The following is a 72,089-nucleotide window of genomic DNA, read 5'->3' as shown; positions in this document are numbered from 1 at the left end:
TTCCTCTCGTGAAGTCACTACTTGAAAACAAGCGTGCCTATATCGTTTGAGTCTACCTCAATCTGTGTTAACTGAGCCCAATCTATCTATTTCATGAAACACCATGTTTGCTTACTAAAACACGTGTCACTAACGAAATTAATCCGGCATTTATGCTTCCTACGTAACCATTAGGGTAAAGATACTACAGAGCTGACACACTATAACCGTTTGTCACACAAATACATAAAGTGTTCCCACGGTGCAGAAAATATCTAATCAACACCATCAAATAAAAAAAATGATAACTGTGTCCTTATAATGATAGTTTTTTTTATAGCCTGAAGACATAATCCCATCAGAATAAAGTGTCATGTTGACCGTTGATTGGCATAATGATTGCATACGAATCGATATTCAAGAAGGAAATGTTTAGGTGCATTGAGTATGTGTACATGTATATGTACACGATTGTTTCTAATGACGAATTGCTCGTGAAGACTTTGTTTTCTTCCTTTATTTGGGGAAATGTTATGGTACATTTTTGTTCTGTTTTCTCCTCAGATTGCATGTGTGAATAACCTGTAAGCATCTCGCAATATTGCAGCCAGTTATTATCACCTACCATATGTATACACAAAAAAATGGGATCGCCCACTTTGCATATGCCACAAAAACGTCAACGCAACTGGTGAGTTAGACTCTAGAATACGATATATAGAGGAGGAGCATGGTAGCATTTTTCCCGAGGCAATTAATTGTTTTATTATTATCAATCTAAAAGATAAAGGAAGACACTGAAACTATTGGAGGGCGGTGGAAGCTTGTAACTTTTTTTTTGAGGGCGGTCGAAGCTTGTAACTTTTGGAGTGCGGTGAAAGCTTGTAACTTTTGGAGTGCGATGAAGGCGTGTAACGTTTGGAGTGCGGTGAAAGCGTGTAATTTTTTGAGGGCAATGAAAGCGCGTAAATTTGGAGGGCGATGGAAGCTTGTAACTTTTGGAGGGCGATGAAAGCGTGTAACTTTTGGAGGGCGGAAAAAGTTTTATAGAAATATACACTCGAGTCCATTTTTGTTTTCTATCAATAAAAATCACTATTTGCCGGCGATATAACATCTTTAATCGAACAACTAATGGAGCTCATGAAAACGATACAATAAATGTGTCCTGAAACATTGACCTACTTCAGTGTCTAACAAATGTTTTAGAATTTTAAGGTCGTAGGTCGTAAATATTAGATAAATAGGTAAACGTTGCAAAATTTATTTATGCAGACACCTTCGTTGAGAGCATTGGTAAGTCATGAAAACACTGTGTCAATTAGTGATTATATTACAGAAAGGACCTGCTTGTTCGCGTTGTTGTTTGTTTTCCTGGTCAGTGTGACCAGAAATCGGATATTACGATTAGCCAAGCCGGAAAGGTCAATAGATTACGTTCTAATGTTGGCGTACATATTGGTTTATACCTACATCGGAACTTCTGGCTGATCAAACTCGTCATGAGTGGAGCTATTAAGGTTATCAGCCTAAGTCGACGACAGATGGTCAGCGTGTTGATTCCGTAGTAATCCCGTGATGTTAATACTACCCACTCTAATTGAGGGATAATGTTTGGTATATCGGTAATGAAACGGTAATCCCGTTAAATCCTTATCCCGGGTATTAAAATTGCATATATCCTGATATTTACTTGATTTGTGTACGACGGTTTACTCCCATATCTTATCATTAATTATATTTATATCTAATTGAATTTGTTCGCAAGTCTAAGGTCATTATTACAGAGTTGGCTCAACTTCATTAGAGGACAGAGGTAGCCTAAGTTGTTAGTGTGTATATGTTGCCATAACCACTCTGTAACTCTCACTACCTCTCTATCCTATAACCACTCTAACTCTCACTACCTCTCTTTATCCCATAACCACTATGTAACTCTCACTACCTCGCTTTATCCCATAACCACTCTGTAACATTCACTACCTCTCTTTATCCCCTAACCATTGTAACTCTCACTACCTCTCTTTATCCCATAGCCACTTTGTAACTCTCACTACCTCTCTTTATCCCATAGCCACTCTGTAACTCTCACTACCTCTCTATACCGTAACCACTGTAACTCTCACTACCTCCGTTTTCCCATAACCACTCTGTAACTCTCACTACCTCTCTTTATCCCATAACCACCCTGTAACTCTCACTACCTCTCTATCCTATAACCACTCTAACTCTCACTACCTGTCTTTATCCCATTACCACTCTGTTACTCTCACTACCTCTCTATCCTGTAACCACTCTGTAACTCTCACTACCTCTCTTTATCCCATAACCACTCTGTTACTCTCACTACCTCTCTATCCTGTAACCACCCTGTAACTCTCACTACCTCTCTTTATCTCATAACCACTCTGTAACTCACTACCTCTCTTTATCCCATAACTACTCTGTAACTCTCACTACCTCTCTTTATCCCATAACCACTCTCTAACTCTCACTACCTCTCTTTATCCCATAACCAATCTGTAACTTTCACTACCTCTCTATCATGTAACCACCCTGTAACTCTCACTACCTCTCTTTATCCCATAACCACTCTGTAACTCTCACTACCCCTCTTTATCCCATAACCACTCTGTAACTCTCACTACCTCTCTTTATCCCATAACCACTCTGTAACTCTCACTACCTCTCTTTATCCCATAACCACTCTGTAACTCTCACTACCTCTCTATCCTATAACCACTCTAACTCTCACTACCTCTCTATCCTATAATCACTCTGTAACTCTCACTACATCTTTATCCCATAACCACTCTGTAACTCTCACTACCTCTCTTTATCCCTTAACCACTCTAACATTCACTACCTTTCTTTATCCCATAACCACTCTGTAACTCTCACTACCTCTCTATCCTATAATCACTCTGTAACTCTCACTACCTCTCTTTATCCCATAACCACTCTGTAACTCTCACTACCTCTCTTTATCCCATAACCACTCTGTAACTCTCAGTACCTCTCTATCCTGTAACCACCCTGTAACTCTCACTACCTCTCTTTATCCCATAACCACTATGTACCTCTCACTACCTCTCTATACCCTCACAATGATAAATTCACACTGAACACATCACACTTATATAATAAGTAGATATGACTTCCGGTTCCGGTTGCCGGCAACAACGGAATAATCTGAGGGAAGCAAAATGGTAACATTTTAATCGTTCGGAGATTAGAACTCCAGCAACATTGTGCGGAGGGATTAATAACAACATTCTGAATTCGGATATCAGCCGTAATCATCACAACAAAGCGCGGAGGCGGTGGGAGCGACGTTACAGAGATGTCGTCCCACAGCAGGACAATTAACAATGGTGGCGTCCCTAGCAACGAGCCAAGAAAAGGCCGTGGGAGACCTCCCAGGTCAAAATCAAACACGTCACAGGCATCTCCAAGCTCAAGCAGCTTTACAGTCACCTTTGACGACATATTAGGTAATGAGGAAGAGGAACTTCAACATGGTCAGTGCAAATGCAAGGACTGTAATAAAATATTTAAGGAAACAAACGCCAAAATGTTAGAATGTGAGCGATGTCACTCACATTACTGCATTAAATGTCTCGGGAAAACGGAGAAGGAATACAGAGTTCTGCAGGAATCGGATTCCATGTGGTTCTGTATAAAATGCAAAGAGGCTGTACAGAAAAGTATAGTTACAGACATGAAAATTGAAGAGAGATGTCGGGTCATTATGAAGGAGTACGAGGCCAGGATATAAGCATTGGAGAAATCCATCACATCAAAATGCATTGAAGATAGGGTCCGCGAAATAATCTCGGAAGTAAAAACGAAAGGGAGCAAAGACGAAGAAAGAATAAACAAAAAAACGTTTTCACAAGCGGTCTCATCTCCACCCCCAAAACTCACAGACATCATGTCAGAAATTAACGAAAGGAAATCAAGAGAAAGAAACATCGTGATATATGGGATTAAGGAGTGTTATTCGACTTCAAAAGAAACAAGAGTCACTCACGATATGAAGCATTTGGCCAATATCCTGGGCAAATGCAACGCCATGAGTGGAGAAAAGGACATCTCTAAACTCACAAGACTCGGGGCATACAACGAAAACACATCACAGGAGGAAACCGTTCAGGTACAAAAGAAAATTAGACCCTTGTTGGTGGTTTTTAGCAGCGTGGATACAAAAAAAGTCGTTATTCAGGAATATCAAAAACATACAATGAGACGAGGATCTAAAAGATATAAAAATCAGCAACGACCTGACAAAGGAAGAAAGAGAAATAGAGAAACGGCTCTGGCAAGAAGCCAAACAAAAGAGAGACCAAAATCAATCGGGGGAATATACATATAAAGTCAGGGGCCCGCCTTGGGCCAGAAAGGTTATAAGAATAAGGATCGAAAAATAGAGAAGAAGAAAAGGTCACCAGATAATGAGACGAATATAACATTCGAAACTTTAAAATGTTTCTACACAAATGCGGATCAACTAAAAAATTAAATTTCTGAACTGTCTTTAAGAATAAACGAGATGAAACCGGAGATAATTGGAATAACCGAGGTGAAACCAAAAATAAGATCACTAAATATGAGACCACAAGAATTTTGTATAGAAGGTAACACAGACTACACCATATTCGATAAAAACATAGATAACAATATCGGTAGAGGTATGATTCTTTAGGTAAACAAAAGGCTTCAAGCAAAAGAAATTAATCTACAAACACAGTTCCAGGAACATGTTTTTGTGGAAATACCATTGAACGCACGAGAAAAACTTTTAATTGGTCTGGTATATCGATCAGATAGCGGATCAGAAGAGAATAATTTCAACCTCAGAAATCTTATAAACGAAGCTTCAAGCAAAGGTTACTCTCAATTACTTATCATGGGAGACTTCAACTACCCGAACATAACATGGGATACCTGGAACACCAAAGGTGACAGCACAGAAACACAGGAGTACAAGTTTGTACAATGTTTACAAGATAATTATTTATTCCAAGTCATAGACCAACCTACAAGATGGCGAGGAAACGACAAACCACACGTTTTGGATCTAGTGTTAACCAACAACGACAACATTATTTCGTCAATAGAATATCAGAGCCCCTTAGGAAAGAGCAATCATAGAGTCATCGCCATGAACTTAAAATGTAATAAAACGGTAAAGTACAGAAGAATAAGAAAACAGTGCTACAACAAGGCTATCTATGAAACCATAACAGAAGAAATCATGAAAATTGATTGGAAAAACGATTTAAACGAAGAAAACACAATCAATGAAACTTGGCAGATTTTCAAGATGAAAATACAGGATATTGTAGATAAGTATGTGCCAACAAAGATTACTGATAAAAACAACAAACACACATTTCCCCTGGACCAAAAAACCTTAGAAAAAATAAAACTGAAAAACCGACTTTCAAAACAAGTGGTGTCCTCTTCGGACCCTGATGTAAAAAGAAGATACAACAAGGTGAGAAACCAGGTCAAAACGATGACGCGGAAATTACGCAAGGATTATGAAAAAACTTTGGCAGAAAAAGCAAAATCGGATCCAAAAATGATATGGAAATATATAAACTCAAAATCAAAGACAAATGTGGAAATTGGAGATCTATACGAAAATCCAAACGATAACAAGTCGAGGAAAGTAACTACAGACAAAGAAAAAGCAGATACACTCGCTAACTTCTTCCAAAGCGTATTTGTTAAAGAAGAGGGCGGTGAAACCCCTACCCTGCCACCTAAAGAAATCCGAAACATCATTTCAAAACTCACGATCACTAGTGAAATGGTTATGAAGATACTCAAAAATTTGAAAGCAAACAAATCGCCAGGACTAGACAACATGCATCCGGAATTTTTGAAAAGGTCCTACTCCGCTCTTGCCCTCCCTCTTGCTATAATATCCAATCAAACAATAAAAAAGGGATCTGTTCCCGAAGATTGGAAATGCGCTCGACTTTGCGCTATATACAAGAAGGGAGACAAATGCGTTGCAGGAAACTATAGGCCTGTCAGTTTGACATCTGTCGTCTGCAAGGTAATGGAAACAATAGTGCGAGATCACATGAATAACTTCATGCGGGCAAACAATCTATTTTCTTCGAAGCAATACGGCTTTATATCAGGAAGATCTACATCACTTCAACCGCTAGAAGTTCTAGATAAATGGACTGAGGCGATTGATAAAGGCTTTTGTGTAGACTGTATATACATGGATTATCAAAAAGCTTTTGATACCGTTCCTCATAGGCGCCTGGTAAACAAATTACGTGCATACGGAAATTCGGATGAAATCATACAATGGATATTAGTTTTTTTGAGCGGAAGGAGGCAACGCGTATCTATACAAGATGTGCATTCAAAATGGACAGACGTAACGTCAGGTATTCCCCAGGGATCTGTGCTTGGCCCTCTACTGTTCGTGATATTTATCAACGATCTTCCAGAAATAATAAACTCCGATTTATACATGTTTGCCGATGACACCAAGATTATAACGAAAAAAGAGGATGAACGTACTTTACAGCGGGACCTGGACACGATGAGCACCTGGAGCAACACATGGCTTTTAAAAATGCATCCGGAAAAATGCAAACATATGCATATCGGACGCGCACAACAAAACATGGAAACAACAACGGTATCATATGAATTGCTAGGAAACAACCTGATAAAAACAGACAAGGAAAAGGATATTGGTGTAACGGTAGATACAGAACTTACCTTTGAAAACCACATCAGCGAGAAAGTTAAAAAGTCTAACCAATTTTTTGGACTTTTAAGAAGAACATTCAGTTTCATGGATATAAAAACTTTCCTTTTGTTATACAAGAGTTTGGTACGATCACAGCTGGATTACGCTAGTTCGGTTTGGGCTCCGTGGAAGGCAAAAGATATTGATAGATTAGAGGCAGTACAACGACGAGCAACCAAATGTTTACCAGGAATGAGCGACCTATCATATACAGAAAGGCTTAAGCAATTAAAGATTCCAACAATATCGTACAGACGGGCTAGAGGAGATATGATCGAAGTCTACAAAATGTTAAGCGGCATATATGACAAAGAATCTTGCGGCTTCATAAAACTATGGAAGGACATGGCAAAACGGCACAGCGGCCGAGGAAATTCAAAGATGCTATTTCCGCAACAATCAAGGACAACGCTGAGAAGCAAAACCTTCGCCATTAGAACTGTAAAAATATGGAACAGTCTCCCGGAAGAAGTTGTAACTGCTCAAAATATAAACACTTTCAAAAATAGATTAGATGAAATATGGAAAACCCAGGACATTTTATATGATTATAAGGCAACCATAACTAGAAATGAACTTTAAACACAAATTGTAGAATACTAAGAGAGTCCAGTGTAGAGGAACTTATTCTGTTCCTGTACTGGAAAATAACTATAACTAACTATAATAAAACGTCGGAACGTATACAGTTTTGATCAAGTCAGAATTGTGCGATTTCACAGAAAGTACTGTATGGACATGTATTAACGAGGACAGTTTTACATACTGACAGACAGATCCTAAACGGGCCCTTTATATATTGACCCAAAACATAAAGCACTTACGACAAATCACTAACACCGTGTCCTTCGGATGGGACTTAAAAAAAACAATTTGCACGAGAAATATCCCTCTGTTTTTTTTGTTTTTTTTTTTGTTTTTGTTTTTTTTGTTTTGTTTGTTTTATAAAGAGTAGGTGTGATAACGTCGGCCCAGATGATTCTTAGGCCAATACCTATCATTTTAGTGTATGTTTTATGCATTGGTTACACCATAGTTTACGAGTTCTTCAGGATATAACCCACAAGGCACGGAGTGCCGCGTGGGTTATACCTGAAGAACGAGGAAACTATTGTGTAACCTACTTGTATCATAGATGTGACATATTTCTTTCATCGAGAACACTGATCAATTATCTACAATGTTAAAATGTACACTGAACTTGGGTTGGCGTGGGAATCTTTCACTCCTGGGTTGGTGATGCCTACTTTATTCTGATTGGCTACTTATTGTGTCAATCCAAAGTTGATGATTCACATTGACATGCCTATTTGAAAATGATTGGCTATTTCTTCTGTCAATCCTGAGTTGGTTTTGATTTTTGATTTATCATTCTATTTTTTAAATTTTGGTTTACATTTTTAGCCACCCACTCACATTTTTATGCCAAGAACGCTGTTTTAAAATGTCGCATTTTGTAAAGACTTCGATGACTTGGACGACGTTACACTGTCACAAGTTCTGGACAGATATGAAATATTTGAAAGTTTGGATTTAGAGGACTATGATTCCTTTGGAAGTTTTAACATAGAATTACCCAAAGAAGGACCGGAACCCACAGAAAACACAAAATCACGTTTCGGACCGCCTGTTGATTCGGATCAAATACACGACTTTATAAATTCAAAGGAAAACAGAAATACCAGAAAAAAAACACATACTGGGCAATACGAGCGGGAAGAATGGACAAAAAGCAGTGGAGATGTCCCTGGCCTTCTTACCATGAATAAGTTACAGCCGAGCCATTATCTAGTATGCTTTGTGATAGAATGACGGCGACAGGACGGAACAGAATATCCAGGTAACAGGACAGGACTGAACAGAATATCCAGGTAACAGTCTTTAACAGCTGGTGTCAGGATTACTGAGATATTCAAGAGAGAACGCTGTGATCAGCATGAATTATTTGGATACAGGAGATATAAGATTCCAAGGTTTTCTGAAAACGCTGGACGCAAGGATGAAAGATTAGACATCCCATGGAATCGGTGGTAGGAAAAGGGAAACTTATCAAATTTCTCCGGAAAATGAAAACGTATTGTGGGGAAAAGAACAGTTAGGGGGTAAGTCGTCCCAATCTTTGTTAAACACTGTCTTTCGTTACAACTGTAAACTATTTGGTTTGCGTGGAATGGATGAGCATCGTATGAAAGGCCGTTCATGTCAAAAACGAGATACATTTAACGCGTTAGCATTTAACGCGTTAAACATAACATTTAACGCGTTAAAACTAGTTTTAACGCGTTAAGCACTTTTTAAAACGCGTTATATCTTAACGCGTAAAGCTTTAACGCGTTAAATAGTTTGGTTTGTTTTTGTTTAACGTCCTATTAACAGCCAGTGTCATTTAAGGACGTGCGAGGTTTTGGAGGTGGAGGAAAGCCGGAGTACCCGGAGAAAAACCAACGGCCAACAGTCAGTACCTGGCGACTGCCCTACGTAGGTTTCGAACTCGCAACCCAGAGGTGGAGGGCTAGTGATAAAGTGTCGGGACACCTTAACCACTCGGCCACCGCGGCCCCGATAAATGGTTAAATGTAGTTATCATTTAGCGCGTTAAAGACAGTTTTATCACGTTCATAATCATTTTAACACGTTAAATCTTAACGCGTTAAACTTTATCAGATTAACCAATCAGTTGCACCCTTGCATATCAGCATTCGGGTGAAAGTTCTTCAGGGAGGCGGGAAAATATGGAGGCTTCGAGGAGAGAGGTTCGGGCAGTAGTACAAGAATGCCTTGGGGCTGTGCCAAGACAATCCCTCAGTTCCGTCAGCGATATTGTCAGTGGACATGTATAAATTATTTGACAATGATTATTTGTCCAAAAAATGAAGAGTCAACGTATGACTACTACGTGTGAATCCCGATGTCGGCGTTGGATTTGTTTTGGTCTGCAGATGTTTTTTTATTTTATTTCAAACAGTTTAATGACAGAATATTACAGTACGCGTTGACAGAATATCAACACGTCAAAGAGAACGTTGATATCTCTGAAAACCGATTTAAACAGAGACCCTATCAAAATAATAAATTTGTGCAATGAATCAACAATTGTTTTCCTCTTTCATTGTGCTTCATTCTTTTGGTCATGTGTGTATTCATGAAGGTCTGTAAGATACATTGTTTTATCCTGCAACTGCCACCGCATTGTCGGAATACACCCACCGTATATATTTTTGCTGTATACAGCACTCACCGACACGAAGGTGGCATTTTGTTCAGTGATTTGGTAGTTTTGTCATCTTTGAACATTGATGAGATAATACAGAACATCTCACAATATACCATGTTATAAATGCAGTTTACAGAAAACGAGATGTAGAGACTGTATTTATCACTCCAAAATCCATCAGCCTACTACAAGTAGGCCTACTTGTCGATAGTTCGTCTATCTGGTCGGCTGCCATGGCAACATTGATGACAGTAAATATTCCTACAACTGGCAAATATAAACACACGATTAGAATCTAAATATAAAAGTAAAAAGTAGTAAATTATTAAAAAAAAAAACAACAACAATAATTACGATAGCAATAGCTGACGGCAGAAAGCTGGCTCTGGCAACCATACTGTTAGTCCTTTAAATACATAGAAGATATATGATACAGGGAATTCGATTGGTCTGTTATTTTAGTCATTTTAACGCGTTAAAACAAAAACTACGACTTTTAATTTATGATACAAGTATTAACTGAAATTAACAAGGATTCCTGAATTATCTTCTCCCTCCACCTTCGCTAGCTTAGACGTTGCTGCTATAAAAGTTAGGACTCTTTCGAATCTGGGAGTCGTTTTCAAAATAAAAATACCAGCATAGTTAGAAAGGCGACTCCCTTGTCTTCCACCCAGCTCTCTCTTTCAACTCCAGCTTTATTCTCGTCAGTTGAAGAGCCGCAAGGCCGTAATAGCGGACGTAGAAACCCGTTAAATAAATAAATACATTGTCTTACAACAGCAAACATGCAGAGGACATCACTCGTGATCAGCACCACATCCAACATGATCTACAGTCATTTAACCCTGATCCCGTTTATCTTTCAATTAACCAATTACTGATGATTCCGCTCATTAGGAGTCTGTCCGCGCCCCATAGTTTTGTTTTCACAAACAAATTGCGGTATTTTTCTCGATTCGCTACCATTAATTATCGCGTGCTTTGGACATTGTTTTTATGTATCTCCCACGCCCTTGAATCCCACAATTTATCTTGATTGTTTTCGGCCGTACTAATTATTCTCTCTGATAACGTGTACCTACAATTGTATTGATAGCATATAGGCAACTTAACGCTACACTTGTATAATGATATTTCGTACCATATTTTGTAGCCTGTCGTGATTGTTGTGTATTGTCATCCATTAACGGTTAAATGTCAGTATCGGATAAAAATACAGTAAAAGAGATTAAAACACTGTGCTATATATACAAAGAAAACGTGATAATTTATCTACATGTGTATTTATTCACGTCAAAAATATTTTATCAAACTACTATGAGATTCTCGATCTGGAAACGTTTATTTGTATCTAAATAATTCCAACTAATCCGTATTGTATGATGTACGTTGGTAGGGGTCTGGATTTTTTTACATTCTTTAACAGACCATTTTACACAGTTCTTATAGCCAATCAAAAACGGTGTTAAAAACGCTGTCGACATATTTTACCATGTAACAGATTTTTAGCGAAGAGATGTGGTTTTAAATGGATTGGATGATAACATTGATGAAATCATGCAAATTTGAACAATAAAATATCAGTAACATAAAACAAACGGATATGCTCATCCTGCACCTGCGTTTTCTTTCTTCTTTAAAAAAAAAAAAAAATGTTTGACCAAAGAAGCAAAAATATTCAATTATGTTTGTGTGAAAAAGAAAAAAAAAGTTTCGTTTTACTAGAATTGATTTTTTTTATATAAGAAACGCGTGAAATGTCATACACGTGACGTGTTATGCATGTGAATGTTTTATCACGTTTTATCAAGTGTATATATAACCCCCACTAAATACCGTAACACGTGTAGAGGTTTTCTCCTTTGAGGTTGACTCCTTTTCATAGGATATTTATAAAATAACTCTTCAAGTTTTTGTTGTAGTGAACGGGTTTAATGGCATATGGCATTATCAAGAATAAACATTCACTATTTAAAAAAAAAAAAAAAAAAAAAATACATATTATCTTGACCATTGCGCGACAGAACTTCTGTTACAAAGCATCATCAAGACTTTCAAGAAAGACTAAAAATGTTGTCTTTATGAACCTACATCTCTCGAAACACTGATATGTAGTCATTTTCCATGTCAGCTGACGACATCTATCGCGAAAAACATGTTGGGAACAAGCGCTCGAATAAGAATATGTGAGGAAACACGAATATTTCTCTTTACAGACTTGTAATATTGTACTCTTGGTCACGTTTCGAGAAAAGATCGAGGTAAGCGGCTGAGTTAAGAGTAAATCCGATTCACAAGAACATGGATGCTTTGATGTTTAAACATAATGCACCATTGGCATATCTAAGGGTAAAATTAAAGGCATTTACATGGCCTATCCTACATGTTCCAATAAGCTCTTTGATATCTTTCAGCCTCGTTTTAAAACAAAAACCAAGTTAGCCATCGGAGGGCATAATTTCCTTCCCTGGGTACCATTTCTACGATTTTGACTTCGCTATATTCCTTTCTCTTGTGTTAAACAAAGTACGCTACATAAGTTTAGCTTAAGAATATATTCACCTTACTTGGACATATATCTAGAATACATCTAGAAATCCTTGTTAGTAAACTAAATATAACGTCACCCATCCAAGAGCTGACCACGCTCGACGTTGCTTAACTTTGGTACACAGAAATAAAACAACACTCAACCGCACAGCCACAAAAGCTACAGTGTAGCTATTGGACCATGCAGCTGAAATGCTCATATCCATGAACCATCACATTACCCTCTTCGCCGATAAGCTTCGTCCCGAGGATTCCCTTGGTTCAACCTGACATCCTCAGCAAACACAACTGTCCATCTTGTTGTTATAGCGGTGCCGCCTCATGACCAGACCCCCTAGTCACCAACAAGTCTCCAGGAACATTGCACTTTCCATGCTGTCCGAGGGTACCCTACAAGATACCAGGCCCGTTCGCTGTCACCATGCTGTCCGAGGGCACCCTACAAGATACCAGGCCCGTTCGCTGTCACCAAATATCTGGATCATGTAAATGCTTCACAGACAGCATGTATCATTCATTGGGTTTTATTCCAATTAAGGCCAAGTGCGATATGTTTATCCACTTATGCTAAAATCTATGTGTTTGTACATTAGATTTTAATTTCCTTTATTATTGAGAATAGGTCATGAAATAAGAATTCAAAACCGTAGGCCTTCAATCTTTCTGTTATCAAATAAACTATCGTCTCTAGATTCTCAGCTTATTTGGCAATATTCGAAAATCTGTTGGGTTTTTTTCTCTCAAAAATATTCATCAGTAATGATGATACAAATACAAAATATAAAAGGTTTTAAAAACACTTGCGTTGTATCAACCTTTGTTATTTGTTTGTTTTGTTTTGTTTTTATTGTTTAGGTAATATGACCCCTTTGTGAAAAATATGTTCACTGCTCTGGTAATTTATTGATTTGTGCATACCCCTGAAAGTATTACTTCAAAACCTCATTATTTTCGATACACTAATTAAAAGAAGTTTATATCCGGTGTTCCGACAATCATTCTCTGACGTTGAACGTGATTAAAACAACATATACATGTAAAATGAATTTAAAGTGAAATGTACAAAATTAACACATTAATTTTAATTCACATAACTTGTTTTCTCCTACTTCCGGGGAACATTATTACCAAAAATCTATTTAATGAGTTTCGTTTTTTTTTTAATCATAAAAGCCGAACAACAAAAAAAAACAACAGTGAAAATGATAAGAATATTTGCAATACAATATACATGTACGTATAACAATCGTACACGTGACATATTATGCACGTGAATCTCTTATCACGTATGACCGGTTATGTACAGTTCATCTAAGATATGGTGTCATTCTTATAGATATTGTTGAGATTATTCGTGGAGATACGGTTATCTCGATATCAGGGTATATATCATTACTGATCTATTACTGGGTGTATCTATCTATATTTCACACGCGATGTGTCAAATCCGATTCATCTATGTATATAACGCCCACTAAATACCCTAGTTAGCACGTGTTGTCTCCATTTGTTGTCTCCATTTCAAAGGATAAATATCAAATGTTTTTGTTTTCGTTGAAGAAAACGGATTTAGTGCCATAACCAAGAGAGCACACTCATATTTCCCCCAAAAATGTTCCTGGCTGACGATTTAACGACAGACTCATTGTTACAAAGCAGCATCACGACCTCCAGGAGCGACTGGAATCGTTGTAGTTGGTGTAAACCACGTGCTGCTCGCGGAAATACAGCAAACATTTCTGTCCATTATAATATAGTCATAGATTGAAAAGTATTCCAAGAAGCTGAATTGTAGTTTTGATAAGAAACTTTATTAATACAACATATCGCTGTAATTTGTGATAGTAATGGAAAATAAATGAAATTTTAGGAAATAAAATAATTTGATATCGAAAAGATGGGGGCATATTTTCGGCTTTATGAAATTTATTTCAGAAAATAATATTACTGTTCTTAAAAAAAAGGCTGTGAAGTTATAACGGCACAGTAATATAAACGTTTTTTGTTATTAATAAAAAATACTCTCGAGGTTCTAATACTGCACAGAAACTGTGCTAATGACTACCAAGGTCGACAATATTAGATTTAAAAGCGCCTGCATAGAGACCTCTGTTCCATACAGCAATCACTTTTGGTACTAACTGCGTATTATACTGAAACCTAAAGACAATTCAATTGTCGGCAAATAAAAATATAAGAATATTAAATAAACTTCAAAATTTCAAATGCATACGTTTACACACCAATTTCTTTCGATATTCAAGCTTGTTGAGTACGTTGACTGTACACCTACAGTAACCAACAATGTCTTTGTTCATCTAATTATAATCGGGTGGAATGCTGTACTATGGAGTCCAGCTTCTGATATTAAATAACGTTGGGATTGAGATTAGTAATAATATTCCTGGACGCCATATTTAAATGATCTTATCAATTACGACGACGTGAAACACCAAGAAAACAAACGAAATTTGTCACTATGGTAACGTATCATAATTTTATTCACCTTCACTGTTCTCGTACGCTTTTCAGTAACCATGGTTTATTTCAATCGGTGGTTAAAGTAATTGATTTAATGGAAATTGATATGACGAACTTCCTGTGACATCACAGATATTATTTGTTGATTTACCTGTCGATTCAGGACCCCGGCTAACTCACACTTTTCAAACCAATCATGAGTTTGGCAGTGGTTTTTCACAACAATACGCTCGAACTATTGTTTGGTGACGTCACCATTTAAGATATGAAACGACTTGTAGCAGCATCAAGCAAGTGTTGACGTATAGCTAGCCACATTTTGATCCAGGTTTGGCATCAGCTGATAAATTCACGTAATAGATAACAGATTTTGTAAACAAATAAAATTGGCCAATAACCATGACGCATGCTTGATGACACCTACGAGTTCAGCTTAGCGATCTTGACTTTAGATGGAATGATTAATGCTTGTCATATCAGGAGAAAATTATTTGTGATTTATAATTATTTACATCATTTCATTACGATCGCTCGTGGTCCATGTTGCTAGGAAACGAACTTTGGAGCATAGCGTGCAGCGTTTTGAGCGTCATAGTTCATCCCTGATAATACTACATAATAAATTGAAATCCTATTAGGACATTCTAAATATAATTATTAATCAATGGTGATAAGGAGGGATCCGCGTACATCGAAAGTAAGATTCCGTTATAACCGTTCAAATCGTTTCAATCACTGTTTACGGCCAGGATCATAAGTACAGGATACTAATGTCATTGCTAAAGTTAGAAAATAACTATTTCTCTAGGAAATAAGCACATAAGCTTTCCAATTGAAAACATTTGAATAAAGGAACGTTCGTTATAGTAAGGACGGAGAGTCACTGATGTTAGGGAACGTTCGTTATAATGGGGACGGAGTGTTACTGATGTTAGGGAACGTTCGTTATACTGGGGACGGAGAGTTACTGATGTTAGGGAACGTTCGTTATACTAGGGACGGAGAGTAACTGATGTTAGGGAACGTTCGTTATACTGAGGACGGAGATTAACTGATGTTAGGGAACGTTCGTTATACTGAGGACGGAGAGTAACTGATGTTAGGGAACGTTCGTTATACTGAGGACGGAGAGTAACTGATGTTAGGGAACGTTCGTTATACTGAGGACGGAGAGTAACCGATGTTAGGGAACGTTCGTTATACTGAGGACGGAGAGTTACTGATGTTAGGGAACGTTCGTTATACTGAGGACGGAGAGTAACTGATGTTAGGGAACGTTCGTTATACAGAGGACGGAGAGTTACTGATGTTAGGGAACGTTCGTTATACTGAGGACGGAGAGTAACTGATGTTAGGGAACGTTCGTTATACAAAGGACGGAGAGTTACTGATGTTAGGGAACGTTCGTTATACAAAGGACGGAGAGTTACTGATGTTAGGGAACGTTCGTTATACTGAGGACAGAGAGTAACTGATGTTAGGGAACGTTCGTTATACTGAGGACGGAGAGTAACTGATGTTAGGGAACGTTCGTTATACTGGGGACGGAGAGTAACTGATGTTAGGGAACGTTCGTTATACAAAGGACGGAGAGTTACTGATGTTAGGGAACGTTCGTTATACTGAGGACGGAGAGTAACTGATGTTAGGGAACGTTCGTTATACTGAGGACGGAGAGTTACTGATGTTAGGGAACGTTCATTATACTGAGGACGGAGAGTAACTGATGTTAGGGAACGTTCGTTATAGTAAGGACGGAGAGTAACTGATGTTAGGGAACGTTCGTTATACTGGGGACGGAGAGTCACTGATGTTAGGGAACGTTCGTTATACTGAGGACGGAGAGTAACTGATTTTAGGGAACGTTCGTTATACTAAGGACGGAGAGTAACTGATGTTAGGGAACGTTCGTTATACTGAGGACGGGGAGTTACTGATGTTGGGGAACGTTCGTTATACTGAGGACGGAGAGTTACTGATGTTAGGGAACGTTCGTTATATTGAGGACGGAGAGTTACTGATGTTAGGGAACGTTCGTTATACTAAGGACGGAGAGTAACTGATGTTAGGGAACGTTCGTTATACTATAAGGATGGAGAGTCGCTGATGTTAGGGAACGTTCGTTATAGTAAGGAAGGAGAGTAACTGATGTTAGGTAACGTTCGTTATACTGAGGACGGAGAGTTACTGATGTTAGGGAACGTTCGTTATACTGAGGACGGAGAGTTACTGATGTTAGGGAACGTTCGTTATACTAAGGAAGGAGAGTAACTGATGTTAGGGATCGTTCGTTATACTGAGGACGGAGAGTAACTGATGTTAGGGAACGTTCGTTATACTGAGGACGGAGAGTAACTGATGTTAGGGAACGTTCGTTATACTGAGGACGGAGAGTTACTGATGTTAGGGAAAGTTCGTTATACTAAGGACGGAGAGTAACTGATGTTACGGAACGTTCGTTATACTATAAGGACGGAGAGTCGCTGATGTTAGGGAACGTTCGTTATACTAAGGACGGAGAGTAACTGATGTTAGGGAACGTTCGTTATACTGAGGACGGGGAGTTACTGATGTTGGGGAACGTTCGTTATACTGAGGAGGGAGAGTTACTGATGTTAGGGAACGTTCGTTATATTGAGGACAGAGAGTTACTGATGTTAGGGAATGTTCGTTATACTAAGGACGGAGAGTAACTGATGTTAGGGAACGTTCGTTATACTATAAGGACGGAGAGTCGCTGATGTTAGGGAACGTTCGTTATACTAAGGACGGAGAGTAACTGATGTTAGGGAACGTTCGTTATACTGAGGACGGGGAGTTACTGATGTTGGGGAACGTTCGTTATACTGAGGAGGGAGAGTTACTGATGTTAGGGAACGTTTGTTATATTGAGGACAGAGAGTTACTGATGTTAGGGAATGTTCGTTATACTAAGGACGGAGAGTAACTGATGTTAGGGAACGTTCGTTATACTATAAGGACGGAGAGTTACTGATTTTAGGGAACGTTCGTTATAGTAAGGAAGGAGAGTAACTGATGTTAGTTAACGTTCGTTATACTAAGGACGGAGAGTAACTAATGTTAGGGAACGTTCGTTATACTGAGGACGGAGAGTAACTGATGTTAGGGAACGTTCGTTTTACTGAGGACGGAGAGTAACTGATGTTAGGGAACGTTCGTTATACTGAGGACGGAGAGTTACTGATGTTAGGGAACGTTGGTTATACTGAGGACGAAGAGTAACTGATGTTAGGGAACGTTCGTTATACTGATGACGGAGAGTAACTGATGTTAGGGAACGTTCGTTATAGTAAGGAAGGAGAGTAACTGATGTTAGGGAACGTTCGTTATACTGATGACGGAGAGTTACTGATGTTAGGGAACGTTCGTTATACTTAGGACGGAGAGTTACTGATGTTAGGGAACGTTCGTTTTACTGAGAACGGAGAGTAACTGATGTTAGGGAACGTTCGTTATACTGAGGACGGAGAGTTACTGATGTTAGGTAACGTTCGTTATACAGAGGACGGGGAGTTACTGATGTTAGGGAACGTTCGTTATACTGAGGACGGGGAGTTACTGATGTTAGGGAACGTTCGTTAAACTAAGGACGGAGAGTTACTGATGTTAGGGAACCTTCGTTATACTGAGGACGGAGAGTAACTGATGTTAGGGAACGTTCGTTATACTGAGGACGGAAAGTTACTGATGTTAGGGAACGTTCGTTATACTGAGGACGGAGAGTAACTGATGTTAGGGAACGTTCGTTATACTAAGGACGGAGAGTTACTGATGTTGGGGAACGTTCGTTATACAGAGGACGGAGAGTCACTGATGTTGGGGAACGTTCGTTATACTAAGGACGGAGAGTTACTGATGTTGGGGAACGTTCGTTATACAGAGGACGGAGAGTCACTGATGTTGGGAAACGTTCGTTATACTAAGGATGGAGAGTAACTGATGTTAGGGAACGTTCGTTACACAGAGGACGGAGAGTAACTGATGTTAGGGAACGTTCGTTATACTGGGGACGGAGAGTTACTTTTGTTGTATTTATGTATTTTTCCGGGATGGATACAGTACTTTCATACAGATTTACAATAAAATGTATCTATTTCAATCACACTTACATGTATAAACTAGTACCGTAGAAATAATCAACGAAGGCAATACTTATTTTGATAAACTAGAAGATATTTCTCATGACGCAATTAGGTCGTATTTGGAACACGTCTGCAATAACGCTAATACACACAAAAAAAGTGAAACAATACATTTCGTTTATATTGGTCTATTGCTTTGGTTTTGAATCTACTTGTGAATGCTGAAAAAAAATGTTTCAATATTTCATTTTACCATTTAAAACGATATATATAGAAAGAAGTTTAAAGACCTCAAAGTTGTCATTTTTAATCGTGTCCATCCTTCTCGGATATAACTGCCAATACACTGCGTACGTACTCTTGTTTCCACGTGTATTTTTGTATAAATCCTTGGTAGGCATGGTACAAGTTCATGATCAATGGCTATATATGTTTGGCACAAAACAGATGGGAAACACTGAAATATTTAAATGATGAAGCACTACACTTAACGTACCATCATAGCCGCACCTGACAACTTTTTCTCCAATAACAGCCATTTTGTCCATCCTCTTTGGATGAGTTGTACATATGTCATTCTTTCTGTTATCTCCATGTGTGCGTTACCGCACATTGCTTTTCATCCGGAAGTTCATTTTCCTCTATCAGTTCTTTTCGTCCTGAGTCAGTTGCTCAGAATGATGTCTCTAGCGTGTTACTTAAGATCACTGTTGCTGTCGGTCAAGCCTGGACTCTATCGCCCGTTGTGTATTAAAACTCCGAGTTCATTGTATGGTCCGAGTGACTTGAAACTCCTCCAAATCTAATGAAATTATCAAACAATGCTTACTACAGTAATATCGTTCTCTGTATAAGACGAACGCCATGCTGTATTCTGTATCGTGTCTGTGTTTAAATGATTGACCGTTAGGCCAACAAATAAGATAACTGAGTTGGTGTTGGTCGTCGTTGAACTGGTGACGGTCGGCGGGAGGGCTGGCGTGAGTTGGCGTGGGGCTGGTGTGGGTCGACGAGGGGCTGGTGTGGGTCGACGAGGGGCTGGTATCGGTCGGCGAGGTGCTGGTATTGGTCGACGAGGGGCTGGTATCGGTCGGCGAGAAGCTGGTTTAAGTCGAAGTAAGCTCCAGCGTGGCGCAGGCGTGGGTCTCCACTTCTTTCCATCTCTCACTTTCTTGTCGGTCGTGTCGTTGAGGTCTGGATTTACCTCGGTCCGTCTCTTCTTTGATGCTGGCTCCTGGTTGGACAACAAAAGTAAATTCATAAAACGTTGCCATGACTGATATGTCAATAAGATATTACAAATTATTATAAAATTCAATTTGTAAATAAGATGATAACCTACTGTAGTCGATGAATTACATATTTTTTCATGACGCAATCGACTGTTGCTGTAAGCAAATTCTTTTCTGCATATAGAGCACGGAAATTTCCTTTTCTGGTGAACACTTTCCAGATGAATTGTCATATTTTGTTTTGTCTTGAAGCAATTCCAACACACAGGACATAGGAGGGGGTCCGAGCTGTATACAGATAAAACAGTTAATTTATATCACTGTGTTTTGCATTGCGCTATTAAACAATAATAGCTCATAACCAGTGTTAAACAAGCAAACATATCTAATGTCCGTCAATCAAGGAGTTAGTCATATCAGTTCTAGTTTTTAACCATTGAATAGATTTCACAAAAAAATTGGGGCGCGTGCTAATTTGGTTGATTTTGTTTTAGGTAGTTGCCATAGTTCCCATCCGCTTAAATAAGGCAGACGGTTAAACTTGTGACGTAATTACTTTTGCAACTGTTAAAATATAAAAATTAATATTAAGAGTCCTAGGATAGAAGAATCATGCTACATGTATCACATTTAAGTTTTACCCTCAGAAAGCGATTTCGCAATATATCGTCCGATCGTATTTAATCGCACATCACACATTTTTTCACACTTTTCTCGGTCGTGGGACCCCATCAGTGTATTGTGCTGTGATATTTATGAGCCGCAATTAAAGCTATAGTTTAAAAAAGGCAGCATCTTAAGATGTTCTTCTCCTTCTCCCCGAATAGGAGATTTTCATTTCAAAATATTTTATTCAATCAAACATTTGAATTAATTTACATATGTACAATATTTTATAATAAAGATAGAATCTGGATTTCAAAATATTTTATTCAATCAAACATTTGAATTAATTTACATATGTACAATATTTTATAATAAAGATAGAATCTGGATATAAAAAAATGGATTGGACAACAGCCTAAGCCTATACAGGTCCTTTCCGTACTTCCGTTATCATAAATATTATAAATAATCTTAATTATATAGTTGTATTTCTAATACATGCATAGATATATATTCTATATGTAAATATGTTTGTTATAAGTTAATGGAGGAAAAGAAAGATCATAATTGAGAGGAAAGTTTTACTCTATAATAGAGAAGATAATGTATTGAAAGTATAACAGAGAAGAGAAAAGGTAAATAACAAAAGTATAGAAAATGTAAAATAGATATAAAAGTAAATAAGGACATAACTCTTACTAGAGTGTGCATCTCTAGGACCCGTGTTGTATGAATTGATTAACAGGCATGCAGTCACCGTGGCATGTACAAAAGATGGAGAGTCAAAGATATTAACCATTCGTTTAGATACAGATAGAAAATATAAAAACGTCTAACATGTTTTACGTGTAACATAAGCTCTGAAGAGTTTTTATTCGACATAAGTAACGTTCCTTAAGATGCCTCTTATCTACGACAAAAGTGATTAGGATTGAAAACAAGACTTTATTATACAATGTATTCTCTGTGCATTATGCAGCACTGTTCTCTACAGGGACGTACATATGTACGTGTATCTGTCGGGTCATTGTTCTAGAGTTCAAACAAAACTATATAAACCGTTAACATGTTAAATCAAAACCACATATGTAATAAGCGATTTCAAACGTGTAAGCCTATTGATAAGAAATAACAGTATATGAATAATAGCAGTTACGTATACGATAGTGTAAAATATGAAAAACGCTAACCATACCATTAAAAACAAAAACTTTACTTTAACCACACAGTAGGAAAACAATAAAACCTACCATAATCATGTACTATCTGGAATAAAAACATACCGTTCTTCTGTGTGAAAAGCTTCGTCTTGTGTCCTTATCAGGGGGTAATTATGGAGAGAGTAAGTTGTCGCCCAGTCCGCTAATCCATCTGAACCAACCAGACACATTATCATCCTCCATACTTCTCTTAAACAAGTAAATTCTTTAAAAGTTAAATCATTTACTAAATGTATTTTTTTAACAACACAAACGTCAACGTTATTGTAGATATCCTCTGCTGATCTTTAGTTGTTTAAAGTTTGCCTCAATTTCGAATTCATTCCTGTGTAGCAGGATTGGTTTTGTTTGTATCTTAACCTCCGTGATCGTCTGTCGGCTTGGCGGCCATGCTGGGAAGTAGGAACTAGCGCCACCTAGTGTTGGTGACGTGGGGTTTTCCCCTAGTTATATTTGGTAACAGGGTACGTGTAGCTTAGCCGGTTCGGGTAGTTAGCTACGTATTACGCGTGTAGCACGGGAAAATACAGACTGGGGGTGGGGCTACTGGGCTATATATTCAGTTTCGCGGGGTTCTCGCCAGTGCTGGCTGAAGTTTGGACCACGGAACTGGTCAGACACTGAGACCCTGCGTGGCGCAACGTATTTCGGTAAGTCTAGTCTTAAATTGTTATTCGGCCTGGGTCGCTAAAATTATGTTTCGGCGTTAGGTTATATTTATCAGCGGTATCTGCTGATTCCCGGCTGAAGTTTAGATAGGAACTGACCGAGAATCACCTGATACCGGCATTTAGTTAGTCTCTTCTAAATTACCGTCGTCTACACTTCAATATATATTATGTCTCCGTCGTCTATGTCCAGTTATGTCCCTTTGTCCGTCGTCTATAGGCATATTAGGGAAACATTTGTAGTCTTGGTCGGGGGGGTTTTCGTTCCATATATGAGTGTAGTATGCGAGTCGGTTGTGATTGTATTTGTAGGCCTTGTATTGTTCCCTGTCATGTAAATAAATATATGTGAATATATCTGCTCGTTGATTGTCTTTGGCAATGTCATGATGCATACCGGGGTGTATATACATGTAGTTACACAGACACACGGAACCCAGTCGTAGGACCTGAGAACCATCCACTATACGAAAACTGTTACACTGGTGCCGTGACCAGGATTTCATCAGTGCTGGGAATATGAAGCTGCCCTATCGAGTTTCCTCCAGGGAGTGTTCATGAGTGGGGAAAGTATCATAAGAGAAGCAGAACGGATATTCCTGACATTTGAGAATTTACTAGCGAACTCTAGTTAAACAAATTTATGGATTAAAATGTGAAGTTTTGTTACAATTTCATTTCAAGTATAGCTTCAATATTACTCATTATATGTACTGGTGAATTGTGTGAATGAAATCGAGTACTAAATTTTAAATGGATATTTCCATTTATTTGAATCGAATACTAGCAGCCATAAAGTTATATAGGGTATAGGTATTATCTACTTTATGCACTGCTTAAATTGCTCTACATTTGGTTATCTTCTATTTCGGAAATGGAACTGGGTACTATGAGTTGTAGTATGCCATTATGTGGGGACTCTATATTATTCATTGTGAATCTATATAAGGAGTCTGTGTATATTTGAGGTGGATACTCTAGTGAGCTGGATTTGGGAGTTGTCATTTCTCTTCTATAGCGTCAGCAATCTTATAAGTGGTTGGTAAACCCAGAGGTTGACTACGGTTCCCTGCCGTAGTAAGTAGTTTTGTTAATTCACGTCTAGTTTGGCACTAGCAGGTTTTGGTAGCCTATATGTGTATCTAGCTTGGTAGGAGTTCTGGAGTATTTAGTTATCATTTTGTTTTGCTGTGGTGGCTTTAGTGGTTATCCCTGATAATCATACGTAATTACATGGAACGTCGATTGTTTATCTTATTTTTTTTCTTTAGGGGGGAGGAAGTTGAGATATATATGTTCATCTAATGGAGGGGTATAACACAGTTCAAATACTTGTTTCCTCATGGGTGTTTATTTTAGTGTATATATTTATATTTATCTAGGGACGATAGCTGTTGTAAGTTATGAGATCATAGAGTTTATTTTTTTTGCAGTCACGAGTTTGTTAATGAAGTGGCTCATTGTTTACTTTTGTAGTTATTTTACGGTTGGATGTCTAGCAAATTAGTTTGATAGTGCATGTGGTTAAGGCTCACATCTACCTAATTTCTATCTTGATATTTTTCTTCAATCCTGCTAGTTAAAATGACCAAGTTTAGTATAGTGTGTATGCTTTTATTCATACCTATCTGTCCAATGTGGTCATTGGTCTTTTTCCAAGGGAGGGCGAGTGTAGCAGGATTGGTTTTGTTTGTATCTTAACCTCCGTGATCGTCTGTCGGCTTGGCGGCCATGCTGGGAAGTAGGAACTAGCGCCACCTAGTGTTGGTGACGTGGGGTTTTCCCCTAGTTATATTTGGTAACAGGGTACGTGTAGCTTAGCCGGTTCGGGTAGTTAGCTACGTATTACGCGTGTAGCACGGGAAAATACAGACTGGGGGTGGGGCTACTGGGCTATATATTCAGTTTCGCGGGGTTCTCGCCAGTGCTGGCTGAAGTTTGGACCACGGAACTGGTCAGACACTGAGACCCTGCGTGGCGCAACGTATTTCGGTAAGTCTAGTCTTAAATTGTTATTCGGCCTGGGTCGCTAAAATTATGTTTCGGCGTTAGATTATATTTATCAGCGGTATCTGCTGATTCCCGGCTGAAGTTTAGATAGGAACTGACCGAGAATCACCTGATACCGGCATTTAGTTAGTCTCTTCTAAATTACCGTCGTCTACACTTCAATATATATTATGTCTCCGTCGTCTATGTCCAGTTATGTCCCTTTGTCCGTCGTCTATAGGCATATTAGGGAAACATTTGTAGTCTTGGTCGGGGGGGTTTTCGTTCCATATATGAGTGTAGTATGCGAGTCGGTTGTGATTGTATTTGTAGGCCTTGTATTGTTCCCTGTCATGTAAATAAATATATGTGAATATATCTGCTCGTTGATTGTCTTTGGCAATGTCATGATGCATACCAGGGTGTATATACATGTAGTTACACAGACACACGGAACCCAGTCGTAGGACCTGAGAACCATCCACTATACGAAAACTGTTACACTGGTGCCGTGACCAGGATTTCATCAGTGCTGGGAATATGAAGCTGCCCTATCGAGTTTCCTCCAGGGAGTGTTCATGAGTGGGGAAAGTATCATAAGAGAAGCAGAACGGATATTCCTGACATTTGAGAATTTACTAGCGAACTCTAGTTAAACAAATTTATGGATTAAAATGTGAAGTTTTGTTACAATTTCATTTCAAGTATAGCTTCAATATTACTCATTATATGTACTGGTGAATTGTGTGAATGAAATCGAGTACTAAATTTTAAATGGATATTTCCATTTATTTGAATCGAATACTAGCAGCCATAAAGTTATATAGGGTATAGGTATTATCTACTTTATGCACTGCTTAAATTGCTCTACATTTGGTTATCTTCTATTTCGGAAATGGAACTGGGTACTATGAGTTGTAGTATGCCATTATGTGGGGACTCTATATTATTCATTGTGAATCTATATAAGGAGTCTGTGTATATTTGAGGTGGATACTCTAGTGAGCTGGATTTGGGAGTTGTCATTTCTCTTCTATAGCGTCAGCAATCTTATAAGTGGTTGGTAAACCCAGAGGTTGACTACGGTTCCCTGCCGTAGTAAGTAGTTTTGTTAATTCACGTCTAGTTTGGCACTAGCAGGTTTTGGTAGCCTATATGTGTATCTAGCTTGGTAGGAGTTCTGGAGTATTTAGTTATCATTTTGTTTTGCTGTGGTGGCTTTAGTGGTTATCCCTGATAATCATACGTAATTACATGGAACGTCGATTGTTTATCTTATTTTTTTTCTTTAGGGGGGAGGAAGTTGAGATATATATGTTCATCTAATGGAGGGGTATAACACAGTTCAAATACTTGTTTCCTCATGGGTGTTTATTTTAGTGTATATATTTATATTTATCTAGGGACGATAGCTGTTGTAAGTTATGAGATCCTAGAGTTTATTTTTTTTGCAGTCACGAGTTTGTTAATGAAGTGGCTCATTGTTTACTTTTGTAGTTATTTTACGGTTGGATGTCTAGCAAATTAGTTTGATAGTGCATGTGGTTAAGGCTCACATCTACCTAATTTCTATCTTGATATTTTTCTTCAATCCTGCTAGTTAAAATGACCAAGTTTAGTATAGTGTGTATGCTTTTATTCATACCTATCTGTCCAATGTGGTCATTGGTCTTTTTCCAAGGGAGGGCGAGTGTAGCAGGATTGGTTTTGTTTGTATCTTAACCTCCGTGATCGTCTGTCGGCTTGGCGGCCATGCTGGGAAGTAGGAACTAGCGCCACCTAGTGTTGGTGACGTGGGGTTTTCCCCTAGTTATATTTGGTAACAGGGTACGTGTAGCTTAGCCGGTTCGGGTAGTTAGCTACGTATTACGCGTGTAGCACGGGAAAATACAGACTGGGGGTGGGGCTACTGGGCTATATATTCAGTTTCGCGGGGTTCTCGCCAGTGCTGGCTGAAGTTTGGACCACGGAACTGGTCAGACACTGAGACCCTGCGTGGCGCAACGTATTTCGGTAAGTCTAGTCTTAAATTGTTATTCGGCCTGGGTCGCTAAAATTATGTTTCGGCGTTAGGTTATATTTATCAGCGGTATCTGCTGATTCCCGGCTGAAGTTTAGATAGGAACTGACCGAGAATCACCTGATACCGGCATTTAGTTAGTCTCTTCTAAATTACCGTCGTCTACACTTCAATATATATTATGTCTCCGTCGTCTATGTCCAGTTATGTCCCTTTGTCCGTCGTCTATAGGCATATTAGGGAAACATTTGTAGTCTTGGTCGGGGGGGTTTTCGTTCCATATATGAGTGTAGTATGCGAGTCGGTTGTGATTGTATTTGTAGGCCTTGTATTGTTCCCTGTCATGTAAATAAATATATGTGAATATATCTGCTCGTTGATTGTCTTTGGCAATGTCATGATGCATACCGGGGTGTATATACATGTAGTTACACAGACACACGGAACCCAGTCGTAGGACCTGAGAACCATCCACTATACGAAAACTGTTACACTGGTGCCGTGACCAGGATTTCATCAGTGCTGGGAATATGAAGCTGCCCTATCGAGTTTCCTCCAGGGAGTGTTCATGAGTGGGGAAAGTATCATAAGAGAAGCAGAACGGATATTCCTGACATTTGAGAATTTACTAGCGAACTCTAGTTAAACAAATTTATGGATTAAAATGTGAAGTTTTGTTACAATTTCATTTCAAGTATAGCTTCAATATTACTCATTATATGTACTGGTGAATTGTGTGAATGAAATCGAGTACTAAATTTTAAATGGATATTTCCATTTATTTGAATCGAATACTAGCAGCCATAAAGTTATATAGGGTATAGGTATTATCTACTTTATGCACTGCTTAAATTGCTCTACATTTGGTTATCTTCTATTTCGGAAATGGAACTGGGTACTATGAGTTGTAGTATGCCATTATGTGGGGACTCTATATTATTCATTGTGAATCTATATAAGGAGTCTGTGTATATTTGAGGTGGATACTCTAGTGAGCTGGATTTGGGAGTTGTCATTTCTCTTCTATAGCGTCAGCAATCTTATAAGTGGTTGGTAAACCCAGAGGTTGACTACGGTTCCCTGCCGTAGTAAGTAGTTTTGTTAATTCACGTCTAGTTTGGCACTAGCAGGTTTTGGTAGCCTATATGTGTATCTAGCTTGGTAGGAGTTCTGGAGTATTTAGTTATCATTTTGTTTTGCTGTGGTGGCTTTAGTGGTTATCCCTGATAATCATACGTAATTACATGGAACGTCGATTGTTTATCTTATTTTTTTTCTTTAGGGGGGAGGAAGTTGAGATATATATGTTCATCTAATGGAGGGGTATAACACAGTTCAAATACTTGTTTCCTCATGGGTGTTTATTTTAGTGTATATATTTATATTTATCTAGGGACGATAGCTGTTGTAAGTTATGAGATCCTAGAGTTTATTTTTTTTGCAGTCACGAGTTTGTTAATGAAGTGGCTCATTGTTTACTTTTGTAGTTATTTTACGGTTGGATGTCTAGCAAATTAGTTTGATAGTGCATGTGGTTAAGGCTCACATCTACCTAATTTCTATCTTGATATTTTTCTTCAATCCTGCTAGTTAAAATGACCAAGTTTAGTATAGTGTGTATGCTTTTATTCATACCTATCTGTCCAATGTGGTCATTGGTCTTTTTCCAAGGGAGGGCGAGTGTAGCAGGATTGGTTTTGTTTGTATCTTAACCTCCGTGATCGTCTGTCGGCTTGGCGGCCATGCTGGGAAGTAGGAACTAGCGCCACCTAGTGTTGGTGACGTGGGGTTTTCCCCTAGTTATATTTGGTAACAGGGTACGTGTAGCTTAGCCGGTTCGGGTAGTTAGCTACGTATTACGCGTGTAGCACGGGAAAATACAGACTGGGGGTGGGGCTACTGGGCTATATATTCAGTTTCGCGGGGTTCTCGCCAGTGCTGGCTGAAGTTTGGACCACGGAACTGGTCAGACACTGAGACCCTGCGTGGCGCAACGTATTTCGGTAAGTCTAGTCTTAAATTGTTATTCGGCCTGGGTCGCTAAAATTATGTTTCGGCGTTAGGTTATATTTATCAGCGGTATCTGCTGATTCCCGGCTGAAGTTTAGATAGGAACTGACCGAGAATCACCTGATACCGGCATTTAGTTAGTCTCTTCTAAATTACCGTCGTCTACACTTCAATATATATTATGTCTCCGTCGTCTATGTCCAGTTATGTCCCTTTGTCCGTCGTCTATAGGCATATTAGGGAAACATTTGTAGTCTTGGTCGGGGGGGTTTTCGTTCCATATATGAGTGTAGTATGCGAGTCGGTTGTGATTGTATTTGTAGGCCTTGTATTGTTCCCTGTCATGTAAATAAATATATGTGAATATATCTGCTCGTTGATTGTCTTTGGCAATGTCATGATGCATACCAGGGTGTATATACATGTAGTTACACAGACACACGGAACCCAGTCGTAGGACCTGAGAACCATCCACTATACGAAAACTGTTACACTGGTGCCGTGACCAGGATTTCATCAGTGCTGGGAATATGAAGCTGCCCTATCGAGTTTCCTCCAGGGAGTGTTCATGAGTGGGGAAAGTATCATAAGAGAAGCAGAACGGATATTCCTGACATTTGAGAATTTACTAGCGAACTCTAGTTAAACAAATTTATGGATTAAAATGTGAAGTTTTGTTACAATTTCATTTCAAGTATAGCTTCAATATTACTCATTATATGTACTGGTGAATTGTGTGAATGAAATCGAGTACTAAATTTTAAATGGATATTTCCATTTATTTGAATCGAATACTAGCAGCCATAAAGTTATATAGGGTATAGGTATTATCTACTTTATGCACTGCTTAAATTGCTCTACATTTGGTTATCTTCTATTTCGGAAATGGAACTGGGTACTATGAGTTGTAGTATGCCATTATGTGGGGACTCTATATTATTCATTGTGAATCTATATAAGGAGTCTGTGTATATTTGAGGTGGATACTCTAGTGAGCTGGATTTGGGAGTTGTCATTTCTCTTCTATAGCGTCAGCAATCTTATAAGTGGTTGGTAAACCCAGAGGTTGACTACGGTTCCCTGCCGTAGTAAGTAGTTTTGTTAATTCACGTCTAGTTTGGCACTAGCAGGTTTTGGTAGCCTATATGTGTATCTAGCTTGGTAGGAGTTCTGGAGTATTTAGTTATCATTTTGTTTTGCTGTGGTGGCTTTAGTGGTTATCCCTGATAATCATACGTAATTACATGGAACGTCGATTGTTTATCTTATTTTTTTTCTTTAGGGGGGAGGAAGTTGAGATATATATGTTCATCTAATGGAGGGGTATAACACAGTTCAAATACTTGTTTCCTCATGGGTGTTTATTTTAGTGTATATATTTATATTTATCTAGGGACGATAGCTGTTGTAAGTTATGAGATCCTAGAGTTTATTTTTTTTGCAGTCACGAGTTTGTTAATGAAGTGGCTCATTGTTTACTTTTGTAGTTATTTTACGGTTGGATGTCTAGCAAATTAGTTTGATAGTGCATGTGGTTAAGGCTCACATCTACCTAATTTCTATCTTGATATTTTTCTTCAATCCTGCTAGTTAAAATGACCAAGTTTAGTATAGTGTGTATGCTTTTATTCATACCTATCTGTCCAATGTGGTCATTGGTCTTTTTCCAAGGGAGGGCGAGTGTAGCAGGATTGGTTTTGTTTGTATCTTAACCTCCGTGATCGTCTGTCGGCTTGGCGGCCATGCTGGGAAGTAGGAACTAGCGCCACCTAGTGTTGGTGACGTGGGGTTTTCCCCTAGTTATATTTGGTAACAGGGTACGTGTAGCTTAGCCGGTTCGGGTAGTTAGCTACGTATTACGCGTGTAGCACGGGAAAATACAGACTGGGGGTGGGGCTACTGGGCTATATATTCAGTTTCGCGGGGTTCTCGCCAGTGCTGGCTGAAGTTTGGACCACGGAACTGGTCAGACACTGAGACCCTGCGTGGCGCAACGTATTTCGGTAAGTCTAGTCTTAAATTGTTATTCGGCCTGGGTCGCTAAAATTATGTTTCGGCGTTAGGTTATATTTATCAGCGGTATCTGCTGATTCCCGGCTGAAGTTTAGATAGGAACTGACCGAGAATCACCTGATACCGGCATTTAGTTAGTCTCTTCTAAATTACCGTCGTCTACACTTCAATATATATTATGTCTCCGTCGTCTATGTCCAGTTATGTCCCTTTGTCCGTCGTCTATAGGCATATTAGGGAAACATTTGTAGTCTTGGTCGGGGGGGTTTTCGTTCCATATATGAGTGTAGTATGCGAGTCGGTTGTGATTGTATTTGTAGGCCTTGTATTGTTCCCTGTCATGTAAATAAATATATGTGAATATATCTGCTCGTTGATTGTCTTTGGCAATGTCATGATGCATACCGGGGTGTATATACATGTAGTTACACAGACACACGGAACCCAGTCGTAGGACCTGAGAACCATCCACTATACGAAAACTGTTACACCTGTTTAGATAGGTAATGTTACACATCCGTGTTGATTACCGCTCCGGTATGACAGCATGACGTCTCATGAGTACCGTGACGACTATCAGTGACGTCACACCAGGAATCACACACTTCAAAACAGAACTGCCGCTATATGGTAAGTTTTGTATGATTGTGTCTGAACTCTTCTCGAGAATGATGTTGTTTTTAACGCTTGGGTATTCAACTTTGCTTTTTTTAAACAGAATTCCCGGGTCTACTTTGTTAATTAGTACAATTAAAACAAACATAAAGTTACTATCTAAATTTCCATAACAACCTGTTTCGTCCGGAATCAAATTATAGCGACTCTACATCTAAATATTGATATAGCACTACGTGGCCAGTACAGCATACGGTCTGTGATATACTCCTGAGAAAAGCAACCCTTTTTCGAACAATACAACTCAAACACCAAAATTCATTTTGGAAGTAGCCTGTCCGACAGACGTGTTTGACTGACTTTTATTTTGCAGCATGTATTTAATGCATGTACGAAATAAATGTAATGTATACATTGACAAAAATATCAACTCTCTCTCATCTCGGCTTATTAAATCTAATCTAAGATCTATGCCATCTTCAATAAACATATATATACAGCATGTGCTTATGTAACGTCCAAGGTTAAAAACAGATATGAAACTCAATAAGCCAAAAACTCTGGAAAACCTTCTGACGTTTTACCCTTATTCTATCATTCGACCAATCCTATGATCTCTATGTATCAAGAACATGCCAAACTTTAACCTTTTACCCTTTTTAATAATGATAAAATAAAATAACTTATTTTCCTAAACGTTGTTCTATCTTGCGGGTCTCTGGCTAGAATGACTCTATCGCACCTGTATTCCCCTTTATCACGTGTTACCTTCACACAAATCTCGTGCACCTTGCCACTACTCATGAATATTCATACATGCTAATATCCATTTACGAAACTCCCAGACATATATTTCCTGCTATACTCCGTAACGCAGGAAAGTTACACACTCCGTGGTCCTCTGTGTCTCCCCATGACAGTACCTGTAGTAGCGAGAGACTGTTTAGCGATCGTCAATGTACAACGAACAGCTCATGTACATTGTTTAAAATAATGATCTGTGTTAAGGTATATGCTTTATATTATTAGAAAAATGTATTTTCGAAGATATTAAACTAAACTGACGTCAGGATTTGTCGTATAATCTCCTATACAACACATCTACTATTACATATCAAATGTCGGGTCCGTGTGATAGGGATAAAACACATTTTAAGGAAGACCTAAAATCCAAATGTCCGAGTCAATACTCACTGGCCGTGTACATGAAAATTGGAATGACAAGAGAAGTCCATTCAAAAAAAAACAACCCCACATTAGTTAAAAATTGGCAGTCCCAGAGTAGAAAAATTCAATTATATTTCTGTACCCCACCACTTTAGGTATTATAAATCCTCACTAGCGTATGATGTTGGAGATTGTTTGCACTATTGCGAAGATATTGACATTTTTTTTCTGTGTATCTACAGTAACATTTTAAAACACTGGTACATGTACATATATATATATTTACATTTGGATGGCAAAGCCATGATATAAACAAACTAAACAAATTTGCAGTCTATGAGAGTATAACTGACACCCAAAGCGTGACACCATTCTATGCATAACTGACACCCAAATCGTGCATTCAGGTGTTATTCATACGCGACCGGATGTATGGACGGGATCCCCCGGAACTACGTACGTGCAACCAATGTAAACAAATGGCATCTTATCATTGCTCATCATGCTATCGGATAGAGTACGAGACCAGAAAACAAATCTTAAAATGTAAAACGAAAATAAAGGTAAGAATGGTTAACAATCACGAAAATGGAAATAAAACAAGATTTAATAAACACATATGTCGACTGATATTTGTTCCGCCAGAGTGGAAAATCATTACACACCACATTGTTTGCGCGCCACCGCCATCCAGTGTTTGAATGACAAAAATTTTGAAACCCGACACATCATGTTTATGTCAAATCATAAGAACGAGGCTTCTCTCCGGTCGTACAATAGAACAGTTTCTTCTTCACAAAAGAAAGCATCAAGTGGTGCATTATCGTATCTAACGCATCCTAAACTTAAAACAGCCATGGTACCCGTCACAAGCAACGTTGTCGCTGAAGCTCGTCTAACTCCCTCGGCCACTGTCACTTCTCTCATTGGTCGTATCCCTGACACCGGTGCTGTTGTAGCTACTGTAAGCTGTAATGCTGTTTCCATGCAATCAAAGAACATGTTTACACCTGGTTTTTTGGCGAATTCCACTTTCTCCCACTGCACATTCAACTTTCATAGCTAAACTCTGTCAATGCTGTCAGCCGTTACATGCGCGTGGTGACGGGTGAAATTTCCATCCGCATAATTGTTCCGGATGGTAAATTTAAAAAAAAAAACGAAATCGTTAACAAACTGAATAATTCATCCGTATATTCTGAAATACTGACTACCAATATTATTCATATTGTTATTTAAATATCTGATGATGTTTTCATTATTTTTTTTATTATTTCCACGCACTATTTTTTATTTTTTTTTTGCCAATCAGCACGTGAATCACAATAGGCTGTTCGATTTGTTGACCTCTGACAATGGAAACGTCGGTAAAAGTAAGATTTTAAATTATAATGAAAATTAAAGTTGAAATCGAAAAGAAACTAATATAGAAAACGTAAATATAAGCATTAAACTGTCTTTTTATGGATTAAATGGTCTATATAGATGCCAGAGCTTTGCAGACAATCATTTCATAATGCGCTAGCGCGCGTTATGAAGATTGTCTGCAAATCTCTGGCATCTATATAGACCATATAATCCATAAAAAGACAGTTTAATGCTTAAGTAACCTGCCGGAACGTGATTGAAGTTGTAACTCATAAACTCCCCTCATATATACAGAGTACATGCTAGAGCGTACACGATGAAAATGAAAGTCGGTATGATTTGGTGGTTGCAGATGACTTCACTCCAACCTATCCATGTTTGTCAGATAGTGTACTTTTGGAATTTGAATTGAGTGTTCGCTCATGTCACGTGATGTGCATGATCTCCCTAGTTCCGGGCCGTTCTATACTCCGTGTCTGTCCCTCATCGATGGATGGGCTGTACGATATCATATACCGCACAATTATAGTATCGAGGGAGATCTACCGCACAATTATAGTATCGAGGGAGATCTACCGCACAATTATAGTATCGATGGAGATATACCGCACAATTATAGCATCGAGGGTGATCTACCGCACAATTATAGCATCGAGGGAGATCTACCGCACAATTATAGTATCGAGGGAGATCTACCGCACAATTAAAGTATCAAGGGAGATCTACCGCGTATCGAGGGTGATCTACCGCACAATTATTGTATCGAGGGTGATCTACCTACCTCTTTAATGTATCGAGAGATCTACCGTACCGGTATAAGGTATCGAGAGATCTACCGTACCGGTATAATGAATTGAGAGATCTATCATGCCGGTATAATTTAACAAGAGAGAACTACATAACCGGTATAATGTATCAAGTTATATCTACAGTACCGGTATAATTTATCAAAAAATCTACCGTACCGGTATTACGTATCAGGAGATCTACCGTACCGGTATTGTGTATCAGGAGATCTACCGTACCGGTATTACGTATCTGGAAATCTACCGTACCGGTATTATGTATCAGGAGATCTACCGTACCGGTATTACGTATCAGGAGATCTACCGTACCGGTATAATTTAACAAGAGAGAACTACAGTACCGGTATAATGTATCAAGATATATCTACAGTACCGGTATAATTTATCAAAAAAGCTACCGTACCGGTATTACGTATCAGGAGATCTACCGTACCGGTTTAATGTATCGAGAGAGGTCTACCGTACCGGTATTGTGTATCAGGAGATCTACCGTACCGGTATTATGTATCAGGAGATCTACCGTACCGGTATTACGTATCAGGAGATCTACCGTACCGGTATTACGTATCAGGAGATCTACCGTACCTGTATAATGTATCGAGAGAGATCTACCGAACCGGTATAATGTATCGAGAGAGATCTATCGAACCGGTATAATGCATCGAGAGAGATCTACCGTACCGGTATAATGTATCGAGAGAGATCTACCGTACCGGTATAATGTATCAGGAGATCTACCGTACCGGTATTATGTATCAGGAGATCTACCGTACCGGTATTACGTATCAGGAGATCTACCGTACCGGTATTATGTATCAGGAGATCTACCGTACCGGTATAATGTATCGAGAGAGATCTACCGTACCGGTATAATGTATCGAGAGATCTACCGTACCGGTATAATTTAACAAGAGATCTACCGTACCGGTATTACGTATCAGGAGATCTACCGTACCGGTATAGTTTAACAAGAGATCTACCGTACCGGTATAATGTATCAGGAGATCTACCGTACCGGTATTATGTATCGATATGATTTTTTTTTTAATTGGTTACTTCAGGTTAGTTCAGGATACATGTTTTAATAAATAAATAAATAAATAAATACACATGTACACTAATCACTGAAAAAAATGATTTTATATAATTAACGTTACTTTTAATGCCATTTTTTTTCTCTATGCAGGATTCATTTTACCTCACCACAGATTGTGACAAATATCTTATCTTAACTCACCAGAGATTGGCACCAATAATTCATTTTAACTCGCCACAGATTGTCACCAATATCTTATCTTAACTCACCAGAGATTGGCACCAATAATTCATTTTAACTCGCCGCAGATTGTCACCAGTATTTCATTTCAACTCTCCAGAGACCCGCTTTAATTTTAACTTCTTAGTCTCGGTGATTGATTATGCTCATTCTCACCTCATCTCCTTAAACGTGGCTGACTGATGAGTAACCATCTACATATACTGTATACGTATCAGTCCACACCAATACGAACCCACACATCATCAGTGAAAACAAATAAATATATTAATAATTAATGAAAATAACTTTTATCATTCCTATATCATTTGAGCACTTTATGTCGTTTTTCTTTTCATGTTTACTAATACAAAAACATATGCCAAAATGTAGGTGGAAAAAATATACAGGTATGCTGTCTTCAGTGTCCATAGGCCTATGCAATAGTTTGCAGCTTAATTACTCCTTTATTCATTAATAATAATATTTATTTAGGTAAAGCATACACAGTACAATAGTATCACATATATGTTATACAATATTTACATCATTTCCTTATTTTCTTGATTTCATAGTAGATAAAAATGATGAGTGATTCATGAATAGTATCACAAATATTGTTGAAATATCACAGTTGACATAAGTATCACGTTATATATTGCACATTATTTTTATGGAGTAAATTTGCTTTACCATGAAAGCCGATGTTCAGCTTATTTCCAATGGGGTCCTCGAGTAAAAGAATTTTAATCATTATAATTATTTATTTATCATATTAAAAATTTGTCAAAATGTATATCCATTAAAAGTGTAGGCATCAAAAACACTTTAAAAAAATCAATTTGATAAAAGTAGTGCAGGCCGACTTTTTCAAGGGTTGGGGATACCCCTACCAGCGAAATCTGCTCAACCTGCACACTGTGTACTCAATCACAGATATCATGGTGGCAAATTAAAATTATTAGATGTTACATAAAACATAACTATAATATTTCAACCGTATGCCTGATGTATACATAAAAAGGTGTTCAAGTCGCAAGTTCAAGTTCACGTAATGGATCAAACCTGGCTGACTTGAACAAAATCTATTTTCTGTTTGATTGAAAAAATCCGTCTTTTACACTCATCGCCGCATGACATACCGCATCCGAGTCTGTTATTTAGACACAACCATGGCCGCTCTAAAACTGAGTACCCTGGAGGACCACATGAGTTTACAGGGTAAATACCGAATATTGGTTTATATTTGAGCATTGATGTTCATTTGAAATTCATGCTTGTGTGTTTTGTAATCGATTGGTAATTACATTGATTCATACGGCGGTATATTTTCAAGCATCCTTTGTTTATCGATTAGGTATATTTCGTATTGGGGAGCGTGCGTTATCTTCCAACTATCCCTAACGGTACCGATAACGATTTCGGACAAGTTCTGCTAAAGTATTCCCTAAAAATTGCCTTTATATAACCGAAAATGATGTAAACCTGACTTTAGGTGTGAGATATACTTGAAGGATTTTGTTTTGTACAGACTTTGTTTAAACTTTTTGATCGAAGTTAGCGAAGAATTATGACAATGATTTCTCCCTACTGTAACTCGTGTCCATTGTCGTGCTCATTTTATTGTGCATACATAGGGTACTAATCATGCATACTGACGTAATGACATGTTAATGACATGCACACATAACTGTCAAATTAATGTGCACGTGTATAATGCACGACACACACCACCAATTGATTACTTCGTTTTGTACATTGTCTAGACAGTACGGACGAAGGGAGACAACCCGTAGCAAAAAAATACCATGGGGACCCATTAGGGGTACCTAATTCACTGTTCGGCACCATATGTAGCCGGGTTCAATGCTACATGAAAACATCACAGATCCGATTCTCGGTTCAATCCCTTTATTCGAAGGGAACAACAGAAGAAGACCCCTATCACTCTGACAGGGGTCTTTAGACACATACAGCGACAAATAGTTTTCTGCTACATATTATGTTTTTTTCAACAAGTCCTGTTTCAAATCTGTCGTTAGCATTGTAATCAAAATCTATATTAGAGGTCTGTATAGTTCGCTGTCCAGTGCGCGAGTGACGGTGCGAGATACGTACAGGTACACGTACGAACATGCAATCACGTGACAAGGACAACACATAACACAGGTAACAAATAGCTAAGACACGTGGACAAGACAAACCGGTTGGACGAGTACAAGAACAGGTATATAAAAACAACAAACGTTGCACATACGTTGTGCATATAACATAATGATATATAATATATGTCAATGAAACATTCAAAACAACACTGCCACATACTCCCTCATCAAAAGAAATGACGTCCTCGTCAGTTTTCCCTCCTAGTTAAAAGGGATACGATAGCATCAGCTATCTGTGGTGACAGATCTAAAAATTCTCGTGACTTACCAAGCGCCATGAGATACCTGATCTTACGCTGCCAATCAGGCTCCTGGCCCGACATTACAAAGTCTCCAGAGGCAAGCCACTGAGGTGGCCGTCTAATACGCTGCGACCTCCTCAACGTCAGCTCTGCCTCGGGTTCATGAGGTTGCTCACCCTCCACGTCTGGGGGCGGATCGTCATCCACAACCTCATCGATCCAGTCAGCTATATCCGGAACGTCATCCTGCTGCACTGGAACATCCGGTTCTAACTCCGCTTCCGGTGTAAAGATATGGAGAACCACCGATGAAGTATTGCTTGGATCTTCAGGTTCCACCTCCATAGCTTCATTAGTCTTTTGTTCTGGTTGGAGCTTTCTTTTGCGTGGTGCAGGTTTTGGCCTTTTACATATAGGTGTGTCACTTTTACTCTCAGACGTTAGTAAATATCCAACGGGAAGCAAATGATTCCTGTACATCATCCTCTTCCGTCCAGTACCATCCTCCTGTTGGATAATGTACACCGGAATGTCGGCGTTGGGTTGACTCTCTACAATATATATTTCCTTTTCCCATGGATCTGCAATCTTGTGGCGGCCCTTAAATGCCAACACTTTTACAAGTACCCTATCCCCTGGCTCCAACGTAGCACCTCGGACTTTAACGTCGTAGCCCCGTTTTTGTTTCCCCTGTGCCTGGTTAACACTTGACGAAGCCAAATGATAGGCTTGCTTCAAACGTTGTCGTAACTCCTCCACATACGTAGCGTACGAAGGTTCATCAGAGTTTTCCTCTTGATCATTAACGCTGAATGCGATATCGACTGGCAGCCTCGGGTGTCGTCCGAACATCAAGTAGTACGGTGAATATCCTGTAGTTTCGTGCCTTGTGCAGTTATATGCATTTGTGAAAGGTCCAATATAAGCTTTCCAGTTTCCCTTCTGATCCAGATCCAAAGTTCGAAGCATGTCTAGTAAAGTTCTGTTGAAACGCTCACACATACTATTGCCTTGTGGATGGTACGGGGTTGTTCTTGACTTCTCTATTCCTAACAGTAAGCATAATTCCTTGATAAGGTCTCCCTCGAAATTAGCGCCTTGGTCGGAGTGTATCCGTTTTGGCATTCCGTAGTGGACAAAGAAGTTGTTGTAGAGAACATCTGCCGTGGTGTGAGCTGACATGTTCCGAGTTGGTATCGCTTGCGCATATCTAGTGAAATGGTCGGTTATCACTAAGAGATATTGGTAGTTTCCCTTTGCTGGCTCCAACGTCAGGAAATCAATACAGACAAGCTCCATTGGCTGCGATGTTTGTATGGTGACCAGTGGAGCGCGGGCTCTGGCTGGCGTCTTTGCTCTGGTACAACGGTCACACAGCCTGACCCACTCCTCCGCGTCTTTGCACATTCCTGGCCAATAAAACCTATCCTGAATGCTTGACGTTGTTCTATCACGCCCAGGGCATAGCTGTATTCGAACAGTGAAGATCAGTCTCCATCGTGATTGGACTCTATTTTAGTTTCTCCAAATGAACATCAAGTTTATGATATTAATATTATTTTCTAAACAGCTATATTTTTTTGTACTTATATCATTTACATTTCTCAAATATTTGAACTCCAAAATTAACACCAGAAACAAGACTATGATTTATTCAAAGCTGTTAGTACCTAGTTATTGCAATCAAAATGTTATAATTAATGAAGAAAGATAACGCATCAAATGTTTTAAATGGACTGCTGACCGAATATATTGAACAAATAAAAAGACTTTTAAGACAGTAATTATGATAATTAAATCCCATGTCAAGGATCCTTTTATCATTATAGATCAAGAGGTAACTGCACGCCGTGGTAGAATCAACTTTGACCAGTTCCACCAACCATTTGATCCTGGTGATGGAGGAATGTCGCCCATGGAGGAGGACTATCTAGATAAGATGCTCCTGGATAGTGGCCAAGCTCATGCAGACTTATGGGAGGGGGAGCATGACTTCATAGCACACAATAATGACCGGTGTGTAGAGTTGTACAATATTGTTATCAATTTATCATGCATGTATATTCAGTATCAAACACAGAATTTGTCCTTTGTACACTCTCACATACACGATTGGTCAGAGTATTAATTAAACATCTTATTTGCCATATTATGACTTAAATATCAACATCATTGTTATGGTGGCTGTGAACGTATGTTTTAAACAATCAGATTACAAGTAGACATTAACAATATTACGTAGGAAGTCTTTATCGCCAGGTGGTTGTGAATATCAACAATATTAAGGAGGTAGTCTTTAAAGACATGTAGGTTGTTGCCTTACAGAATTTTGATTTATATTTCTTTGATGCTTTAAATACATACATTATTGTAGTGATGAGAATGTTTGTATAATTACCCCATGTCTGCCAGTAGTGATGATGTGTCGGAGGGGTCGAGTGATGGAGAAGAGGAGATGGGACTATCATGGCAGGATGACAAGGTTACAGATAAAGGGGCCAAGGCCCTTGGTTCACTCCCTTTTGAGCCTTCAACACCACCTGGAATACAGATGCGAATGCTTACAAGGTAATAATTTCTTATCAACATTATTCTCCATTTTCCTTAGATAATAATTACTAAGGGCACTGTTAGTCTCCATGGTAACAGGACTACTCCTCTATGGTGACAGCTAGCTATAGACAATACTCTCCATTGGTGGTGACAGGAATACTCCATGGTAACAGGAATACTCTCCATGGTGACTAGAATACTCTCCATGGTGACAGGAAAACTCTCCATGGTAACAGGACTACTCCTCTATGGTGACAGCTAGCTATAGACAATACTCTCCATTGGTGGTGACAGGAATACTCCATGGTAACAGGAATACTCTCCATGGTGACAGAAATAATATCCATGGTGACAGGAAATCTCTCCATGGTAACAGGAATACTCCTCTGTGGTGACAATAATACTCTCCATTGGTAGTGACGTCGACAGGAATACTCTCCATTGGTGGTGACAGGAATACTCTCCATGATGACAGGAATACTCTCCATGATGACAGGAAAACTCTCCATGGTGACAGGAATACTCTCCATTGGTGGTGACAGGAATACACTCCATTGGTGGTGACAGGAATACACTCCATTGGTGGTGACAGGAATACTCTCCACTGGTGGTGACAGGAATACTCTCCATGATGACAAGAATACTCTCCAATATCCATGGTAACAGGAATACACTCCATTGGTGGTGACAGGAATACACTCCATTGGTGGTGACAGGAATACTCTCCATGATGACAGGAAAACTCTCCATGGTGACAGGAATACACTCCATTGGTGGTGACAGGAATACACTCCATTGGTGGTGACAGGAATACACTCCATTGGTGGTGACAGGAATACTCTCCATGATGACAAGAATACTCTCCAATATCCATGGTAACAGGAATACTCTCCAATCTTCATGGTGACAGGAATTAATAATCTCCATGATTACAAGAATACTTGCAATCCAATCATTGGTTAAATTAAGTTTCATGCATTTTTGTCTTACACATTGTTGTGTAATATCATTTAAAACAAACAGTATTTTTCTGAAGATTTATCTTAGATTTTATGTGTTTCACATTGGTTAATGCATGATTCAGCAAACTAAAATGAAGTAATATTAATATTTTATGTAATTCTGATACTGAAGTGAAACCTCAATGTAATAAAGCCACATTGATTCCAAGCAAAATTTTGTGAATGTATCGGGCAGCAGTGAACTAATACATTACAATGTACTTGGACAATTCTAAAAAGAAATTAATTCATGAATTTTGACCAAAGAATAAGTGCTTTAATGTAACAAATCAGTTTGTTTTGTTTGTTTTGTCATTTGTTTTACCATCAGTATTTTATTCTGTACCTATAAAATGTTCAAAAGAATTTACTAGACTCGATACCATGTTAGGTGGATTCATCTATCTATAACTAAGTTGTTGTGTTTTTACCTACAGGTTTGTTCGACAGACAGCTAAGACTCCCATACATTTCTTCTCCTTTTTCCTGTCCTTCGACCTAGTAGCCTCCATTTGTAATGCTACCAATGCCTATGCTGAGATGGTCATTAAGAAGGGTCAGTTCCAGTGTTATGCCACTCAGGTCCAGCAGAAGGATGTCTGGTCAAAGGTCACTACCATGGAGATGTACAAGTAGGTGAACTAGGCGTGTATATTGACTTTAAACTATTTCTCTGAAATCTGAAGGGTCAAAACATATGTCAAATAGTCATGTTCCTTCAAACCTAAGAGTCCAATCAGAGATTGGGGAGTCAGAAACATTCTCTCAGTGATCTCCTGAATGCCTGCTTACAAACTATTCTCAATGTTTACTGGTGTTGTTTTCATCAACATGTTTTACTTCATGTGTCATGTGAAAAGATATTGATTTTGTTGCAGTCAGTTTTTGTGAGATCCATACACTGGGTATCAATATATGTTTATTAGTTATACCTAGTCTATTATTACTTGAAATCCCAAGCTGTGTTGCTTTATTTTTCCAACAGTTGAAACCGGGGGTGACTAATAGAATCTTTCACTCCTTTTGGTGTGAGATAGGGGGATCGATCTCAACTCGAGGGGGGAGATTGTTAAGTTCCCAAACATTTGCCTCGTGTTTGGGAACTTAACAATCTCCCCTGCAGGTTTAGATCCCCCTATCTCATCCCAAAAAGGAGTGAATGATTGTTTTTCTCTTACCCTGTTTTCCAAGCAAAGTGTGAACCAAATCCAAACGTTTGTAAACTAACACGTGGACAACAGATGACTATTGTGATGAGGCTGTAGGAGACACTGTAACCTTACAATGTTGATTTCATACAAAATATAGTTCAGATAGGCTCGTCAAAAAGAACACCAAACACTCCGTTAATTCTGATAGTTAATACTCATATTAATTTCTTTGTGAATGAAGCAGACATATTTATGTGTGTGACCCTGTGAAAATAGTTGGGTCAAGGTCACTGTTACTATTTTTAGCGGGGGCCAATTGGGAGATGTATTGCTGTAGCAATACCCATCATGCTTGTTTTATCATACATATTATTTAATGGTTTAGATTTTATTTTGCTAGTTAACTGAATATATCCACAGTGAAAGATGTAATGTTGACAAAAAGGAAATGAAGTAAAAACAGCATTTTTGAACACCTGTCAAAATTTGATGAGATATCTGTTCATCCTGTGAAATCATTTGCTTGTCTGGAAATCTTTTCTCTTACACATAGTTTTCAACATATTTAATCTCTTATATGTTTTGATATCTCTGTTTTGATCCAGCAATTTTTGAAAGGGTTACTTCCCTTTGTTTATTTCAGTCTGGAGATATCATTGATCATGGTTTTTGACCAATCTCTCTGATTATTCCTATGAGTATTGCTTTGTGAAACTTGGTAGGATTTCTCACAATGTTCTGTTTTTATTAAAGAAAACATGTACACTTTTGAATGATTTTACAGATTCATCGGTATCCTCGATTGATTTTACAGGTTCATTGGTATCCTCATGTATATGTCACTCAACAAACTACCGAATCTGGAGTGCTACTGGTCTGAAATGGATGACCCTGTGTTCGGTCCAACAAGTGAACTGGTCAGGGAGAATATGTCCAAACATCGCTTCATGTCCCTGCTTGCATTTCTCCATGTTGCACCACCAGGAAACATTAAAAAAGGCAAGTATTGGTATATTTCTGTAAAGTTTATCAAAATAAATCTGTTCTCCAGAATTCATAAAACAACAAGATTTGGATACTTTCAGTTAATTTTGTTAATACAATATAATCATATTAAAATTGACTGGGTACAGAGGGGCCAATATTGTACATTAAAAGTAATATTTAGTCAACTAACAAATTTCAACATTTAAAACAAAATGACTTACAATCATTCTGTATTGACTGTTGAAATGATCATCACAAGATAGCCATGGTAACAATATATTTCTCTTTGATATCGACTGCTAAAGGATGTTTAAGTATTCTCTACTGTGGCCCTTACAATCTATTTCACCCTCAGACTTATTCAGTTTAAAACTTTAGAGATACTGAAAACAATTATACAGTGTTACTCCCTGTTCTACAAAGTCTTGACAATTAAAAATCAGATCATATTTTAATTTGTAACAACATAACATACATTTTCTGTATAACATTACCATGTGGTCATATCAGCAGGTGACCCAACACCTTTTCACTTCCAATTAGGACTTTTAACCACCGTTTTGTTCATGAAAGGTTACCATGTGACCACAATATAAAATGTTTTGATGGTAACCCTGTTTTGACTGAATGTCTAGTCTGGCAACCTCTTAAAATATATGTCTTTAATAAAATATTGATTGGAGTAACAGGGTATACAGGAACAAGTCATCCTTCAGTATATTTTAAGAACTTGTTACATTAAGCACTGTTTATTAAAACCTCAGGGTATTTTATGTACATCAATTATTGCCTTCTGATCAAAACAAAATGCAACACTATTTATTCTCGTTTCTATTCATCATATTAATGTGATTGATACACTGTTATATTGTATTGACGTTATGAATATCAATTAACATTACAGAAGAGAAGATCAGTTATGTTAGGCCTCTGCTGAAGCACATGAAGACTGTTTCCCACACATTGTACTTTCCCTATCGAGAACTATCCATAAAGGACCGGATGCTGGAGACCAAGAAGAGGCTAGGAAATCTAGAAAATGAACCACACAGATATGGATGCAAACTTTTCGGTCTTGTTTGTGCAGTCACAGGATATACATATGAACTCTTGTTGTATGTCGAGAAAGCCGATTATAAATGGGCTAATCATCCTGAGGGAATTCCGTATTCTATAGTACACACCCTAACAGCTGACTTCCAGAACCAAGGGTACCAGTTGTTTCTGGAAGGTTATTTCATGTCTAAGACTTTACTAAGGGATCTGTTCAGCAGCTCCATCTTTACGACCAGTACCTTGAAGGCTGGAAGCCCAGTGGTGCCAAGCTCTCTACGCGATTGGCAGGAATGGGATGAAGCAGCTAAAAAGGGAGACTTTCGATGGCAGCGAGAGATGGACAGTTACTATGTAGTTGTACAACACAAGGATACCAGCACTAAATCATATCTATCCACATTACACATGGGGTCAGCAGTGGACTCCAAAACACACATACCCAAACTGGTGGTGGATTTCAAACAGGGCTCAGATGGATTCAATCGCAGCATCAACAACATGCATAATTACCCATTCAAGATCGGGGACGAGACACTTCACTGGTGGAAGTGCGTGTTCATGCACTGTATTGATATGATGGTGATGAATTCCTATATCATTTACACTGAGTATGTGGACAGATTTCCAGCTGAATTTGCAACTCCATGCAATGAGCTGGATTTTAGGAAGGCTCTTGTCAAGTCTCTGTTGGTACAGAAGAGGCGTGGCATGGACCTGTCCCCCTGTCGGGACTGTATGCCAGAGATGGTGGTGACACGCCGTGACTGTGCTGTCTGTAACGCCCAGGCAAGACTTGAAGGCAATTCCTGCCCTAGTACAAAGACCAGCTTCATTTGTAAGCACTGCTGTGTGCCTCTCTGCATTTACAAAGACAGAAACTGTTTTGCAAAATGGCACATGCCCGACGGTAAAAACATCAGGGAATGGGTGAGGGCATATGGACGGAAGAGGAAACATTCCGACTAAAGAACAAATATATCCTTTCTACTTAAATGTTAAACGTAAACAAAACAACGAACAGCTTTCATGTGTTAAAAGTTTCAGAATTATTGAATCTAATTCATTTGTACTCAATAATAATCTAGAAAACTTACTTCCTTGATTTCAATTCCTCAGCCATTAATTAGCAATTTAATTTAGAGTCACATTTGGTCTCACCTGCACAAAGTGCGATTGCAAGTGATCAGCTGACTCTTTGGTGCAGTGTTGGGTCTGCTGGAAAACCTGACTTCAATATATTCTAAGAATTTAAATTGACTGTAAAGGATGATAATGCTCAGAACTACAAATATTCCATATAGGTGCTAAAACCAGATTGTGTGCTTCTCATTGCTGTATTTGATCAATACACTGTTGTCGTTTTCTTGACAAAAGTTTCATTTTTAAAGTGTTTTGATGACTTATTGTGTTAGAAAGAAATCATTAGTGAAAAAGTATACATTTTTGTAGTTGATATTGAAATAAGAAATAAAGATATGCATATTTCCTTAATTTTTACCAAAAAAGGAAATATTGCATCTGCCATATTGGCCTCCATTTTCCATTAATTACCTGCCCCTTTTGTAATTTGCCTAATAGTTGTCCATGATCCTGTTGGAGTTCTCTCCCCATTTTGACGGTTAAATACAGTGTTCTCTTAGACTATTGACAAGTGTTTTAGAGGAAAGAATGTGCTGAGAGGTTATCATGTATATCCAAAGAAAGATTACCAGCTTACGGCATCGCCAGTTCTCAAGCCATGACGTCATACATAAGATATTGTTTCTTGTCTGTTCCAATAGGAATAGGTAGGAAAATAGTTATCGAGATAACGTTAAACTTTGCATCCCGGCAAAGCAATATCATGTTCAAATGTATTTTTGTTTTTGTTTATCATGGATCTTTTGTTTATCTATTTTATCAATGAATGGCAAATGATTTCTGCAAATCACATGACACCCATGTACATTTGATATATTTTTTTAAAGGAATTCCCAGGTACATACTTAATTATGCCTTTTTCTGTGACATTTATATCAACACTGTCATTATCACCTTATTTTGTACAGAATTTGATTTTTTTTCTTTTTTTAAATACATCATCATCATCATCATCATCCATCATCATCATCATCATCCATCATCATCATCATCCATCATCATCCATCATCATCATCCGTCATCATCCATCATCATCATCCAATCAATATCTAATGAGATAGGACATTTCTTAGTTTAGCTGATCTCATGTTTTGCTATATAATCTTGACGTGTGTGTTAATTATGTCCATGACAATATGATTATTTGTTAAATGTTATCACTTACTTTGTAAGTGTTGACATCGTTTTGATCAGAATTTATTATCCGTTATATATATATAAAGTACTTGCCTTTTCTAGAATACATGCAAGTATGCCTTGTTTATATGAAATAATAAAGCTTGACAGATTATGTTTTTTCTTACTTGATAGGAATTTTCATTTATTTTCTTTTATAAATTGTTGATACTTTTACAGCTGTATATGAAATTTACCATGAATGATAATATACTTTCCACAGCAATTTGTGTTGACTCATGCATTTATTGTGAATTTTTCACTAGTCCTTTTGACAGTGCAAGGTTCATAATTTGCATAGTTAATGCTAGCTTCCAGTACATAGGGTTGCAACTTACATTTATATATTTCAGTTTGGATGAGTTAGATTTAACTTGCAGATTTAACTGTGTTATACATACTTTGATTTTTTTTTATTTTATGCATAATTACTAGTCCAGAGCAACTGAGTGGAATTGACAAAGTTTTGTGAGGAGTATTATTCAATTTGGTTGTTTATGGGAATTCAGTGTAAGTGAAGGGTGTGGTCTCTCTGGCAGTGAAATACTCTAAGAATATATGTCTTAAGTACGTATCTCATAGGTCCTTAAATTTGGGCCCAGTTAAAATAAAAAATATAAAACCCAGACAGAAAAAAACGAAGGTTTTGTTGTTGTATTTACGGGGACTTCTGTAACAGTCCCCATTCAATTAGAACTTGTTTGTTTGTAAATGTATATTCAAACAGATCTTTTGTATTGAATTGATTTTATGGAATTTGTTTTCGATTTGCATAAATATGTACAAATTACATGTAGAGTATATTCCTATAAGAACATGATATATAAGATACAATATTTCAATTTCTATCGCATAACACAGGACTATGATGTACTTTTTTAATCACAGGGATGTGACACAAATCCACAACCCTACCATCCATATATACATTCATGTACACAACCCTACCATCCATTAATACATTCATGTACACAACCCTACCATCCATTAATACATCCATGTACACATCCCTACCATCCATTAATACATTCATGTACACAACCCTACCATCCATTAATACATTCATGTACACAACCCTACCATCCATATATACATTCATGAACACAACCCTACCATCCATATATACATTCATGTACACAACCCTACCATCCATTAATACATTCATGTACACAACCCTACCATCCATTAATACATTCATGTACACAACCCTACCATCCATATATACATTCATGTACACAACCCTACCATCCATTAATACATTCATGTACACAACCCTACCATCCATTAATACATTCATGTACACAACCCTACCATCCATTAATACATTCATGTACACAACCCTACCATCCATTAATACATTCATGTACACAACCCTACCATCCATATATACATTCATGTACACAACCCTACCATCAATATATACATCCATGTACACAACCCTACCATCAATATATACATTCATGTACACAACCCTACCATCCATTAATACATTCATGTACACAACCCTACCATCCATATATACATTCATGAACACAACCCTACCATCCATATATACATTCATGTACACAACCCTACCATCCATTAATACATTCATGTACACAACCCTACCATCCATTAATACATTCATGTACACAACCCTACCATCCATATATACATTCATGTACACAACCCTACCATCCATTAATACATTCATGTACACAACCCTACCATCCATATATACATTCATGTACACAACCCTACCATCCATTAATACATTCATGTACACAACCCTACCATCCATTAATACATTCATGTACACAACCCTACCATCCATTAATACATTCATGTACACAACCCTACCATCCATTAATACATTCATGTACACAACCCTACCATCCATATATACATTCATGTACACAACCCTACCATCCATTAATACATTCATGTACACAACCCTACCATCCATTAATACATTCATGTACACAACCCTACCATCCATTAATACATTCATGTACACAACCCTACCATCCATATATACATTCATGTACACAACCCTACCATCCATATATACATTCATGTACACAACCCTACCATCTATATATACATTCATGTACACAACCCTACCATCCATTAATACATTCATGTACACAACCCTACCATCCATATATACATTCATGTACACAACCCTACCATACATATATACATTCATGTACACAACCCTACCATCCATATATACATTCATGTACACAACCCTACCATCCATATATACATTCATGTACACAACCCTACCATCCATATATACATTCATGTACACAACCCTGCCATCCATTAATACATTCATGTACACAACCCTACCATCCATTAATACATTCATGTACACAACCCTACCATCCATTAATACATTCATGTACACAACCCTACCATCCATATATACATTCATGTACACAACCCTACCATCCATATATACATTCATGTACACAACCCTACCATCCATTAATACATTCATGTACACATCCCTACCATCCATTAATACATTCATGTACACATCCCTACCATCCATTAATACATTCATGTACACAACCCTACCATCCATTAATACATTCATGTACACAACCCTACCATCCATTAATACATTCATGTACACAACCCTACCATCCATATATACATTCATGTACACAACCCTACCATCCATATATACATTCATGTACACAACCCTACCATCCATTAATACATTCATGTACACATCCCTACCATCCATTAATACATTCATGTACACAACCCTACCATCCATTAATACATCCATGTACACAACCCTACAATCCATTAATACATTCATGTACACAACCCTACCATCCATATATACATTCATGTACACAACCCTACCATCCATATATACATTAATACATTCATGTACACAACCCTACCATCCATTAATACATTCATGTACACAACCCTACCATCCATTAATAATTTCATGTACACAACCCTACCATCCATGTATACATTCATGTACACAACCCTACCATCCATATATACATTCATGAACACAACCCTACCATCCATATATACATCCATGTACACAACCCTACCATCCATTAATACATTCATGTACACAACCCTACCATCCATATATACATCCATGTACACAACCCTACCATCCATATATACATTCATGTACACAACCCTACCATCCATTAATACATTCATGTACACAACCCTACCATCCATTAATACATTCATGTACACAACCCTACCATCCATATATACATTCATGTACACAACCCTACCATCCATTAATACATTCATGTACACAACCCTACCATCCATATATACATTCATGTACACAACCCTACCATCCATTAATACATTCATGTACACAACCCTACCATCCATTAATACATTCATGTACACAACCCTACCATCCATTAATACATTCATGTACACAACCCTACCATCCATATATACATTCATGTACACAACCCTACCATCCATATATACATTCATGTACACAACCCTACCATCAATATATACATTCATGTACACAACCCTGCCATCAATATATACAATATTTTGTTATGTTTTCTTCATGACGTGTGTGATATATTTCGTTTCTGATACAATATTTGTTTTGGCGGGGTTAGCATTAATAATCTCTTGTAATTATTTTTCATTGTCATAAAAGATGCAAGACAGAAGACCTATTTTTAGATTTAAAATTATAATAAATACTTTGACGTTTGTTGACATTCGCCCTAACTGCCTCGCCTATGTTTGCTCTAGCCTGATATTGTTTTCTCAGAGGGGGGGGGGGGGGGGGGGGGGGGGGGGGGGGGGGGGGGGGGGGGGGGGGGGGGGGGGGGGGGGGGGGGTGGGGGGGGGGGTGTGGGCGTCAAAAAATGTCCTGGCCGCCTAGGTGAAAGGTAAGTGTGTTACCACTGTGCCACCCTTAAACGTGTATCAATGTACACAAGGAGTAGTCAGGTAGTTATTTGTTAACTTTTTCTTGTGAAATGTTTTCCAAGAGGTTATAACATTGGTACTCACACCTACGCAACTAAACGATATCTAATTGGAAAAGGAAACTTGTCGTTGGATGTAGTGTTTGAATTCGTCGATGAACAATTTCATATGTTTGAACTGGTAAGAATGTTCTTATTTCATTAAGGAAAAATAATAATATATACAAAACAAAAAAGTAATATGTATTTATCAAAAGAAATAAAAGAGTAATGTGGCCTTTTGATAAAGAGGAAACTCGACACTCGACACTCGTCGGTTTTATGCTTGCTGTTCTGTTCATACCGATCTATCTCGTTTTATGTTTGCTCAGAAAGAATAACCAAGTAATTTCGTAACGTGGAACTAGTTAATGTGTGAACAATGTACATGATTATAGCCAAATACAAAAAATATTAAATAAGACGCATTTAAATGTGATAGATTTATATATCGTCCGAATAACCGATACAGTGTATCCTGCTGGTTAATCAAACATTGTTTGAAAAGTGTCGTGTTTTGCATTCCCTGACATTTGTCTTTACCATGGACGCATTATACACCAGTCTTTACTTAGCTATAGCAGTACAGAATGAGTGCATCATCCATACAATTCGTCACTTGTGAATTCCGGGAAATTAATCCTAAAAATCGAGATAAATATAATTGAGTCGGTATATATCTGTTGTAATAAATCATTGAATGAAGTTAGACGTGTTATATATACTCGATGGTACGTCTAGTCTGCTGGTTACGTGATCACCACCCCGTTTCTCATTTTGAGGATGAGTATATTGTTGGTGACGTCGATGAAGCTTAGAACGCTTACTCTACTGGAGCTCACCTGGTTTTATTCTCCTTGTACTCTTACAAGTCTACGTCTATTTGGTTAATATTTTGCCGTTTTTATCGATTTTGAGTAAGGATTACTTTTTTAAAAGTCGATTATCTCCCGGTGTTTTTCCAAGAAATATTCCATATAAATAATGAAACTAATGACAGACACGTGACCATCTTTGATTTGACAGTTGAAGTTTTACTTAATTGCTTTTTCTCTTTGTTTTCAAGACTATGCACATTTATTTGTAGGCTTCTTTGGTATCTAGATGTGCATGTTCAATTATACGACTAATTGGAAGAAAAACACAGAATTATTTTGTGAATACCACATGTTGATGGACAAATATTGATTATAAAGAAGAAAGAAACATAAGATGATTAAAGTCAATATCAGACTTATATCAAGATAGAATCAATAAACATACGTAGTCGGCAAGATCCTGTGTGATCTCTTGTTAACAACGTTCATATTAACACACAAATAACATAATTTCGTTCATGATGACAATAATGATAATAAAGTATTAGTATGTAGACATAAATGTATGGTCGTAGTTATATGTAAAACTGCAGTTTAACAGTTGAATAAGAATCTTAAATCAATCACATATGCTAAACATGCGCTTATACAATTTAAATACTTCGTTAAATAAATGACAGTTGCATTTACTTTTGAAATAAGAACTTTTACAGATATGAAATCAAATGGGTAATAGAACAACGTCCCAGCGAATAATTACACGTCTAAACGGTTTATATATTATGTGGTACTTAACATAAAAACCAAGTCGTATAACTACAATGATTTCAACAGCTAGATAGTAGAACATGCATATATGAAAAGAGATTGTCATATTACATGATATCGAATGGTTATTAGTTTATAATTCCTTCCTGTCCTGCAGGATATATTTCTAGGTACTGGTATTTAGGTGATGGAGTCGTAAAAACGATGGTAGTCGGTCGTGCTCTGAAAAAAAAAAAAAAAATATAAGAAGGTAAACCTATTTGTGATTTATTTCACAGACATCAATATTAGTTTATGATAGTTATGTGCAGATTATTCCTTTTTTGTTTGAATACATATGTGTATATATAGAAAAATATTTGCATATACAATTATCGAAATATACTGTAAAATGAAACTGAATATTGGATACCAATACAAAATGTTCGCTTTGCTGGTGTAATGGCGGACACAAAAGAAGGCAGAGGAACTGACTGATAATTTCGGTATGCCTGGATTCGGTGCGAAAGTATTACACGCCACTAATAAAGGAAAGATATCACTAACCACTAAAGAAAGAATGCCACAACAATATAAACGCATCCTTTTTATTCAGTACTGAGCTTGCTCACCTCGACAAAAGTCGGAAATCCATACAGCCGAGCATCGAGGTGAAGCAGCCCTTTATCCTCCAGAAAAGACCCTGGAATAAAGTAATGATGTGTATGGATATGGAGTTCCTCAAGTGCATGTTTAAAACTACGTTGGTATGTTAATGAACATTCTAATTTGGTTAGAGTTATGTTTTAACTTCAACATCCGTTTGCGATGATTTTTCTTACTTCCCTTCTATATTTCCTAAACATCAACATCATTAATAAGTGTTAGAATGACGAGAGATCAAGCGACATGCTACAATGTTATTTATCATTCCGTATAAACTGTATCCGCCTGTAATACTAATGATTAGTTAATATTAAAGGGCACTTTTCTGTCATTTGTGAATGCAATCCACAAAGGTTACCACTACTTTTGTTTGATTGATTACGATAAGATACTTACATTGCGTCTGGTTGTCCATATTGTAGTGTGCCGATAGTAAACACTTCTTGTAGTCTTTGGTCATGTCAAACTTCGTCCAGTAAGCGTTTATATCAGCGTCAGGTATGGCCGTATTGTAAATTTTAACCTGTCAATTAAATAATGGCTCTTTAAGACGAAGTCATTGTACAGTATAAGTATTTAGGTTTTATGAAGAATTGAAATATCATTCTCCCACGATAAGATGTTTTCAAATAGTCAATGTTCAACAGGAATATTAATGGAAACAGCTCATTAAAATCAAAGCAGATTGCCAACTATTTTACTGAAATATATATATTCTTTTTTTTTATGAATGAAAGGAAGAATTATAGGGAAACATCAATTTGTCTCGTGTATAATTCGTTGATAACGGGGCTAGGTTTTATTAAGTCTTAGACAACTTCACCTCATCTACCATGCCGTTAAAGAAGCTATTGTTGTCTCTGCCAAGGAACAAGATGTCACTAGTATTCTGAAATAAAATAGATCGCTCTTGAAATGACGATAAACATACACATTGTATATATACATTGATTTAGAAAGATATGTTGTTATATAGGATTTTTTTTAATATGTGTTGGTCAGGCGATATATCCAGCACGTGGAATTTCCATGAACCGATAGAGCTTTGATGATTTATCCATTCTTTATCAAATTAATTTCAAATATACGAAATCACACGACAGCTTTGACGCTATCAAATTTTCCATACCCACACACGCTGCTGGTGCGGAAACTAGAACCACTCTAATATTTTATTGGCGACACCAGGAGGAAAAATTGGGACTTAAAATACGATATGAAAGACGAATATTTCCGTTTACTATGATAACCGTCCAGTAAAAATAAGTCAAATTAACTACCAACAAATATCAGTATAGTGGCTAGATGGTAAGATATATTCTTTCATTATTTTTGACGTTGATTTCACATAGACTGGCTAAGTAATGTATTTATGTACCTCGTTAAATAGGACAAAATTAGACATACCCAGGTAAGCTCTGGTATCCCATATATCCTCTTATCTTGTGTAGGAAGGCCGGTTGTGCCGTCAACATATAAAGTCACTCTGTTATCTGAAATAGACATATGAGGTTGAATGTATATCAAGAATCATATTGAAACCAACACATTCGAATGTTTTTATTATTTTTTTTCTTTAATATCACTTTTATATCAATACTCTTATATATTAAAATAACAGTCGTATGACACGTACGTTGGGCTTCGTAAACTGTAATGATATGTGTCCACGTTTCCGCCATTAAGACTCTTGTACCGTCGATTATACTATCTCCAACCTTTACGTGAAATGTACTGCTCTCAACATAGAGACAAACGTCACCAGACATGGAACACATTATTGGCTGTTTTGTGGTGAGATAGCCAGCTGACAAGTAGACCCATGCCTCCAGACTGAAACTAAAACCATGTAAACACAGTTAAATTTATGAACAACCATGCAATTGTTATGGAGATGCTTTTGAATTTGTTTAATTATACCCCTGTATGTAAAACATATTGACACGGTGTGTCTTCACGCATTAACGATTAATGACTAATGGGCCAGGAATAGGCTAACACGTTTATTTGTACCAATGTACCACTGGAAAAGTTAATACAAAATTACTATAAATCCTTGAAGGCATAGATAAACACATGTTCAATTTACTTCTTAGTCTGATCTTCTCATCTTAGCTTCCTGTTTAATTTCACAGCACAAAATACAAGAGACCCTATATGGATCCTGGTGCCCACTATTGAATAATCTTTATCAGTCCGATGAAAGACTGATCTTTCCTCCACTTTTCCCTTTCTCCGAATAAATTTATAACATGTGGAACCTAAATATAATGTCTAAAAAGATCTAAGAATTTTCTGAAATGTGTCAAATTTCAATAGTTAAAATCGCATCTCGGCCATTTTGATTTCTGATCAGGCTCATAATGACATGATCACAATTAAGGACCAAAGGGAACATGCGAAATGTGAGAACCACACCTCCAATACTTTTCAAGCGATGGAAATAGCAAACCTTTTACTGTCAAAATCTAAGATGGCCGCCTTATATTTATATAAAGGGAAACATAATGTAACAGTGGAGCGGTCTGTCATTGGATCGTTGCGTCCTTGGTCTGCCTATAAAGGGAGACTTATATTTTCATAAATGAATGAAAACAAAACCCATGGCTATAACGTTCATTATGTAATCGACAGGCCGGAATCCAAATTTTGTTTGCATAAAACTTGAAATCTAATTACCTGTAATCGATTGATAGTTGATAAAATGTGCCTATCTCTCCATATGTGCTGCCATTTAACTGCAACGCTTTATTCATTCTGGAAAAGATCAATGTTCTGAAGAGTGAAGTAATGATGACGTATAGTAACATTTTACAGTTTTGTTGTTTGCGTGAGTCTTAAAAGGTAGCGCAAAGATAACGTTTGAGGTCACTACAAGTGTAATACTATAAATAGATATTCGTGGTATCCAGGCTAAGACGTAAAGGAAATTGCTTCAGCTGGCCACGATACGTAATGAAAGAATACCTTTCTGTACAGCTGTACTGGAGGTTAGACCAATGGGAGCCCGTCTGGTTGTAGGAGAACACACCCAGCCTTCCGCCATGTATCGACACATCCAACACATACCCTGAGTCCACCAGGATCCTGTCTCCTTGGTCAACACAAACTCTGTATAATTATATAACAGAATAACTTAAATGCTAAACATTCCAAGAGCCAATCAATAAAATCCTAAATCTGAGAAAAGGCATTGTCCATAAGAATAAGATACAATATAAACATGTCCATGTGATGTGATAATTACCGCCCGACATGTTTTAGATAAAAAATCGTTTTAATGAGAGTTTGGTTTTACGAAAAATATCTGACGTTGAATTCTTACTTTTCGCCGGGTTTTCATTACTGTATTGTTATAAATGTATATGTTTTTATTCATTTCAGATGACATGATACGCATCTCCCGTTATTTAGCATAACAAAGCTATAGCGAACCTCAGAATTCCTACAGACGGACTATGCTCTATTGTCCACCTGTATCCCTGACCCAACTCCCAGCCTGTCAGGTCTGGATCCTGCCACAACAGTGTCGTGATTCCGGCCGTATTACAACCGTGATATAACGCATACGCGTACGACGTGCTTGGAGCAATTCCCGAATCTACTAGCTGTAAGTATAGAAAGAAACTCATCTGATTTATTGCATACTTCTGCTTCATGAGTGTAGATTTATAGTACCTGTGTTACAGTACGTTTGATTTTTATTAACTCAAATACATTTGCATGCTGCAGACAACGTGATTTAGACTTTTAGCTGTAATTGTTCACTCGTTTAGTAATAGCGTTTATGATAACCAGACGATTTTGAAAGAGCATCATTTGTACTATTACATACAATTATAAATAATGTATACAATCTTTTCCTAGAAGAGATGCGTTTCTCAGTGAGAAATCACACATCTTATGTATTACACTTTAAGAGGATTCTTATATACCTACCCATATTTGAAAGCCTTTAACATTTCCCCGGTCGTTCAGGTTAAAATGTTTATGTCTCCAAGTCAATAAATAGTACTTCCGGTTGCTTTGGTAACCCAATATAAACCCGATAACACCATATCCTTCACTACTTTCGACAAAAGTAGTCCCGGTGAGTGTCACGTGGTCAAATATCTGCTTCCCTATAAAGACAATTGTAATTCTACATACGACATCAGTGACATTGAGTTCAACATGTATTCTTTTTCAAACTATAACCTTTTTTGATACTTTCATTTTTATGGCACGTGAATAGAAACGAAATGAAAAAAATAAATTCTATATATATATATATAAATCACATCTATCGTAGTTATTACATAATGGCATTAACATATGTATATACTGAAAGCCTAACAACGATATTTATGTCCATACCAATCAGAGCCACTGGTTTTAATGTTGATTTGGACTGATGAATATATCGGCCTTTGTTTTGGACTGACCACTCAGGCGAAACTTCTGTCGTCCACTGTGGATTAAGGTCCAAAGTGAAGTAACGCGAGAACGTGGCGTTTGCGATATTTCTATTGTAAGGACATATGTCGTCAAGATCCGGAGTTCCGTCAGAATCCAAGTCAAGGTCACATGCATCACCCCTGCTCTTGTGACCTGTGTAAACGTGTATTAATGCAGAATGTCGAAATTTGTCTTACTTTCGTTAGAATAGATAAATTTGTATACCCATTTTTACATAAATCTCACACTATTAGTTTATTTAAATGAGGTGGATGTCATTTATAGAAGACAAGGTTGAACAAACTTAGAAAAGTTTGCATCCAACGTAATATTGGCTATTTTAAAACCATAACAATATCAGCCATACAATACATCCCTTTCACAGTTATGGACATGAACCAGATTTCCATCTAGTATATCAAGAAAAAATTCCGGTGATTTGTGAGTTAGTTTTACAGGTTTTTTTTAAAAACACAATTTCACAAAATACAAATAATTTCTTACCATTCAGCATTTCCTGTCCAGGATTAGCGACATAAACACAGTTATCGGCCTTGTTAGACACACCATCTCCATCGATATCTTCATCACACGCATCACCTAATGGACACGGTATCTACTCATAATATGTCCACTGTAATCAACGTGCTAGGATCTGTCATTTAAATGGATATCTGGCATTTCTACTAACAAGTGACGATTGAAGTCAACATGATTATAGTGCTATTTTATGGAAGCTGTGTTAATCGACAAGGCATCTTGAAAGGAGGTGAATGGTACATACATCTGACATGATTATAACATACGTTGTATATGATGTATTCTTCATTATTTTCATTGATTTTCAAAAAAATAAATATTTAGCTCAAATAAGTCTTTCATTCAATAAAACTAGATAATTTTGAGTATTTGTTGAAAAAAACCTTTCAAAAACAATCAATTTTGTGCAACTTAACCATTTGAAATGTGATCTATAACACTTTCAGTTTGGGAGGAGAATATCCTGCTATTGTCTACTTGCATGGTCTTAACATAAATGGGATGTTCATTGTGTTCCTAGCTACAGGCACGATAAATAAGAGTGGACATAGAATATATACTTAATGTTTCTGTAGAGGTATTTCTTGGTCAATATAGCCACTAATGTATGTCATACTTAAGCATACGGAATAGGGTAGTAGATGACACGATGAAACACATACCGATTCCGTCGTTGTCGCTGTCTGTCTGTACCGAGTTTGGAAAATGTACACAGTTGTCTTTAAAGTCAATTACACCATCACCATCGCTGTAGTGTAAACATAATATATTGGGATACATTAAAATATCTTCATCTAATATATTTTCTTTTTCAGAAAGGCAATTGTTGTGTAATATGTCACATATGTACACTTAATTATATATGAATAATGTGGACATATATAACAAATTCGAACATATCCGTGGACAAAACAGCTGTTTTATATCCATTTAAGCACAATATGAAGAATGTCATTAATTCGAGATACTGAGTTTTATTTATTTATCCTTAAGATCGTTCTTAATTTTTTTTTCATACGTAAACCTGGGCTTATTTGTTCTTCTTCTAGGGATGCAAAATATGGATTAACACAGAAAATTGAGTTACACATATATTTTACAAAATATCAATTATTTCTTATTATCGTCATTTCTTGTTATCGTTGCACCTAAGCATACGTAAGAGAAATAAAACGACATTACACCTAATTACCTGTCCTGTCCATCACAGTCATCTCCGACCTCGTTCTGGTTTGTGTCTGTCTGTGCAGCGTTAGGGAAGTTTTTACAGTTATCACAAATATCTCCAACCGTGTCACCGTCCGTGTCTGTCTGAGCTGTCACAAAAAAATATACGTATGTTCTGCCCGCATACTCATTTTGAGTTACAACTGTAGAATGTCGATATTTTGCATGAGGGAAACACGAGTAAAATATTGGCATATTCTAACATAGAAGTGAAAAAATACGTTCAATTGGAAAAAAACATTCAATTTTTCATTATTGAAGACGAAAAGAGAAAAAAAAAAAAAATGGTTAAAACGAGAAAGAAACATATGCAATTTCTAAGTTTTCTATTGTTATTCGCTTTCAAACTTGTTTGAGTTTGGCAAAGCCTACAGCAGAAGCGCGCAGAAACTTCCGTTTGAAAGAAATGACAGATTCCAGCGAGGTTAATAGGAAAATCGTTGTAATTCGTCAAAAATCATCACTCGTGGCAATATGCGCATGATTCGCGTGATGTTTCGCATGACGTATTTTTCAATCAAGTATACGTACCTATATTGGCTTCGTACGGACAGTTATCAAATCCGTTTAGAATGGTATCGCCGTCAATATCGTCATCACATACGTCACCAAGTCCGTCACCATCGACGTCAGACTGGTCATAGTTTACGTCATTGATACAGTTGTCACAGTCGTCACCACGACCGTCTCCATCTATGTCGGTCTGCAATCTGTTGGCAACGTATTGACAGTTATCCTGAAATTGTCAATATATTGTATTAATATCTAATACGTTATTATCCCGTGATTATCAAAATGATACTATCCATACTTAACATAAACTGATGTAAATAATCTATAGTTTTATGTCCTTTGTCTTCCTTGGCAGTATTATAAAAAGAAACTATGATGAACAGACTCTTACATTCGTTATTGGAACAGCAATACATACATTAAAATGCAATTGACTTGCTGTTTTCAAATTTTCTAGTGCAATGGCGTATGCCGCGGTGGAGTTTTCCATTTCATCATTTTTACGACATCGTTGTGATTATGTTTTGTTTACTCTCAATTATACAAATGACAGTATAATTAACAAATCTCCTGTTCAAATTGAAAGCATATTATTATTACAATAGAAAATCGAACATATTTAAAATTCCAATGCAAACCGTATTCTTGTGAGAAGGAAATATCTCCTTCATATAAGGAGAAATAATAGTATTCTCCTTATATCATCAAAAAGATTAACACTCTTACATCTACGTCGGCAATGTAATCGTTGTCGTCATCATCATCACACACATCACCCACGTTGTCCTTGTCGTTGTCCTCCTGACCGCCATTAGCCACATATTGACAGTTATCCTGCAATTACAACAACAAACCTAAGACTGAATCATTAACATTAAAATCAGCCTTTAATTGTATGAACAATACTATACAGAATACTATACAGGACGCATAGTTGAACATAACAAAATAGCTTCCCTTTTCATACTTTGTCAGGGCAAAAGATACTTATCATGAAATAAAACCAGGTTCGTCATTTTACCAGTGCCTATAGGTCGAAGTAGGGTATAACTGTCAGGAAAGAGGACGTTTATTGCATGAACAGCGACATCACCACACTTATCAAACAGCTTAACAATGTGACAAATACATGTATGTGTTACCTGTCCGGATAGATATTTGATATATATAAATACAGACTAAAATGTTGAATACCTGAAAATGGAAACAAAAACAAATCGTCAAATGAAATTTCTTTTAGTGTCGCTTGTATACGTCGTCCTTTTTTTGAAACCAAAGAAAGTTAACTTACCGCCATACAGCTCTCAGCACTACAGGGAATAATGGCGTCTGATATGCCGTCCCCGTCGGTGTCGTTGCCACATTGAATGCCGTCACCTGCCCACCCACTCCGACACTATATAAAATCATGTAACCCTTTTTATATGTTTCCTGTCTAATGAAATTTATTTTTCATTTACAATCATTATTATACTAACTTATTCATCAAGCTTTGGTTTAAAATACCTCAAACAGTCGAAAACGCACGACGTTTGAATTCTAATACATGTACAACTCTGTCTATAAGTGTCATTCATCAGAAAAAAGCACCAGGGATAAGAAATTTATAGTGATCGACGTATTCTATCATGTTATAAATGCTCAAAACGAACAATATCATAAGTTACTTACCGTACAGCGAAATCCCCCCAGTGTAATGTAGTGACACTCAGCGCTAACGTTACAGTTGTTCTCCCCGGACAAACAGAAGTCGCCCAGTCTACAGCCAATGGTTGGGTTCCCAATATAACCAGGCAAGCATTCCCCACAGTAGAAACTTCCCTGGAAGGTAAAGCAGTGCTTTACTTCACTGGCTATGTGGTTTAGGTAGTGAAGGATAAATTTTTGAAACACAAAGTATAATCAAACCAATAAAACATTTATCAATGTTATTGTGTTTCTCTTTAAAACCTCCTCAAAGGTAGAATGTTAATGCATTAGAGTATGCATTTTGTTTCTCTTTTATTTTAACGTAAATCTTAATTTGCTTCCAAATTGAGCGTTTTGTTCTTAAATGACGAAAACAATACACGACTCTTGCAATCCTGTCTTAAGAGACATACATATATACAGGTTGGGTTTTTTAAGAGTAGTTTCGCGACTTATTTTTAAGGAAGCTGTGAAAATGCATTTCATCCAAGGCAGGGAAACCAAAACAGAATAAATAAAAAGAGAGGCAAAACTACAGCCATGAACATATCAAAACATACGATAGTATTATGACAGTAAGCGTTGACGTCACATCCGCCATTGCTGAATAAACATTCATTGATATCAGTACAGGTTTGGTTTTCTGGCGACAATACATGGTTTTGCCAATAATATGTCTGTCTGTGTATGGCTATGGTCAGAGCATCCTCGTAGGTCCCTATGTAGCCGAATGGACACGCCCTACATTGGTAGCCTGGGGACGTGTTGATGCAGGTGCTGGAGTTCCAACAAGGTTCGTAGACTACGCACTAAATGAAAACCAAAAACTAATTAAACTAATCACTTCTATTACATTGTATTAACAAATGCTCATCGACATATAATTAAATACACATATATATATATAAATATAGCCTTACTTAGATTAATAGCTGTCTTGAAATTACATAAACTGAAGTCAATTTTTGTTTTGTTTTGTTTTTGTTTTTGTTTTGTTTTTGTTTTTTTTGTTTTTTTTTTGTTTTTTATTTATAATTAATGTTACCTTATAATTATTGTATAAAAAATAAAACAAAAGATAATTAGAAAGAAAGAACGAAAAAAAAGAAAAAGAAAGAAGACAGAAAGAAAGAAAGAAAGAAAGACTTTAAAAGAAAGAAAGACAGAAAGAAAGAAAGAAAGAAAGAAAGAAAGAGATTATTAAGAATGAGAGCCCTCTTGTATGAGGACACATTATTGTCAAAGAGCTGACCCCAGGGCTCCCCAACCCCGGCAGCTTTCTAATAGATGGGGGATTAAAATTGATTTGTTGGGAAAAAAAAACAAAAAAAAAACATAAATTGTATTCCTTAAAATATATTTGGTGGGATATGCTAAAACATATAAGTTAATGGTATTTAACTGCTTCATTGGAGTTTTAATTGATAACCCAAGTCCCAAATTGCACATCAGATTATTATGATATTGAAATGCACACATGATATGTATTTGAAAATATGACCTTTTCTATCGATTTGATAAAAAAAATAAAAACAACTTATACAATTTACAAAATATAAGATGGAAATTGATATCCTTAATTGGCATTTGTTAAATGCATATGCATGTTAGCCTTTGCAAATTTTCTTGTTTTAGCATCACGTCCATTCATGTTTAGAACAATCTACTTATGAAGTATTACTTTCGAACTACTATACTACTATACTATACATACTTTAGCTGCCCCCCCCCCCCCCCCCCCCCCCCCCCCCCCTGTTGCTTCGCGTTATCTCATAACATGTCTGTCTTGTCTGATACATGGCGTGTCATTCCTTGTTCAGGTTACGTTAATTAAACAATACATAAAAATCCACAATGTACTATACCTCGTCGATGTCAAAACAGGTGGCACCATCTCCTGTAAACCCATCCGGACAAGGGAGACAACTGTGACTGTATGTATCTAGTCCCGTCTGATAGTTATAACATTGCTGTGTTGTATAACAGACAGCGGTATCACCTAAACAAGGGCACTGGACATTAGAGATGCATGGTACACAACTTTTAGTGTCAAGGTCAAGGTAAGCCCTCCTCGGACATGTATCACAGCTATGTCTGGTGTTCGATGATTCGTACCCTATTGGACATGTCTTACACGACGCTTGTCGTCTTTCATCCTGGTAGGTCCCGGGACCACACAGCGTACAGAGCGCTGTAAAATATTAGAAATACATCTTCCAACAAATCCGCATTTCGTATATAGCGTCGAAATTCCACATCATATTGAAATGATCATACATATACTAGTAAATAGATCGGCGCAAAATAAAGATTTCGTGATGTCAATGCATACCTTCGAGCCTAATATTTGCAGACCATGTTGAATACTTGTACTCTATATTCAAATTAAAGCAATCAGAAATATTAGATATGCATATCAACTTTTAGAATGGTTTCAAAATATCCTTACACCGACTTATGTTTATATCATGTGTTACATTGAAGTATGCCTAACATTGTATTAAAATGGAAGTGCTAATAATGTTAGTGAACATCATTAGCAGTAAAATGCTATACCTGAATGCTACATACCGACAGAACCATCAGAGTACGTTCCCTCCAAACATTCAAACCTCTCTCCCTTACGACAAGCATACCCTGGCTCACAGGGCTGACACTGCTCAGGGCAATCATCATCCGTGCAGTTTACGTAGTGAAAATCTGGACACGGTTCTGCGTACCCGTCATTGCACAACTATAATGAAGAAATATAAACACCGTTTCAATAACCCGTTTATTGAAACAGTGTTTAACCCAATTAATAATAATTTACCCAAAACTGGATGAAAATAATAAAAAAAGAAATATAAGATTCCACTAAAAATGGTCTAATTCTTAATGAGCTCAAGGCGACGGTAATGTAAAATAAACCACAGCATCGGCACACAAGAACAAGGAAATTATTTTATATTTACACCAATGAGGATATATTTCGTACCATTGAACATAATTTTATATAACTTAACCCTAACAAAATCCGCAGAGACGATATGAGATGTAATGTTTCTTGAACCAAATCGCCATATATCTTTCTACTTCCAATGATCGAAATTAATTGTAACAGACCCCGGTCTTTAACTCATAGCAGATTCAGGTGTATTCATGATGATTAAAACAACAGATAATACCAACATAATAACAAAATCGAGGATGTAGGATTTCATAGAAATAAATCAAATTACACAAATTACACATTCATTTTCAGGACACGTCTATTAGTTTATATCTGACGTCTGTTCATAGGGAAATCATTTTCTCCTGTTTTGTTAAGTATCATTGCGTATTGCAATACAATCTTTTAGAAGCGAAATATACAAGATCATGATATTACTTATTTAAAAGCTATCGACAAAATCGCATTTTATATCAGATTAATTTTAAGCGTCATATCAAGAGATTAAAAACGTTAAAAATATTAATATATAAATCAAGATATAAAAATAAAGAGAACTAAGCGAGCATGCTCAAAAAAACAATATACAACAAATTGGCTACCCAGCCAAGGGGACATGTGGTGCATTCAGCAGCGAGTCCAAACGAGTGTTCAGTTGGAGAACGTCCACATGTGGAGTTTGCCTGAAGAGGATCACAACGTCCACACGGTAACGAGGTACCATCTCCTACACAGTAGTTACTGGTGAGACATCGCTCACATGTCGTCCGGTCTGTGGAAAATGATATCTAATATCAAAATCACACTATGGATGTATGCTGGTCCTACTAAAATTTGTACTTGCCTCGAATTTTTTTTTTAAAATTGCCTTAAAAGAGTTTTAAAGATTATGTAACTGGTAAATGTAATAGAAGTAATATTTAAGAGATACCTTATCAGGTGTTGAGAAGTCCATACATACATGTTAAACATTCATCTACAACATATAACTAAGTCTGGCTCTACTGTTATTGTGTTATTGTTGTCCAGATATGAAGTAATGTCTCTTTTTTCTCGAATTGCATTCAATGACTGTAGACAATACCTACATGTTTCACCTTTGAAAATAGTGCTGAATACCACTCACAGTAATCAAAAAGGAATTTAGAGCAACCGACGAGTTCCAAGCGCATTCCCACATGGTTGTGCCAGGTTAAAGGATATATCCGGATAATGTGTGTGACGATTTCCGGATCCAATGTAATGGTAACTATTGTATCCCTGTCACTGTTGGCTTCTAAAGTCTTCACAGATAGCAAATACAAACTTATTTTATATGTCTACAAAATTATTGGGTTGTATATTATGTTTTGTAACGGTATTGCAATATAACCACAGGATATCTAATTAACGATTATCTTGACTTTGGCTATGGACCATTTCTTGAAAAACAAGATTAAATACGGGGATGTGTTAAGCTGATGACAACTGTTTATATCAGAATAGAATAAATGCAAACTCAACATTCTTAATAGCTAGTTTTAGTTTTGTTTCAAAACAAATACGCACCGTGTTACCCGCATCATTTGTATAATTGAACCACGTGACCCCGTCGCTACTGTATGTGATAGCGAGACTTGTGACCCAGTTATCCTCATCCGCCTGTCCCTGTACCATAAGTTTATTGATCTTGTAGGATGTATTTAGAGATACCTGTATCCACTGGTCATGGTTCTCTACTGGAGTCCAGCCTCCGTGTATGCTTCCAATTTCATCTAAGTGTTGAATACAAATTAATTTTATAAGAAAACATAATATATATAGATTCTGACCTTGACAAAATCTAAAATTATTGGAAAATCACCAGAGCCTCCTCAATGCTTTCCGAATGTTGGACACAATTTAAAAATAGTAACGACTTTGAATAATTAGATAACGACATATTATATTTTCGATAGTATCTAAAGCTAGCTTTTAGAATGTTAATCCACATAAAACCTAATATAATTATATGTCTTCCAGCCCAATATATGTCTTTGTTCTGTATCCTAAAATCAAGACTATGATTATGTTATGCTGTAAAACTAAGATTTTCTTCAATTACAAACAAGAATGAAAGTTTCATTGAGGATGTGAGAAGTAGTTCCAGTCTAGTAATTAAAGTTTCCCTCAAATTTAATGACACATGTGAGCTTGTAAATACACACTTACGTGGAATTCCAGGGAAGTTCAGTCGGGCACGACGAGGATTCCCCTCATAAGAGAAAGATGACGCCGTAATGTCTTGTTCTCCTATGTGTCCATGCTCCATACCTAATGCTTGATCACATCCTCAAAAATATATCCGTATTCGTCAGTTATAAAACTAGTCTACTCTACTACTTCCTATGACTTATGATTCGAAAAGTCATTTTTATTTATGTATATACACATCCTGTTCGTTCTACGACAGTGATAATTCTTAATCTCGACATTTATATCGTTTTTGCCATTTGATGACGATTGCTTTCTGCTCGAACTATTGAGTAAGCAATGTGGGACAATATACCCTAATACAGCATTATTTAAGCTGACTTTTTGCTTTTTATTATGACTAAGCATTTCTATAATTTATTACTATTATTAGTTAAATGCTGCGATTTAAAAGTATATATCATGCTTAATTGTTGTTTGCAAGTATAAACACTTGTCCCGTACTTTATGACTAGTAGTGCTTTCAATAACTTTTACATTAAATAAATCTTTACCTTGATGGGATACGTAGTACCCTGGCACTCTGAAATAGAGCTGACCCTTTGTGATGTCCAATGAAAGCGAGTAATTTACTGCACCGTATGTGGCATCGATCAGACACGAATTGTCCACCTCGAACGCCAATGTTGTACGTGACCCTCTTGTTGGAGACCCGCCATCAATGGCGATTATTGAGAAGTTAAGCGTCGTCGTCTGTATGTAGACTTCCGTAAACAGGTCCAGAGACGGGTCGATATCTAACGCAGGTCTGTTTAGACATAAGAAACAAAAGAATAAACTTTGTATATAAGAATTTGGTTTCTGAAAAAGAAGTTACGACCCCGATTACGGCTCCGAACGTGAATATATAGCGTCTCATTTCTCCGAACGTGAATAATATATGAGTACATTATATATGAGAACGCACTTACTGTATGAGATATTTCCTGGACTATCTTCAAAAATTAACAAATTAATTAATGATTTTGACCATTAATTCGATCTACCATTGCGATCTTGGATCCGATTTATTGGCCAAATCTTGTTCAAAGCTATGTACTGATCTTTTCAGTTTTATCATCATTCAGACTCAAATAAGAAATATCCAGGTTTAAAATAACATAAAGTTTATATTTCTTCTGCACTAAACGTTTTGACAGATCTTCACAAGTGTAAATTAAACGAGTTTAAAAAAAATAAGATTAAAGAGTGTACGACATTTGGAAAATAAGATATAGTCAACTAACGTTTCTACAACACTAGATATGTGGTACGTAACGTCACTGTTGTTACCACTGTCGGCGTCGAATGCTGTCACTGTGGCGATGGGTAGGACCTGCAGGGAAGGATCACCTCTTAGATTGAAGTTAGTGTGGTTAAACCCTGGGCAGTTGTCGTTGACATCTTGTACGTTCACCTGATAAAACAGTATCACTCCATTAATCCGGAGTTCAATTCTCCGGAAATAAAATGATAGCAGGATTCCACAAACAAACCTCTATTACGGAAAATAAAATGGATATATACCAAATGATCAAATGTATTCTTTTAACTACCTCTAGTGCTTTCAGTGCAGATGCCCCTGCTTGTAGTACATCAAACAACAAATGAATTTCCACGTAGATTTATTAGTAGATAAAATGTAAAATAATGAATTTAAACTATAGAGTCTTTCATTGATATCTACCTTATTTACCCATCCATATTGTAGTTAACATCAAAATACTTCCTGTACTGGGCCCTTTCTGTAGAACATTACAGTATTTCAGATGATGCATGTACATGTACGAGCAAAACCCGAACGTTATCGGGACAAATGCATTTATTATGAATATGTGTTTCATGACAATCAGCTCCAAGATTAAAGATAATTTGATTGCATTTTATTAAATGTTTTCAGAACGTCTTTTCATAATGGTACATCTAAGAAATATTTAAATATCTTATGCTTACCTTAACTGTGATGGTACCTGTAGGTGGCGGGGTTTTACCCGGATCGATAATCTCCATGACTACGTTGTACGAACTGCTGACCTCATAATCAAACGACGAGACAAGAGTGAACAGAGCGACGTCAGTGTTAACGATGAACGTTTCCGTAGAGTTGTTAATAGTCTCCTCAGAGGTCACAGAGGTGGTGTTAGAGCACTCTGAAACAAAGAATCATTAATAAGTACCCGTACAGAATTTGTCTCCCTATTTTTTTGGAGATTTCCCTTTCAAATGCAAACTTATTTGACCCATTAATAAAGTTTACATGCTTTCCACCGTATTTTGCATGTATCAATGATAAATACATTTCCAAGCTATCAAATCGAACACATTTGCCGACAGAGAAAATATAACATTGTGTTTAGATTGGACGTATGTTAACATAGATATTGATTTAGTATATGTATTTCTCATATACTCCATGTTCAACATATCCATCCTGACAAAGGGAAATGAAACTATTGAGGGAAAAAAAGAACCACTGTTGTGTCATTATAGTACACCCAGTTGTTCATACTTTTAACTTTCAATTCGTTTATTATGTTTTAACATTACGATGTAAGCTGTAGCTGAACAAACTTCGCTGATATTGAATAATTAAGGTGCTTTGCTAATTATCTTACCACAGCAAAACGAGAAGATACTTACCGACATACGATATGCCGTCAACCGTGGTGTAGTTTAGGGAGGTGACGTTTTGGGGTATCGCTGTCTGTGTATTTGCTGCAGTATTGTCCAGTATCGTGAAATGTCTGGCCTCATTTCCTGTAAAGGAAAAATAGTTAACATGCAAACAGATTTGTATCACTCGCCAAAACAGTGCGCTGTATAACTCTTAATTTCAAATAACCCCGCCTGTTCATATTAGCTAGAATGTTCCGAATTTTCAAATACTGTAAACTTTGTTATTTTCGCGGGGGTTAATTTCGCGATTTCGATATGTAACCTATACACGTTGGGGTAATTTTCGCGATCGATCCACCTACGTTAGTAGTTCGAGATTATGCAAATTGTTATTAAAATAAAACGAGTGGGGGGAATTGTCGCGATTAAAAGGACTCCGTGTAATTAGTGTAAATTTCCCTCTCGCGTAAATTTCCATGTTTACAGTAAAATAGATGTATCAAGGGTTTCCCTGCGTAGTGTCCTTAATGAAGACATGTTTTGTTTTATCTTGACATGATTTCAATGATATGAAACGAAGTATCCACAAGGTTACCTCTGAGAATGGTGACATTGAAAAGAGGTCCGACTGAGAAAATGTCGGTGAGGTACAGATGCTGGAGCGTCCCGTTAACATGGGAATCTTCTGATGGATTGATGACGTAATCACTTGGTAAGTCTTCTAGTGGATCAGTAATAAACTGGATGTTTTCTGTTTGTATGTACAGACTAGAGGAACATGTGAGACGCTCGGCGTGGAATATTGACATACGGTATCTCTCACCTACCTGATAAATAGAATTTCAAACATCATAACGTATTCTACATATTTTTTCTCAAAAAGTGTGAAATTATTGTTAAACACGACACAATTAAATAAATAATGTATCCATATATATGACAGCATTATTCTTATGATTAAAACAAATGATAAAGCGGTTTATATAAGATTATATACTGTAAAAATATGTAACTCCAATGTAAAAGCATATAGCATTTCGATATTGTTCTTTCACTCATAGTAGCGCAATCAAAAGTGATCAAAGACATGTAAAATACTTTGATGTACCATTGATAACGTTTCATTATCTTAGCATTATATATAATTTTTTTCTTAATGAAATACGAAAATTATTGTCAAGATAATTTTACTGCTATCTATCAAGTAGCCAGTAGAAATACACTCACTGATAGTTTGAGAAAGACACCCTCGGTCGGTTCAGTGTTTGTTATGACGCATTGTCCACTGACTATAATTCCTGTGTGAGGTATGATTGTGGCGCCACCTGAATCAAAGAAATGCATTCATGGTAGGATACTTTTAATACGGACAGTGTTTTCGATATATATGTAACATCAATATTTGTTATTATTTTCATCAATTCAACATGGAGTATATTTTTCTGATTTCATTTTCGAAACAGCATGGAGGGTAATTGACACTTCACCTGCAACTGATGCTGGATATATATCAATCATCTTGCATGGAAAGTCATTTCCCCTTGTGATGACCTCAAGTACTAAAACGTCATTGATGAAGACCCAAAGGTCATCGCCTCCTCCGACAGATAGTGTCTCGTTCTGGATGCCTTGGTAAACAAATCCCACTCGAATGGCAGACGTGAATCTAAATCAATGTACAGAATTCATTTGTGTGATAATTCTCACATCAACATTTTGTGTTTTGTGCTTAATTCGTTGCGATGGAAAGGTCAGCTTAAAATATCAAAATATCAAACTAATTTCCTTAATGAACATTTATGTACATAGTGTATCTACGATACAACAGGTACATGTATACCATAATACGTTTGTTTAAGAAACATTTTTTGTTTAATTTCCTACCCAAAATTGTGGTCTATACCAAAGCAGTCCGTCTGATTGTCCGCAAACCCAACCCCGTCGACCGGAAAGAATGAATCAGATTCATACCTGTGGAAGATAACATTACGCATCAAAATAAAAAATACACATAATCACAAAAATAAACACAAAATAAAACTCCATTCGGATTCCAGAGACTTAAGTTTGAATTCTATTGATAAAATGCAATCCATTTCATCACTGCGTTTCAGAAACATTGATTACTGTAAGCATAAATGTGCTAGCGGAGGTTACCT

General features: G+C 37.2%; 3 protein-coding genes and 1 long non-coding RNA gene across 5 annotated transcripts; 1 reads left to right on the top strand and 3 right to left on the bottom strand.

The window, feature by feature from the left end:
- Window positions 1–19,307: 19,307 nt before the first annotated feature.
- On the bottom strand, window positions 19,308–22,460 carry LOC117336502 (zinc finger protein 652-B-like). The gene is made up of 3 exons (XM_033897095.1): window positions 22,239–22,460; window positions 20,460–20,637; window positions 19,308–20,351 (listed from the first exon to the last, which is right to left on the bottom strand). Exons 1-3 carry the CDS (start codon window positions 22,349–22,351, stop codon window positions 19,932–19,934), a joined length of 711 nt encoding a protein of 236 aa, XP_033752986.1. The 5' UTR covers window positions 22,352–22,460; the 3' UTR covers window positions 19,308–19,931.
- A 14,797-nt stretch (window positions 22,461–37,257) lies between these two features.
- LOC117336133 (piggyBac transposable element-derived protein 4-like) lies at window positions 37,258–48,172 on the top strand. Of its 2 annotated transcripts, none has more exons than XM_033896517.1 (6): window positions 37,258–37,307; window positions 40,323–40,509; window positions 40,909–41,061; window positions 42,485–42,679; window positions 44,013–44,197; window positions 45,090–48,172. In XM_033896517.1, the coding sequence occupies exons 1-6, from the start codon at window positions 37,259–37,261 to the stop codon at window positions 46,205–46,207; spliced, it is 1,887 nt and encodes a 628-aa protein (XP_033752408.1). In that variant the 5' UTR covers window position 37,258; the 3' UTR covers window positions 46,208–48,172. The 2 variants fall into 2 exon arrangements, with proteins under 2 accessions (XP_033752408.1, XP_033752407.1); XM_033896516.1 differs by having other exon boundaries at window positions 40,906–41,061.
- A 3,498-nt stretch (window positions 48,173–51,670) lies between these two features.
- On the bottom strand, window positions 51,671–54,273 carry LOC117336435. Its single transcript, XR_004534622.1, has 3 exons — window positions 54,162–54,273; window positions 53,732–53,802; window positions 51,671–53,342 (listed from the first exon to the last, which is right to left on the bottom strand). It is a non-coding gene; the product is annotated as an uncharacterized LOC117336435 (long non-coding RNA).
- Window positions 54,274–54,567: 294 nt separating this feature from the next.
- On the bottom strand, window positions 54,568–62,772 carry LOC117335964 (cartilage oligomeric matrix protein-like). The gene is made up of 14 exons (XM_033896257.1): window positions 62,764–62,772; window positions 62,154–62,303; window positions 61,774–61,878; window positions 61,209–61,316; window positions 60,501–60,705; window positions 59,935–60,058; window positions 59,405–59,490; window positions 58,693–58,802; window positions 57,201–57,373; window positions 56,733–56,876; window positions 56,445–56,522; window positions 55,402–55,604; window positions 55,173–55,258; window positions 54,568–54,654 (listed from the first exon to the last, which is right to left on the bottom strand). Exons 1-14 carry the CDS (start codon window positions 62,770–62,772, stop codon window positions 54,568–54,570), a joined length of 1,668 nt encoding a protein of 555 aa, XP_033752148.1.
- Between the last annotated feature and the right edge of the window lie 9,317 nt (window positions 62,773–72,089).

This window comes from Pecten maximus, chromosome 10, assembly GCF_902652985.1.
Source record: "Pecten maximus chromosome 10, xPecMax1.1, whole genome shotgun sequence".
NCBI lineage: Eukaryota > Metazoa > Mollusca > Bivalvia > Pectinida > Pectinidae > Pecten > Pecten maximus.
Note: the sequence above shows the minus strand (reverse complement) of the source record. Positions and strands in the feature narration are given on the sequence as shown.

Excerpts from the sequence above, each read along its gene's own strand:
- LOC117336502 (XM_033897095.1), bottom strand. The coding sequence starts at position 22,351 with ATGATAATGTGTCTGGTTGGTTCAGATGGATTAGCGGACTGGGCGACA. Across the intron at positions 20,638-22,238 it reads GCTTTTCACACAGAAGAACG|CTCGGACCCCCTCCTATGTC; the intron begins GTATGTTTTTAT and ends ATCTGTATACAG. Across the intron at positions 20,352-20,459 it reads TATGTAATTCATCGACTACA|GAGCCAGCATCAAAGAAGAG; the intron begins GTAGGTTATCAT and ends TTGTCCAACCAG.
- LOC117336133 (XM_033896516.1), top strand. The coding sequence starts at position 37,259 with ATGGCCGCTCTAAAACTGAGTACCCTGGAGGACCACATGAGTTTACAG. Across the intron at positions 40,510-40,905 it reads ATAGCACACAATAATGACCG|TAGTGATGATGTGTCGGAGG; the intron begins GTGTGTAGAGTT and ends CATGTCTGCCAG. Across the intron at positions 44,198-45,089 it reads ACCAGGAAACATTAAAAAAG|AAGAGAAGATCAGTTATGTT; the intron begins GCAAGTATTGGT and ends TTAACATTACAG.
- LOC117335964 (XM_033896257.1), bottom strand. Across the intron at positions 59,491-59,934 it reads GACTGTGATGGACAGGACAG|CGATGGTGATGGTGTAATTG; the intron begins GTAATTAGGTGT and ends TTTACACTACAG. Across the intron at positions 56,523-56,732 it reads CAGTACAGCTGTACAGAAAG|AATGAATAAAGCGTTGCAGT; the intron begins GTATTCTTTCAT and ends GATCTTTTCCAG.